The sequence below is a fragment of the Glycine soja genome, chromosome 15 (assembly GCF_004193775.1).
Source record: "Glycine soja cultivar W05 chromosome 15, ASM419377v2, whole genome shotgun sequence".
In the NCBI taxonomy this organism is placed as follows: Eukaryota; Viridiplantae; Streptophyta; class Magnoliopsida; order Fabales; family Fabaceae; genus Glycine; species Glycine soja.
The window spans coordinates 26,236,508-26,308,596 of record NC_041016.1 but is presented as its reverse complement, the minus strand read 5'-3'; the positions used below and the strand labels follow the sequence as shown (position 1 = coordinate 26,308,596).

General features: G+C 36.6%; 2 protein-coding genes and 1 non-coding gene across 3 annotated transcripts; 1 reads left to right on the top strand and 2 right to left on the bottom strand.

The window, feature by feature from the left end:
* The first annotated feature begins 13,718 nt into the window (after nt 1-13,718).
* Nucleotides 13,719-17,033, top strand: LOC114387657 (probable LRR receptor-like serine/threonine-protein kinase At3g47570). Its single transcript, XM_028347862.1, has 2 exons — nt 13,719-16,426; nt 16,533-17,033. The coding sequence occupies exons 1-2, from the start codon at nt 13,729-13,731 to the stop codon at nt 16,904-16,906; spliced, it is 3,072 nt and encodes a 1,023-aa protein (XP_028203663.1). The 5' UTR covers nt 13,719-13,728; the 3' UTR covers nt 16,907-17,033.
* Nucleotides 17,034-23,177: 6,144 nt separating this feature from the next.
* Nucleotides 23,178-24,360, bottom strand: LOC114386020. The gene is made up of 2 exons (XM_028346033.1): nt 24,324-24,360; nt 23,178-24,247 (listed from the first exon to the last, which is right to left on the bottom strand). Exons 1-2 carry the CDS (start codon nt 24,358-24,360, stop codon nt 23,178-23,180), a joined length of 1,107 nt encoding a protein of 368 aa, XP_028201834.1.
* Nucleotides 24,361-43,427: 19,067 nt separating this feature from the next.
* Nucleotides 43,428-43,534, bottom strand: LOC114388849. Its single transcript, XR_003661638.1, has one exon. It is a non-coding gene; the product is annotated as a small nucleolar RNA R71 (small nucleolar RNA).
* Nucleotides 43,535-72,089: the final 28,555 nt, after the last annotated feature.

Sequence of the window (72,089 nt, the reverse complement as noted above, 5' to 3'; positions counted from 1 at the left end):
CACCAGATTTGATTAAAATTTAAATAAGTTATTGGAATGGTGTAAATTCTTGTTGTTAATTTTTTTTCTTTTTAATAACGTGCATTTAATTATTTATAAAATATAATATATTTTCAAAGAATGTAAAACAATGATACATTGGTTGCTCAATATATGAGATAATGATACATTGGTATCTGAAAGATGAAAAATAATATCTAGTTTTTGAATGTGCAAAAACTACAACATATTAATTTGGGGGATAATTTATTAACAAATCAGTCATAAAATTTATAATTTAATGTCAAATTGATCCTAAAAAAATATAACTTATTGTCAGATTAGTCTTTCAAGCTAGGTCTGGACTACCATTTTAACACCTACCTTAGATTTTGATGATTAACAAAGAGTATAAATTGTCGATAAATTAATGAGTTTATGACAAGTACACATGATCAACTTTAGTAACGGACTTAACTGTTATCTACCTATATCGTTCACCCTCAAAAAGGGAAATATTCTGTTAACTATTAACCAACACCCAATGTGCTAAACCATGAGTGTCCATTCGTCATATTAACCAATGTTATACATTGGGTATAATCAACACTCGCGTCCAATTGGTATGAGTCTCACATATACTTATATTCATTCAAACTATTATTTGTTCTGAAAGTCAAGAGTGACTTAGTATTAAATAATACTTGGATTTTCTTATATTCAAGGGAGTCTAAGATAGTGTCAGAAGTAGTTAGAAGAATATTTGTATGGCCAAGAGTGATAGGACAAAATACTTATTTTGTAATCAAATTTTTGATTAGTAAAACCTTTTACTATTGTGCAAAAGAGAACCATAAGTAGTTCTATTTGAATGAACTAGTATAAATCAAGTGTTTTTACATCTCTCCTTAATGGTTTTATTAAACATTAGTGTTTATTTGAAAAATTGTTTTAAAATTCTATTTTACATAGTTACTGGATGATTAAACTTAGCTCATTTTCTTTCTGTGAATGACTCAACATATATTTAGACACATATACCTGTTTGAACATGTGATAAACGTTTTAAAAATCATTATCTTTCATTAACACATTATTCAACCTTCATTCTAGTGTGATTATTGTTATTTCACAAACTTACAACTTAATGACAAAATGATATCACAAATTTAATGACCGAATCAATCTATCACACCTTTTACACAATTAAAAATTAATTTTTTTTTTATCTTTTAGGGACAAAATTATTATAATCTCACACTTAAACCAAAATATTTATCCTTGTATTTGATTTCTTCAAACTAGACTACGCTTGCTTCGTGATATAAATAACTAGATATCATTATTACTACGTGTAGGTCAAATCTTTTATTTATAAACAATAAATATAATATTATTTTAATAAATCAAGATATTATATATAATACAGTAGCAATTAAAAATATACTAGCGGTGACGTTTTTCTTGGAATGCTTCACTTGGAAATTGCAATGACTTTTACTGGTAACAGTCAAGCGACACTTATTACACAAAATTATTTTTAAAGTAATCTATCGGTATCTATTTTGTATAGTAAAGGAGACTTAAGTCTTGACAATAATTGATAGAAAGACAATTTTTATAATAGCTCTTCATATTATGTAAAGTAATTTAAAGGACACATTGTATTTAAAAAAAATTAAATTCTTATTATATGTTTTTAAGAATTAAATATTAATTAATTTTAATAAATTTAATATTAAGTGATATTGTTAAACATTATATTACTGCTTATGATAATTTATTTTTTTAAAATTATTTAATGTTGCTTTAAATTATATTTTATGAATAATAATAATAATAATAATAATAATAATAATAATAATAATAATAATAATAATAATAATAATAATAATAATAAATTTGACGATTTCATAAATATATAATTAAATTCAAAAGAATTCATTATAATCAACACTCCAATTGGTATGAGTCTCATATATACTTATATTCATTCAAACTATTATTTGTGAAAGTCAATAGTTACTTAGTATTAAACAATACTTGAGTTTTTTTATATTCAAGGGAGTCTAAGATAATGTAAAAATTGATTAGAATAATACTTATATAGCCAAAAGTGATAGGACAAAATACTTATTTTGTAAGTTTTTGATTAGTGAATTAAACCTTTTACTATTGTGCAAAAGAGAACCCGAAGTAGTTTTGTTTGAATGAACTAGTAAAAATCAAGTGTTTCTACGTCTCTAAACATTAGTATTTATTTGAAAAACTGTTTTAAAATTCTCTTACATAGTTACTGGATGATTAAACTTTGCTCGTTTTCTTGCAGTGAATGACTCAACATATATTTAGACACACATAACTATTTGAACATGTGATAAACGCTTTAAAAGTTATTATCTTTAATTAACACACTATTCAACCTCCATTCTAGTGTGATTGTTGTTATTTCACAAACTTATAACTTAATGACAAAATAATATTACAAATTTAATGACCGAATTAATTTGTCACACTTCTTACACAATTAGAGATTAAATTTAATTTTTTTATTTTTAGGGACAAAATTATTATAATCTCACACTTAAACCAAAATATTTATCCTTGTATTTGACTTCTTCAAACTAGACTACGCTTGCTTCGTGATATAAATAACTAGATATCATTATTACTACGTGTAGGTCAAATCTTTTATTTATAAACAATAAATATAATATTATTTTAATAAATCAAGATATTATATATAATACAGTAGCAATTAAAAATATACTAGCGGTGACGTTTTTCTTGGAATGCTTCACTTGGAAATTGCAATGACTTTTACTGGTAACAGTCAAGCGACACTTATTACACAAAATTATTTTTAAAGTAATCTATCGGTATCTATTTTGTATAGTAAAGGAGACTTAAGTCTTGACAATAATTGATAGAAAGACAATTTTTATAATAGCTCTTCATATTATGTAAAGTAATTTAAAGGACACATTGTATTTAAAAAAAATTAAATTCTTATTATATGTTTTTAAGAATTAAATATTAATTAATTTTAATAAATTTAATATTAAGTGATATTGTTAAACATTATATTACTGCTTATGATAATTTATTTTTTTAAAATTATTTAATGTTGCTTTAAATTATATTTTATGAATAATAATAATAATAATAATAATAATAATAATAATAATAATAATAATAATAATAAATTTGACGATTTCATAAATATATAATTAAATTCAAAAGAATTCATAATAATTGTTTAATTAATAATTAATAATAGAAATTAAGAAATAAATTATTATTTATATATGTATATTTTATTTTATTTTTTCTTTAATTTAGTTATTAAAATATGCTTTAAGAACAATAGTATTATTAAATTAATGATTTCATAAATATTTAGTTAAATATAAATAATTCATACAATTTATATTGATTAATAATTGATTAATAGTGTTAGGACTCCGATTCAGATCCATTTACATTATTAGAATTCAAAGTGACATTGTTTTTAACACATTTGGCCTGCATTGGTTTTTAAACGGATTTTTCCGGAGAAATAAAATTTTTGTTAACATGTATATAGGTCTCTAGTTATGCAATAATTTTATAAATTTCTCATGAAGTAGGTCTCATACTCACGATAATTTTAGAATTTGAACCGAATGATTTTACTCTCTTTATGTAACATTGCTAGGAATAGATCATAATGTTTTGATTGTAAAAAGTACAAGAATATAATTGTAATGCTGGAATATTTACTGTATATGTGAGAGATCAATATTTAGTAAATATTCCTAGGTTCTAAATGCGAGGAATCGGCTTGGGATAATTATGTGTGCATCAGTAATGTTAGAAAATGATTTATACTTGTTAATCTTATTAAGATACTAAGGGTATGAACGATGAAGTCCAATCCTATGTTTTCTTGAATTAATTTAATTCATTTCCATAATTTTTGTATTTCCGACGCACTGAATTTCGTTATTTCCATATTTCTGTTAGTTCTGAATTTTCATTAATTCCATTATTTTCGTAAATATGTTATTTTTACTATTCTTTTACTTTCAGTTAGTTAAACCAAAATCAAATGACATTTGATTGAATTTTTACATAACTATTAAATTGATAACCTTTATGCGAATGAATTAAGTAACTCAAGTCCCTCTGAAGATGAACTATTTTATAAATGTAAAACCTACAATGACAATTGGTATGCTTGCCAAAAGTCTTAACACACCCTAATGCGCCACTAACTATGTCATCTCGGTGAGAGTGATAGTGTTGGGTGGCCCATTGTGTGGCAATTTATCGACTACATGGATTCTCAGGTTGCATTCATAGTGTTTTCAAAATGGTACCACATGCATACGAGTTTAACCTACATTGCATTTCATGTGTGAATTTGTGTATGAAATGTTTGATTTGGATGTGACATGCTTGTGTTGTGGAATACAATTTTTTTCACTCTCTGTTTGTTTGTCTTTTTTGTGTTTGGGCTGAATATCACCCTTACAAGTGAGTCTCAGTAGGGTTATGATGATGATGCTACATGAGAGGTTTAGGTCTCCTCTTTATAGTACTATTAATTTTAGGATTATGGATGCTTTGAAACAATGTAACATTGGGACACAAATTTTATTCATTTATCTAAGGATTAAATTAATGAGTAGTTTTTCACCATATTTTATTTAATATGGTTTGTATGAACTTTGGAGCGCCAACTTTTTTTAACATGGAGTTATGTTATTTATTGATTTGTTTTCTTTAAGTTTATAAATATTTGGCATGTAATACTCTTATAGAGAAATAAGTGTTTTTTTTTATAAAAAAAGTCGATACATCCTTTTAATTAAATTCCGCTATGAACAAATTTAGAAAATATTACAAGTGTATGTATCTTGGGGTAGAAGGGTGTTTCAACATGATTCAAGTTTTAAGCCTAGTCAGGAAGTATCACTTTGATGATGCTTGTGTGTGTTTCACAAAGGATGTCGACAACTACTCATTTATCCAACGCCTTCTATGTCTTCCCACTATTCAATATGAAGGGACTTATAATCTTTTTAAGATGAGTGAAAAACATATGGTATATCATGTGACTAAGCTCCATGATGCTTAGTAGGAGAAGAAGGCTCAAGAAAAAGAAGAATTGATTGCTGCTTCGATGAAGGACAAAGTTGCCCCCACCTAAGCTGAAGCTTTTGCTAAAGTTGTGGACGATACCATTGTGTGTGGGGTCATTAATGATCTTATTAACACTGGTGTCATGAATGAAACTCCAGAAGCATCCAATGTAGTCGTAGCTGATGAGGTTGTCCCTTTAAGACAAGAAACATGTGTCCAAGCAATCCACAACCTCAAATGAAGTTACATCAAGAAAGAAGGGTGAACCTGATGTTGTTGTTGTCTACTCCACAAGCTCATGACCTGCCCCCTTGAACTATGCATCCCCCACTACTATCACCAAAGATCAGGTGCAAGACATGATTGGTCAAGCCATGGAACCATTACTGAATGCCAAAGATAAGAAAACAAGCAGTTTATTTCCATGCAAAATGCGATAACTCACTACTACAATTTATTGATATAACATCACAACATTAATATCGATTTTTTAAAAAACCGATGTTAAGAAAAGGACGGTGGAATTTTCGTAAATAAGTTGAGTTAATCAACATCGGTTTAAAAAAAACTGATGTTAACTTTAGAATGTTAACATCGGTTATTGAAAAACCGATATTGTGTTATCCATAAGTTAAAACCCCAAAATCCTTCCCCCCCCGCACGATCAGTTACCAAAACCCTTTCTCCCTTTCTTGCTCATTGCTTAGGCTTGAAAGACCTGTCTCCCTCATCTCGTCGTCTCCTCCTCACCATGCCACTCAACTTGCCATTAAGGTTTGTGTGCGGCTCCACGAGTTCGGGTTCGTCACTGCCGTGATTTAGGTACGTGGGTGCTCAAACCTTTCTCCCTTTAGAATGTTAACATCGGGTTAGTGAGTTCGTTGTTTCATAGGTTTTAGCCATAGTCTTGGCTCCTGGTAGGTGGGTTGGTGAGTTTGTGGGTTCGCGAGTTCGTTGTTCCATTTGACATTTTTGATTATGTAAGTTTTGTATGATTTTGTCTTCAACTTCTGATAGCTGTAACAATTCAAACAATGTAACATTGTAACTCCCAGAGATAGCTGTTATTGATAGTGGCTTCTAGTGATTTACTAAACCTTAAGTAAGGAAAGGACGTAGCAACCCTCTTTGGAATTGTTGAACCACTTCTTCCTTGACTACTTGAAACTTCACACAATGCTGCTAATTTGGCACCAAGACTCTTCCTTTTTCTTCTCCTACCCTTCTCTTTACCAGTTTTGATCGTGAGATAACCCAACTGAGATGTTTTCATTGGGTCAGAGTTCTGAACTGCTGAGGATGACAATTTTCTTTCACTTTGAATATCCAATGCATGACTAGTCTGTTCATGATTTTCAAATTTGGATTAGAATGTTCTGAAAGCAAAAAAAAATGTGAATTTTGGATCAGACTAAGGAATATGGGTTTGGCTCGTTTAATTATTTTTGTGTAGGTTATCATGATGTAGAATGATTTTGTAAAACTAGTGTTGCTTGTCTATTTTTGGTTCATTTTCTATAGGTTTCTTAGATTTATAAGCACTGCAGAAGTTCTAGAGAGGTTTTTGACAATAGAAAAGGAGATTGTGCAGATTGAGGGATCTATTCAGTTTTGTGAGAGGAGAAATTTGGTGGCAGAAGCAGAAGGTATGGATGGGAAATCTTAATCACGTTAATAATTATTGGTGGAAATAAGTTTATTCACACAGTGCCTAAATAATTTAAGGAAACTAAGTAAATTTATTTCCAATAATATTTGTTGTTGTAGCATAGATGCATGTATACAACAATTAGGGGAAAGACAAATGGCAATAAAAGTAGCAATGAAGGAAAAGTGGTAAAGGAGTAGGTTAGACAGAAAATTTCCATGCAATTCATAGGACGATTTCTGCAAACTGTTTAAGTTGATGAGACTCCAACTCCTACAGTTGAGTCATCAATAGTAAGGTTGTCCTTGTTTCCATTAGCTACATCTTCTACAACTGCAGGCTTCTTCAACTGCAGACTTTGTAATTATAAACCAGATCGGGCTTAGGCCTACCATAGCCAAGTCTAGCCTGTCCTATTTCCACTAATTTGTCTATTAGTACTCAGTGGATCATTTTAGACTAAATATGTTGATTGTTAAAGAGTGAATGTACTACTTACTTCTGAATAAATGATTTTCCAAACATCCTTTCTGCATAAACTCATAAACTAGAAGCCTGTTTTTACCATTTGTGCAGTAACCAATAAGTTTGACCATATTTTCATGGTGAAGCTGGCCTAGATAATTGACTTCTGCCAGCAAACAAAAATGGAAGAAAATTAGTCAACACCTAGCAAGACCAAGCAGTTAGAAAATAGATTATGAGTTTGTGTTGGACTTGGACATACAAGCCATTCTCTGTGGCCTTGAAAGCTTTTTGGTTTAAGTTTCTTGATGGCCACTACAATTCTAGTCCCTGGTTTTGTTGGAGTGCATGTGTTCTCATCTGTGTATGTAAATTTTGCATTTAAGATGCTATTGATATCTCTATGATGATACTAGTTCATACGCCTGCTTGTGCATGATTGACCTTCCTTCATCTATTGATTAACAATTGATTGAAACTGTACTTGAGTACATTAGAAGGATTAGATATTATTGTTATGCTTACACCATTTTTGATTATGAATATCTGCAGGGTATCCCTTGATATAATGCTCGCCTACTTTCAATAAACTTAAGAGGTATTTAATTTTCAAGTATTTAAATCATTGAAGAAAAATATCAGTTTTGTTCCTTTTTGGATTTTGTATAGGATCTATTTGCTTCCATCTTTGTTGTTTGAGTTGATGTTGCCAAGGTAGGAAAATAAAGGAGAATCAAATCAGATCTGCATAATCTGATTTTGATATCAACTAACTACATAATTAGATCTATTTCCTATATTTTTAGACTTGAAATCTATAAATCAAAACCTAGTAGAAACCATTTCAAGTGATGAAGGAGGTCATTTTTTGCTTATTGATGCAGATTCCATTTAATGGTATATCATATATACTTTGGCCATTTAATAGAAACTCGGGGAGAAAGTGTAAATAGGACGTAGCTTTAATTGAGTAGAAATAACTGTGTGTATATCTCCTAGTGTACCTTCCATTTTAACAACATTCCAAGTTCCCTTGTCAAGATCTAGCATTACCCCACTGCCATTTCCCTCTTTAAACAATTCTAATAAAAAGGGATTACACCTGATCTTTATACTCTGAGCATCCTCATCAATTGTTTCTGCCATCTAGCTCACATGACTTTTGGTTTTTCTGTATTGAACAACATTCTCAAGAAGGGTTATTATTCAATTTTACTAAAAATTACAAAGTGAATAATAACCAAATACATTTTATAAAATCAGATAGTAGGTTGTGTAATCAAGTCTGTGAAGTTATTTTAAGTTTGCATACAGAGAATACTCCATGTAGGAGACTTCTATAGGGAGGCTATTGGTGTTTGTTTAGCCCACGACAATGATAATAGGAAGGTTGAACAAGCACTACTGAAAAATGATGCAGTTCTGAAGCTTGTGAAGTTCTTCCAGGGTTGTCCAGAGCAACATTTTGTACACATATTGGAGCCATTCTTGAAAATCATCATGTATAGGATTCTAATTCCTTCCTCTTAATTTGTCCAATTTTTTTAAGTATTTGGTTTTGTTTCCTTGAATGCTTTAACTATTTGATAAATTAGTCTTGCATCGATAGGACATAAACAAAGCGTTACTGCACCAAAGTCCCTTTTCCTCTTGTGAAGTGGAATAGTTGTAGGATGAACAAGTATTTCACCTATATTAGATGGATGGCAGAGAGAATTAGGGATTTTGCCAAAGTAGGCTCTAGGTTATATGCAAGGCCTGATAAATTAGAAGCTAGATTAATTCTATACTTTGTAGCATGTAATTATATATGGGAAAAATAAGATATAATAGGACATTGGGAATGCTGCTTAGCTTGTTATCTTTCCTTTGATTGTCCCACCCTTTGAGGCCATATAGTTAGATGGGAATTATAAGATAAAAGCATAATTGGTTCAAGGTCTATGCCCCAAACATTCTATCAGATGGGAATTAGGCCATGTATTCCACCATGTCATTTGATTTCTTGTAGACTTTTGTGTCCGTTGAAAGCTTCCAGTATGTATGTCCATATCGTTGTAGCATTGCATCATAAGAAGTTATTGTGAGCTTGTAGTTCCTAGTTGAGAAGTCTGAATTGGATGTTGCACTTGACAAAGATGCTCCAACGGGTAAACGCTGTCTAACAACAATTATGTCTGTTGGGTTTTGGAAAGTCTCTCAGAGAGAACCATTGGACTTATCAAGTAACACAAGGTTTCCTATCTCAGGTAGCACAAGCCTGTTCACTTGTGATTTCAGTGATGGTGTTGACCATTTGGTGTTGCCATCTTCATCAAGAATTGTGCTCCCTTTGAAAGATAGAAGCGTTTTACCAGAATCTGAGATGGGGGCATCACTGTTAGCAAACCAAATGATAGTGTTGGAAGCAGCATGAATGACACAGAGGTAGAAACTGGTTTGTTGGCCACTAGGGTTGAATATAACAACCTTGAATGTTTTGTTGTGAGAAAACATGAACGTTTTGTAATTGTAGTTTACTTAGTTTACATTTTTTACAATTCATGTATTCTTAACATTAAATATTCTTTTAATTCATAGTAATTAATAAATTTTTCATCAAATTTTTGGTAAAAATTGTTTCAAAATAGAATCAAAATTATATGTTGTGTGGTCTGCTTTTAAACTTTGCAGGTTAATTTTGGGGTTATTGAAAAAACATACAACATATTAAAAAAAATCCTAAAAACAACATCGATTTTTTAAAAAACCGATGTTAACTTACAATAACAACATCGGTTTTCCAAAAAACGATTTTGTTAATGACAGTTAACATCGATTTTTTTTTTAAAAAAACTGATGTTAACTTACACTAACAACATCGGTTTTCTAAAAAATTGATGTTAACATACACTAGCAACATCGGTTTTCTAAAAAACCGATGCTAACTGCCAACTTTAACATTGGTTTTTAGAAAACTGATGTTAACCTACACTAACAACATCGATTTTTTAGAAAATCGATGTTAACTGCCAATGTTGATATGAACATGCTTGCCAATGTTGATATGAACATGCTTCACTTTTTTTTTTATAATTCTTATTATATAACATCGGTTATTTAAATAACCGATGTTGTAATTTTACGTTAACATTGGTTTTCAAAAACCAATGTTAACGATAATACTTTCAACATCGGTTAATAACCGATGTTGAAAGTCCTAAATAATCGATGTTAAAAGTTTATTTTCTAGTAGTGACTACCCAATTTTCCAATAGAGGTGTTATTCTTCTTCAGAATCTTCAACAAGCTCAGATGAGTATGCCAGGAGTTATTGTTGCACTTGTACCCTCACCTACACATGTACATCCAACACTTGAGCCAACACCACCGTCCAATGAACCAACACCTCCACCTCCACCTACTCAACCTCTACTACCACTTCAACTTTAAGATTGATTATGATGTTCATCATTATTTCTCTCTTCAAACCCATTGTCTTTTTGTTTATGACAAAAGGGGGACAAGAAGGAATTTTGATTGTAAGCAAAACATCTTAATAAATAAAAAAATAATTTTTGGAGTATTTAGTATTGTTTTGCGCTGCCATACAAATACATGCTAGCATGTTTTAGCTTTTTATTTATACATATATATTATCATCATGGTATATTGAACTCAGAGGGAGTTTAAGTGCATTGCACATCTCATACAATCATGTTATTTTACACTGTTATAATCCTAATTATGTTTTTATGTTAGTCAAGATTTATATTGTTTATCATCATAAAAATGGGGAGATTGTTAGGTTTGGACGTCCATTTTCACACCTATCATATATTTGGATGATTAACAAAGAGTATAAATTGTTGATGAATTAATAAGTTTATTACAAGTGGATAGGATCAACTTTACTGAAGGACTTAATTGTTATCTACATATATAGCCCACACTCAAAGAGGGAAATATTCTGTTAACTATTAACCAAGGCCCAACACGCTAAAACCATGAGTATCCATTCGTCATATTAACCAATGTTATACACTAGGTATAATCAACACTTGTGCCCAGTTGGTATAAGTTTTGTATATACTGTCTTCATAACTAATGCAGTTCAAAAAGGCTGTGATGATCGAAAAGGGAAGTACACATGTTCTCACTCATAAAAATTTATTGTGTCTCTGTTTATTTTGAATTGCTAACATTTGAATTTAAGAAAATGACATAATAGAAGATAATAGAAGGTTTACACAAAATATTCTTTAGATGTCATTTTCGTTGAGGACAAGGAGCACATGCTACTGTTTGTACCTTTATTTCTCTCGTCTCAAATCAAAGCATGCCACGTAGCCTTTTCTCCTAGTGTGAGACAACAATCATTTCAAGGACTAGGCACTCTCATAACGGATTCTTCACTAAAGTCTATAAAAGGAAAACGAGAATATCTTTGAAGCAACACTCTGCAGAAATCGCTGGATGATTTATTTAAGTTTCACTATTTATCCTTTGCTAAGCAAAGTTACATTGTTCTTGAGCTTTATTGTTTATCCACTCACTGAGTATTATTGAATACTTGTATTAATTCAATCTAATGTTTGTGAAAATTAGGAGTGACTTAGTGTTAAACAATACTTGAGTTTTCTTAGATTTAGGAAAGAGTCTAAGATACTACCAGAAGTGGCTAGAAGGATACTCGTATAGCCAAGAGTGGTAGGACAAAATACTTATTTTGTAATCAAGTTTTTGATTAGTAGAATCCTTTACAGTTGTACAAATGAGATCTGGACATAACTCTATTTGAGTGAACCCTTTACAGGGTTCTCTTAGCGCTTTCTATCACTCTTCTAATATCAAATGCTTGTTTGAAAAATTGTTTTAGAACTCTATTTTATATGGTTACTGGACGATTAAACTTAGCTTTATCAAAACTTGTTTCCTCTCTATGAACAACGTTTAAACCTGTGATAAATGTTTTAAAAATATCTTTGATTAACATAATATTTAACATCCCTTCTTGAACGATTATTGTTATTTTACAAATTTAGAACTTAAAGATAAAATAATCTTATAAATTCAATTGTCAGACCAGTTTATCATATTTTTTGTACAATTATAGATTAAATTTAAATTTTTTATCTTTTAAGGACCAAATTATTATAGCCTTACACTTGAACCAAAATAAGTATTTACCATTATATTTGACATAATTAAAGATTACATTTAAATTTTTTATCTTTTAAGAACAAATTATTATATATATCCTCACACTTGAACCAAAATAATTAAGTATTTACCATTGTATTTGACTTCAAACTAGATTACGCATGCTTCGTGATATAAATAACTAGCTATCTTTATTACTATGCGTAGGTCAAATCTTTTATTTATAAAAAATAAATATAATATTATTTTAATAAAATCAAGATATTATATATAATACAGTAGAAATTAAAAATATACTAGCAATGACGTTTTTCTTGGAATGTTTCACTTGGAAATTGCAATGACTTTTCCTGGTAAAAATCAAGCGACACTTATTACACAATTGTATTTAAATTAATCTATCTGTATCTATTTTATATAGTAAAGGAGACTTAAATGTCTTCACAATAATTAATCGAAACTCAATTTTTATAATAGTTCTTCATAGGATGTAAAGGAATTTAATGGACACATTGTATTTAATATATAATTAAATTATTATTAGATGGTTTTAATAATTAAATATTAATAAATTTTAATAAATTTAATATTAAGTGACATCATTAAACATTATATTACTGCTTATGCCAACTTATTTTTTTAAATTATTTAATGTTGCTTTAAAATAGATTTTATAAATAATAACAACAATAATAGTAATAATAATAATAATAATAATAATATATGTAACGATTTCATAAATATATAATTAAGTTTAAAAGAATTCATAATAATTTTTTAATTAATAATTAAGAATAGAAATTAAGAAATAAATTATTATGTATATAGGTATATTTTATTTTTATTTTTTATTTAATTTAATTATTAAAATATACTTTATGAAAAATAATATTATTAAATGAATGATTTTATAAATATATAGTTAAATTTAAATAATCCATAAAATTTATTTTTATTAATAATGTTAGGTCGCAGGTTCAGATCCATTTACATAATTGGAATGCAAAGTGACATTGTTTTTAACACATTTGGCCTGCTTGGGTTTTTCTGCGGATTTTTCCGGTGAAATAAAATTTGTGTTAACATGTACATGAAGTTATACAATAATTTTATAAATTTCTCCTGAAGTAGGTCCCATATTCAACCCTTACGTGAATGATCTGCCATTCCCAATTGGTTATTGACTTGACCTTAATGTGTATTGATTACTTATTTATTTATTTTTTTGATAACAAATGAATTTCATTAATAGGGACCAAACTTGACACAAGGAACAACATTTCGATCACATCCAATTACCAAATTCTATATAAAGCTATCTAAGAGTAGAAATACAACCATCTAACAACCTCCAATTTCTCATCAAAATGAAGCATTTTTCTCTCGTTTCACTTGTATTTTGGTCTATATATGTTCACCTGTTTTCTCTATTAACATTGAACTTACTATGGTTCAACCCAAACATGATTGCCTTTGCATCAGGAAATGATACTGATTATTTGGCACTGCTTAAATTCCGGGAATCCATATCCAGTGACCCACTTGGAATCTTGCTTTCTTGGAATAGTTCTTCTCACTTTTGTAATTGGCATGGAATCACATGCAATCCCATGCATCAAAGAGTTACAAAGTTAGACTTGGGAGGATACAAGTTGAAGGGTTCCATATCTCCCCACATAGGCAATCTCTCCTACATGAGAATCTTCAACCTCAACAAAAACTACTTGTATGGGAACATCCCACAAGAATTGGGACGGTTGTCACAATTGCAGAACTTCTCTGTGGGAAATAACTCATTGGAAGGGAAAATTCCTACAAACTTGACAGGTTGCACTCATCTCAAACTCCTAAACTTATATGGGAACAATCTGATTGGCAAAATACCGATTACAATTGCCTCACTACCGAAGCTTCAACTTCTGAATGTCGGGAACAATAAGTTAACTGGAGGAATCCCACCATTCATAGGGAATCTTTCTGCTCTACTTTATCTCTCAGTGGAGAGTAATAACATAGAGGGAGATGTTCCACATGAAATGTGCCAGCTAAACAACTTGATAAGGATACGGATGCCTGCCAACAAACTAACTGGAACATTTCCTTCATGTCTTTGTAATGTCTCATCTCTCATCGAAATCTCAGCTACAGATAATCAATTTCATGGCTCTCTTCCACCTAACATGTTCCACACCCTCCCAAATCTCCAACGATTTTATGTTGCGCTCAACCAAATCTCAGGTTCAATCCCACCTTCCATCATAAATGTGTCTAAGCTTTCAGTACTTGAGATTAGTGGAAACCAATTCACAGGACAAGTTCCACCTCTAGGGAAGCTACGAGATCTTTTTCACCTAAGGTTGTCTTGGAACAAACTAGGTGACAATTCAGCTAATAATTTGGAGTTTTTAAAATCATTGACAAACTGTAGTAGGTTGGAAATGTTATCCATAGCTGACAATAATTTTGGAGGTCATTTGCCAAATTCTTTGGGCAATTTATCCACCCAACTCAATCAACTGAATCTTGGAGGTAATCAGATATCAGGAGAAATTCCAGAAACTATAGGAAATTTAATTGGCCTATCTTTCTTAACCATGCAAGATAACCGCATTGATGGGATTATCCCAACCACTTTTGGGAAGTTTCAAAAAATGCAAGTGTTAGATGTAAGTATAAACAAGTTGTTAGGAGAGATAGGAGCCTTCATAGGCAATCTCAGTCAATTGTTTCATTTGGAAATGGGTGAAAATATGTTAGAAGGAAATATTCCTCCAAGCATAGGAAACTGCCAAAAGTTACAATACTTAAACCTTTCACAAAACAACCTTACAGGAACCATACCACTAGAGGTTTTTAATCTTTCCTCTTTGACAAACTTGTTGGATTTGTCATACAACTCATTGAGCAGTAGTATACCAGAAGAAGTGGGAAACTTAAAGCATATCAATTTGATAGATGTGTCCGAGAATCATCTGTCTGGTTACATTCCTGGAACCCTCGGAGAATGCACAATGTTGGAGTCCCTTTATTTGAAAGGAAATACTTTACAAGGAATCATACCATCCTCTTTGGCATCACTTAAAGGTCTTCAACGTTTAGACCTGTCACGAAATCACTTGTCTGGATCAATTCCTGATGTTCTGCAAAACATTTCTTTCTTAGAATATTTCAATGTATCTTTTAACATGTTGGAAGGTGAGGTGCCAACTGAAGGTGTCTTTCGAAATGCAAGTGGATTTGTGATGACTGGAAATAGTAATCTTTGTGGAGGTATTTTCGAACTGCATCTGCCACCATGCCCTATCAAAGGTAAGAAACTTGCCCAACACCACAAGTTTTGGTTGATAGCAGTGATAGTTAGTGTGGCTGCTTTTCTTCTCATACTTTCGATTATTCTAACTATCTACTGGATGAGAAAAAGAAGTAACAAACTATCTTTGGATTCACAAACAATTGACCAGCTGGCTAAAGTTTCATACCAAAGCTTGCACAATGGAACTGATGGTTTCTCAACAACAAACTTGATAGGCTCTGGAAATTTTAGCTCTGTCTACAAAGGAACTCTTGAGTTAGAAGACAAAGTTGTTGCAATAAAGGTCCTAAACCTTCAAAAAAAAGGAGCACGCAAGAGTTTCATTGCTGAATGCAATGCCCTTAAAAGTATTAAACATCGAAATCTGGTTCAGATTTTAACGTGTTGCTCCAGCACAGATTACAAAGGCCAAGAATTTAAAGCTTTGATATTTGAGTACCTGAAAAATGGGAGCCTAGAACAGTGGCTGCATCCAAGGACATTAACTCCTGAAAAGCCAGGAACATTGAACCTTGACCAAAGATTAAATATCATGATTGATGTTGCTTCTGCAATACATTATCTTCATCATGAATGTAAGGAGTCGATTATTCATTGTGATTTAAAGCCGGGCAATGTACTTCTTGATGATGATATGACTGCTCACGTGAGTGATTTTGGCTTAACAAGACTTCTTTCAACTATTAATGGTGCCACTTCTAAGCAAACAAGTACAATTGGAATAAAGGGGACTGTTGGCTACATTCCTCCAGGTATGTTCTAAACTCCCAAAAAATTGTTTCTTTGATTTCTTCCCTTTTGATGAAAACTTGATATTTACTAACTACAAAGTATGGGCAATTTTTCTATATATTTTAGAGTATGGAGTGGGTTGTGAGGTATCTACGAATGGCGACATGTATAGCTTTGGGATTCTTATCTTGGAAATGCTTACGGGAAGAAGACCCACAAATGAAATCTTTGAAGATGGTCAAAATTTGCACAACTTTGTGGAAAATTCATTTCCTGATAATCTTTTACAGATTTTGGATCCATCACTTGCACTGAAACATGAAGAAGCAACAATAAACGAAGACCATAATCAGAAACTTACTCCAAGTGTTGAAAAATGCTTAGTTTCGCTCTTTAAGATTGGACTTGCTTGTTCAGTGAAATCACCAAAAGAAAGAATGAATATGATGGATGTCACTAGAGAGCTAAGCAAAATTAGAACCACCTTTCTTTCGGGTTAAGATAAATGGAAAATGACCTAATTCTCCGCATACAGTGCTTGTGCCAAATTTTAATTGCAGTTCCTTTTATTTATAATAATACTCTTTTGTTTTTTTTTTGTATTTATTTCAAAATTATTAATTTTCCTTTTCAAACTTGTTAATATAATAAAATTGAGAATTCTAGATGCTTCATTGCATATGCTGCCAGCTTCGGCTCTTCCAGATAAATTTGCTTATGTAGTTACAATTTCATTTTCTACCATTTTGCTATGCATTTCAAAATTCCAAAATTACAAAGGTAACCAACTTCTTCTCAAATTTCAGGCATTGACACTTCAATAATGAAAGTTGAGATCAAATGCCATAGCTATTTCAGAGACTGATGTGTATGGTTTAAGGTTCTAGTATTTATCCATGGGTTGTAGAATTGTTTAATAATTTTATCCCAATTATCTACTCATATGAATGCATCAATCTATCCTTCAAGTAACATGTATAATATACTTTATGGATGTATTACTCCATCAACGTAGTCGACTTATTGTACTTTCTTTCTTTCATGTGATTTTTCAAATTTTAATATAGAGTATCAAAATGCTTTCAAACTAAATCCATATCCGCATACCAAATTTTTATTTTATTTTATTTTATATTTTTGTAGATCCATGAACTTGTCTTAATATTCAGGGGTTTTATCATAGAATTAATTGTTTCCAATTTTGGTTCATGAGACGTGGAACTCATGAAGTTTGACATAATAAAAAGTGTACTGCAAGTCTGCAACAATATAAGTTAACACAGTGACTACATATGCTTCGCAGAGACTTTCAATCAATCTCTTAGTTTAAGGAATTTTACATTTGTGTCCAAGATCACGTTGTAGATTCATTGTTTAAATATTAAGATAACAAAGGAAAAAATATGTCAACGTCAACCATCTGTGCCAAGACTTTTCAATCTATCCAAAGGATAGTAATTGTAATCTGTGGAATCAGTACATGAATTCAATAACAACTTTTCTAGGAATGATACAAAGAACAAACATGTGATTTTGTCATTGTGAGACAACAAGTTAGCACTTAGCATGGCAAAAAGTGTAGAACTATGTGAACATGACAGATCAAATTTGACTTTCTTCTCATCCCTCACTTTTTAAATGTATCTGTTATTTTTTATTTTTTTTGCCTTATCTTTAATTGTAGTTTTTTTTAACAATCAAACTGATTAAAAGAACTAAACATAATTGGAATATTTCTATATGAATGCTATCCATCTTACTAAGGTTAGTTGGAAAACTACTCATCTCCTAATTCTTTGAGAGTTTGCTTTGTTAAAGCAAAATGATAAATGCTTGTCACTTGCATTGATTCTGCAGTAATTGCAGAATAAGATTCAAAGAGTGAGAAATATGAAAGTGCAAACCACTTCAAATTAGTCGATTATTTGGAGGCTAATCATGTGATTTTGGTGACTAATTCAAGTGTGTTGTGTTATATTTAACACATGATCAGCTCTACACGAGAAATCAGTTAGTTGTCCTCACTGTTTTCATGCTTATGGTTATTTGAAATCTAAAAACTAAGTTTAATCTAATTCTACATTGTAGAGTTTTGTTGATCGTCACTGATTGTAGATTGTAAATTAGACATTGTTATACGGTTAAGCTTTAATTTTCTAAAGGGCTAGAGTAGCATACTAATTGCAAAAAATTTCTTTAAGAGTGTTTTTGGATGAGATAATTTTAGAATTCTAAGAATTTTAAATGCTTCAATTTAAATTCCTTCATTTTTAAAATTTGTTTTTGGATAAAAAGTTAAATTTCTTCATTTTTAAAATTTTGTGTTTGGATAAAGAAATTGAGTTTTTTCATTTTCAAAATTTCTTATTTTGATAAAATAATCAAATGCATTATTTTTTAAAATTTTATATTTGAATAAAACAATTTTTTAATAAAATAATTATTTTTTTCATTAATAAATTCTATGTGCTATTTGTCGAGTGTGGTATTCTAATAAATGTGTACTATTTTAATCTATTTCAATTAAAAATATATTAATTTAACTATTTAAATCATTATTCCATTTACGGCCCACTACAAAACTCTATAAGTTTATAAGGCGGAACTATTTAGTAGATAAAATGACATATTAAATGTGATCTTAGAACCACTATAACATAAAAAATATACAAATCGAAATTCGCAACATAAAAAAACAATTTAGTATCATTTCACCTTGGAATGTTATTTAAAAGTTTATAGATAAAACTTGTTTTCTGTAAAAGTCATTGACCAATAATGCAATTACACCAAAAAAACTTGGACTGAAGCAAAATCTAGTTCCAAAATAAGTTCAACTTTCAAAATAATTCCAAATTTTCTAATTGTATTTGCTTTAGCACAGGAATTCCTTCATATCTTTTATGCAGAAAAAAACATAATGTTAAGTGTTACCAAACAAATCATATTTGTTAAAACGTAATATGCTATATAAAATGAGAGATATAAATGTAAAACATAATTATACAACATCTACATACTTGTCATGATATCAAATATACCTGTAATATTACATCAAGGCATAAAAGACGAGATGCAATCCTCCTTCTCATCCAATGGAAGAGCTTTTATAATCGCAAACTTAATGAGATTTTCTGTGTCAACCAATCGATTGCTCTATGTCGAAGTGCACAATTAAAATTAGGTATATTATCTAGCTCATTCACCACTTCATGTACCACTTCTTGAGCTTCTTTTATCTCCATCTTTTTTTTTTCTCCATCTTCTTCTTAGTCACTTCAACAAAATCTTTCAATGAGTCGGATACTTCTTTCATTGAGGAAATCATCCCTTTTTTCTCTCTACTCTTACTTGGGCGAATGTTTTTTCTTGTGGCAAAACTTGATCCCTCTATGATGTAGCTCCATGTGGAGCTTGTAGACCTTGTAGACCTTGGATCTTCTTCATCAATGGAGTCATTTGCTTCTTGAAGATCAATGGAATTGAAATGGAGAAGGAAGAAAGATGATTTGAGACATCAAACTTCAAGGAAAAGCTAAGTCAAGAACAAGTTCACCACCATAGGAAGCCATGGATAAGAGCTTGAAGGTAGAAGAAGATGAGTGGAGGGAGAAGGAGAGAAGGAGCACAAAATTCACTACTACAATTTTTACATATAACATAAGACCTTTAACATCGGTTATTCACATAACCGATGTTAACAAAAGCGCGGTGGCATTTTTGTAAATAAGTAGACTTAGTTAGCATCGGTTTTGGAAAAACCGATGTTAGTATGCCGTTGTTTACATCGGTTTTGTAAAAACCGATGTTATCGAGTCGATGTTAACATCGGTTTTATTATAACCGATGTTACGTAGTTGATGTTAACATCGGTTATTTTTAAAAAATCGATGTTGTTATCATTATATATTAAACTTTTGAAATTGCACAACCCGCGCGCTTGAACCCTATCGTTCTTCTTCTTTCTCCTTCTGCCTGAGATCGTCTTTGTGTCAAACTCGCCTGCGCTTCCGTGACTGCAACCACATTGTGGAGATCGTGTTTGTGGAGATTGTCTTTGCCACTTATCCATTGAGGTACGTCCTTTCGTTTTAACATTAGGCGTTCGTCGTTTTAACATTTGCTCACTTTCGCAGGTCGAAGAAAAGTAGGAAAGGAAAGAGTCCCGGAAAGGGTACTCCCAGGGCGTTATTGTTGTTTCTCCTTCTGCCTGAGTTCGTGTTTGTCGCAAACTGGGCTGCGCTTCCGTGACTGCAACCACATTGTCGAGTTCACATTTGTGGAGTTCGTGTTTGCGCTTCTATCGAAGGTATGTCTCTGTTGTATGTTAATGATGAAAATCCATTGTTCAATGGTCTGTCTCTGTTGTGATGTTTCGAAACCCTAGTTAGGCACAAAGGGTTAATCGTAACTGAATGTGTAGTGATTTAGGACCATATGTAATTGCTTTAAGCAGTTATTGCAGAATAAATTATGGAGTAACAGCAGGGGGGTTAGACAGTTTTTAGTGGGTTTTCAGGAAGGGAGAGACGAGGCTGTCAAATTTTTATAGAGGGTTTCAGGGACAAAGCTTTGATTTACACAGAAGGTTTCAGGGATAAAGCTTTGATTTACATATTGAATTTCATCCAAATTTTTGACAAGTCATTGTTACTTCCATCAATATTGATATTGTATCATGCTTAATTATATGCATTTGCTTATTCTGATCATTGTGTGTTGTGTGATTATTTCTTCCATGCAGGTACATGATTCCTATTTGTTGTGAGAGTGAAATGATGGGCAGCAGCACCAACTGAGGTGAGTTTATATTTCCTTTTTTTTGTCTTTATATTTGTTAGTTTGTTATATATTTTTTATTTTATATGTTTGAGTTTTAAATGTGTAAAAAATAGAAATAGAAAGGTTTGCTGATTGCTTAGGAATTCCTTGCTGTTTCATGGCATTCCTTTTGAACCTCAAAAGGTGCTAGATGATGCCTTAATTCTACCTTGGTCCTGGTTAAAATGTGGAGAGAAAGGTTTCAATACATCATTTAACCATTGGTCTACCAATCTTATGATGGCCTTTGGTTAAATTTCTGATTATATGTATTGGGGTCCTTGTGCTGGGTTATTGTTGGGTTTGTTTTGCTTTTTGGAAGGTGGCACTTTTGTGTCTTGTATCTTTTATTTTCAGTACCTCTGGTACTGTTCTGTTTAATATTAATATACATATTTTTGCCTTCCAAAAAAAAAAGGATAATCCAGTTGTCTGCAATGCAAGATATTAGCTACTTCCAGAGCCCAATTGACTCCACCACCTATAATCCCAAACTGACTTTTGCCAAAATTAATGTTTAGACCAGAAGCTAATTCAAATCCTCTTAGCAAAGCCTTTAGAAGTAGAACAGATTTTAACATATGAAAATTTTTAAAAGTAGAACACATTCTCGAACTTAAATGAAATCAAAAGGTTAAAAAGGAAAGACCAATAGAAAACATAATATAAATGGAAGCATGAGCTATATAAGCAAGCTGAAAAAAAAACTTGCACAAGGAAGCATTTCAAACTTTACAGTGACTAGGTAATTAGGTTAATGGGTGGACAGGCAGGTTGCAGTTTTACTAATTCTGTTGCTATCCATGTGGTGGTATTAAGATGGGCACTGTTATTGTCTATAATTGAAATATAGTATAATTGTTTTTTTTTCTTCTTAAAATTTGAACCGGCGCTATCATTCTTTGAATGCCATCATCTACCTTTAATGATTCACATCTAAATTGGTCCCTGTTTAATTAAATTAATTAGTTATTGCTTTAGTTTGACTGGATAGAAGTATGATATGTATTCTTAAAAAATTGTCCATGAGCTGTTTGATAGAATGACTGAAAAAGGCTTTAAATACACTCTCAGTATAATGTCTTTTGAGAGTCAATGTATCACCATGAAGTGAGAGTCATATTGTTGATAAAAGGCTTTAAATACACTGTGGCTAATTTCTGTATGGTTTTTTTTAGGGTTATCATTTACTACTGCTAATTGGCGTTGTTGTGGAAGCGCTTTGATTATATCTTTGAAGCCTCAAAGTCAGGTATTTATATCTTTGATTCGAAAACTAATTTGAAATTGTCGTTGTATGCATTACTGGTATATTTGTAACTTATGCTATGCCTGTCTACATGACCTTTCTTTCATTGGACTGATATGTTCATGCCTCTCTACATGACCTTTCTTTCATTGGACTGATATCTTTGAAGTATTTACTGTGATTTAAACTCTCAGAACTTGTTCATTGTTAGTGTTGAATGTTTTTGTAATTTTATCTGCTGCCCTTCTCTATATATATGTTGTGACTGCCACTGCCCTTCTCTCTCTCTTGTATTATCTTTTTTTTATCAACAAAATTATAATTTGTATTAATAACTGTGAGTACCAGAGGTACTAAATATACAAGGTAGAAACCAGCAGACTAGCAAAACCATAGGTCCTACGAATCAGGTGCCAATCTAAATAGAATACAATAACCCTGCACTACTACCCTAATCAAAAAATGATGTTGATAAATTACTAGACCAATAGTTGTAAGGCTGGGCAAAGCCTTTCTCCAGCTGTCTTCTCCGCAAATTCTCTTTTTTTTTTTGCTCAGCAAAATTAGATATTATATATATTGAAAAGTACCAGTGGTACTAAGATTACATTGGTAGATATAAATGTGCATTTGGTTGCTGTTTTATAACAGAACCACTTACAACAAGCTAATTGATACATAGATTTTGAATCCTCTACAGCCTATTTACTAAACACTTCCTTTAGGTCGGAGGACCACTGATTAAAATGTGTTCCAAAGTCTCTCTCCATATTTCTAATCCATGTCCAAAGTACTATAAGTGCATCATCAAGCAATTTACTTCCATCAAACGTGTCGTTTTGGAATATTATTCTATTTCTGTGCTTCCATGTTGTCCAAGTCATAGCAATCAACCAGGATCTCCATCTTGTGAGTTGCTTTCCCCCTGTAAAATCAGCCATGTGCTGCAGGTAATGGTCCCTAGGATTTTGAGGTAGTACTGTTGCTACTCCAACCCAAGATAAAGACTCCCACCATATGGGTAGGATCTTTTTACAACTAAAAAATAAATGGGCAGCCTCCTCCTCTACATCTCCACAAAATGGGCACTGTACCTCATTTATCACAACCTTCCGCCTTCTAAGATTCATCCTAGTTGGAAGTCTGTCCCTAATTAGCCTCCAAGCAAAAACCAGTGATTTACTTGGTATTTTGAGCTTCCAAATGTCCACAAAGTCCAAATTATGATTAGCTCCCATTTGTGCTTCCCATATCAAGTCATATCCGCTTTTTGTTAAGTAGTATCCACTTTGATCATGCTTCCAGCTCCACCTATCCTCCCTATTTGGCTGAATCTGCTGTTGTGATAGTTCTCCAAGGAAATTATCTGCCATTTGAATTTCACTATAAAAAAGAGCCCTCCTCCAAGATAGCTTCCACTCCCATCCGCCATTGGTGTTATTCCCTATATTCATAATGATTTGTTTCTGTTTATCAGATATTCGGTACAGCCTTGGATATTTGTCCATTAATGGTATAGCATTATGTGTCCAAGGGTCCTCCCAAAATCTGAACTTCTCCCCACCTCCCACCTTCCAATTTCTTTCCGTTTTGACTACCTGGTTCTGTTGTTGCTGCTGACTTGATAGCAGGTCCCTCCACCAAATAGAGTCTTCGCTTCCTCTAATGCCTTCCTCCAATGCCCTCCAACCTCCATACTTTGATATGAGTATTTTTGCCCAAGGTTCCTCTTGCTTGTGAAATAAGTCCCAGGACCATTTGGCCAGCAAAGCTGAGTTAAAGGTCTTAAGGTCTTTAATACCGAGACCCCCTTTATCTTTTGGTTGGCATACTTCCTTCCAGCTCACCCATGCAATTTTCCTCTACTCCATACCTCCTCCCCATAAGAATTGTCTCCTTCGCAAATTCCCTTTAGTTGGGATTGTATCTTTGATCAATCGCCAAGCAAATGTTGTTGGTTTTAAAGGGATTTTGAGCTGCCATAGGTCCTCTAATTTTTCAGACCATCTATGAGCTATATAACGAAGCAACACTGAGACTATGAACTCTGCAGATTATCAACCCCTTCCATTTGCTGCAAGAGTTCCAATATGCTTCCAGCTTTTATCTTAGCTCTATCAGTTCCATTTTCTAACAACTCCTGCAGTGCTGCTTCTGCACCATGTTCTTTCGCTAGTTTTAATTGCAGTGGATCTCCGATGCATAGTGACCACAAGACAACAGCAGCATTCTCTCGATTGCGTGGAGAGCCGGTTCGTATAACCTCAACAAGAATATGAATTGGCTTGGCCTGACCGATCGCTACCCTGCCTTCATGGTGGCTTGCAAGGATTGCCATAATAGCTACTGCTTCATCTACCATTCCACCCCCAACATCCTTCAAAAATTGTATCGGTGGGGCTACTATACCAGCTTTTACAGCTCTTGGTTTATTTCCCTGATAAATAGATAGGTTGAAGATAGCAGTAGCAGCATCCTTCTTACCTGTAGGACTACCTTCACAAAGTAACTTTATTAGAGCAGTAGCAACATCCTCTGAAAGACTGTTGTCACCACATTTCTTTGTTCTACAGTTCCCTTGCCTCTTTGGTCGCTCAATACCGTTGCTTTCACACCACAAAGCAATCAAAGTCTTCAAAACATAGTTAGGGGTAAGGGTTGTATGCACAAGTGTCTGCTGTGTCTTGGGGCATGTTCTTCAACACACACACACAGAAACACACACACACATACACACACAGAAACACACACACACACACACATACACAACCACACACACACACAACCACACACACACACACACACACACACAGCCACACACCCACACACACACACAGCCACACACACACACACACACACAAAAACACACACACACACACACACACAGCCACACCCATACACACACATAGAAACACAGAAACACAGACACACACACACACACAGCCACACACCCACACACCCATACACATACACAACCACACACACACACACACACACACACACACACATAGAAACACACACACACACACACACACACAGACACACACACACACACACACATACACACACACACACACACAGCCACACCCACACACACACACACAGAAACACACACACACACACACACACACACACACACACACACACACACACACACACACACACACACACACACAGAGACAGAAACACACGCACACACACATACAGACAGAAACACACACACACACACACAGCCACACACACAGCCATACACACACACACACACAGAAACACACACACACACGCACAGAAACACACACACACACACACACAGAAACACACACACACACACACACAGGCACACACACACACACACACACAGAAACACACACACAGAGACCCTCATTAGCCCTGTCAGTGCTTCAGCCACTAAGTCAAAGATTAATGGAGCCAAAAGGTCTCCTTGTCTCAACCCTCATGATACACACAGACCCTCATGATACACACACACACACACACATATACCCAACTACAATATTAAAGCATAAGCACCCTTCAAACCCAGCATTTGAAATTAGTTACATAAACAACTGCTGATGTCTATATTTGTCTGTAATTGAATTTGACCTTTTGTATGTTCTTGTATGTGATCAGTGTAATTTGCTATATAAACAACTGTTGTTCATGGTGAGTGAACCTTAGATTCCCGTTTGAGACTGAATGCAATGACTCTTGCGGACAATTTGCATTAGCCATTGTATTTAGTCTTGAATTGTCCGTTTGGACAGTTTGGGGAGACTGGTATTTTTATGTTAGATTCATTCGTGAAGGTTATTATTATTTTCATTAATTTGATTAAATTTCGGTTCAATGCATTTCAAGTAGTTCTCCGAGTGCATACTTGATTATCGGGAAATTCATTTGACCGATGTCATGTCGTGTACTTGGAGATCAATGCGAAATACTGCCGAAATTTAGTCAAATTTTTGTAAATAATGGTAACCCTGACGTTTAAAGCTAACATAAAAGACAGTTTTCCTAAATGGGATAGGGCCACACCTATAAATAAAAAAGTGAGATTTTCATGCATGGAATTGCTTAGATGGATTGAAGTTGGATGAATGAAAGTCACATGAGCCCAGAATATGAGGATGGCGTCGAACAGTTCTTGCAATTTGCTTCAGAAAGAGGTCAACCGAATGAAGAAGGAAAATATTATTGTCCTTGCATCAACTGTTTGAATGGAAGACAACAATTACTCGATGACATACGGGACCATCTATTGTGTGATGGGACTAAGAAGAATTACACAACATAGATATGGCATGGTGAAGTGACAGACATGTAGAGTGGGTCCCAATCTGAACCGTTTGATGTAGAAATGGGAGATCGGTTAGAGGACATGATTCGTGACCTTGGACAAGAGTCTTTCCAGCAAGCACACGCCCCTGTGTATGAAGGATTTCTTCCATGCTATATGTAGCAAAGTCATTGATCCAGTCATGTTTGATGAGTTGGAAAATGAGGCCGCAATTATACTGTGCCAGTTGGAGATGTATTTTCCCCCTGCTTTCTTTGACATCATGATTCACTTGATTGTGCATCTGGTCAGAGAAATCAAATGCTGTGGTCCTATTTATCCACAATGGATGTACCCGGTTGAGCGATACATGAAGATCTTAAAAGGGTATACAAAGAATCTATATCGTCCAGAAGCATCTATTGTTGAGAGGTACGTTGCAGAAGAAGTCATTGAATTTTGTTAAGAATACTTAGAGAAGGCTAAACCTGTTGGGCTTCCTGAGTCTCGGCATGATGACAGAGTGGGTGGTAAGGGTTCAAGAGGACTGCAGGTGATCACTCCAAGTGTAGAAGATTTCTTACAAGCTCACTTGTATGTCTTGAACAACAGTAATGAAGTTTTTCCATACATAGTTAAGCATGAAGCTTTAGTCAAACAGAATAATCCGAAAATGTCAAAGAATTGGGTGTTGAAAAAGCATAACAAGACTTTCTATGATTGGTTTAAAGATACAATCTTTGCAGATGAGAATGCTTCAGAAACATTAAGAAAGCTAGCAGATGGGCCTAAAAGAAATGTTATAACCTGGCAAGGATACGACATAAACAGGTATTCATTTTACACAAAAGCACAAGATGACAAAAGTACAATGCAGAATAGCGGGATCACCCTAAGGGATGAATCTCAACACTTTGCAAGTGTCAATGACGCCAATCCCTATGTAGCTTCCATCCCTTACTTTGGGTTCATTGATGAAATTTGGGAGCTTAATTATGTGAAATTTACAGTATGTGTTTTCAAATGTAAATGGGTTGACAGCAACACCGGTGTGCGCACCGATGATATAGGATTTACGCTGGTAGATCTAAAGAAACTTGGTTACCACAATGACCCTTTCATCATGGCAGAACAAGCTAGACAAGTATTTTACGTGCAAGACCCTTGTGATGAAAGGTGGTGCGTGGTTCTGCAGGGCAAAACAGTTGGTGTTAATGTAGAAGATGATGATTCATACATGGACACCTATGTTAGTCCTTTGACCGCTCAAATCACTCGTAACGTTGTCGGAGAAGAGGAAGTTGACGACGTTCATGCTAATCGAAATGATCATGATGAAGGAGAATTGATTAACATCGTCTAATGTAATTTTCTGCAGAGACAAAGGTCACCAAAGCAAGTAAGTGACAACTACATTTTTCTCTGATTGAGGCATCGATTTTTTGTTTCAATTTGCCTCCTTAGGACTTCATCCAGCTGATGTTTGTCGCCAGTTTCATCATTCACCACCCTTTTCTTCTCTGTCTTCTCACGTTTATTGTTGTTAAACCCATATTTATGCTTTCTTCCCTTCATGTCTTGTTTTATCAAAACTTTAGCTGAATCTCCCATCTTCAGCATAGTTGAATCTCCTGTCTTATTCTCCAATGACACACTTTGATGGCCTGTATCTCTTTTCTTCGTATGTTCTAGTGTTTCAGCTTCAGAATGCATAAAGCAATCAGAATTTTCCAGTGATCACCAAAGGCTTTTGCATCATCATTGACATTCTCCACCCTCTTTGGTTTATGCTTCTGTGTTTTCTTCCGTGCCTCCTCGTTATAAATCTCAACTTTATTCGAGGTTGCACTAGAACGATCAGCACCAATCTGTGCTTCTTCCTCGTCTACCAGGACAATATCTTTCCTTTCAACTTTTGTTTTGTAAATTACAGTGTAGTTTACAAAAGCAAAGGTGAAAGGAAAGATATTGAGCTGGTAGAGGAGGAACAGGCACGGATTGGTGCTGATCCTTCTAGTGAGACCTCCAATAAATCTGAGAATTATAAGGAGGAAGCACGGAAGAAAACACAGAAGCATAAACCAAAGAGGGTGGAGAGTGTCAATGCTGATGCAGAAGCCTTTGATGATGACTGGAAAATTCTGATTGCTCTATGCATTCTGAAGCTGAAGCACTAGAACATACGAAAAAAGAGATACAGGCCATCAAAGTGTGTTATTGGAGAATAAGACAGGAGATTCAACTATGCTGAAGATTGGAGATTCAGCTAAAGTTGTGATAAAACAAGACATGAAGGGAAGAAGGCATAAATATGGGTTTAACAACAACGAACGTGAGAAGGCACAGAAGAAAAGGGTGGTGGATGATGAAACTGGTGACAAACATCAGTTGGATGAAGTCCTATGAAGATCCTCCTCATTCTCAAAGAGGGGAACGAGCAACAATTTGAAGGTTGTACATTCAGGAACTAAAGAATTCAAAATAGCTAGTAATAAGAGGGATTTGTTTTTTGGGATTTTCTGAGCAACAAGAGTGCCTACGCAAGAAGCTTGCACTTGAGGAGGGAAGGATATTTGCAGCTAATGAACAACTATCTTAACTATTTGTCCTTAAGATTTTACTGTTTCTTTTTGCTAATATGTAAATATAAATGGTATAAGGGTATCGCGTAAAAACATGGTCTATATTTACTTCTAAGATTGTTAGGGGTAAAAATGACCATGTCCATAAGCCATAGCCTTATATTATTTATATTTACATATTAGAAAAAAACAGTAAAATCTGAAGGACAAATAGTTAAGAAAGTTGTTCATTAGCTGCAAATATCTTTCCCTCCTCAAGTGCAAGCTTCTTGCGTAGCCGCTGTTGGTGCTCAGAAAATCCCAAAAACAAATCCCTCTTATTACTAGATATTTTGAATTCTTTAGTTCCTGAATGTACAACCTTCAAATTGTTGCTCGTTCCCCTCTTTCTTTTCTGCAAAAAAGAAAATCAATATCAAAGAAAACATGGATGAAGTCCTAAGGATGCCATGTACATGTGTATTTCTGAAGATATAGTATTTATATTCCATCAAACATACATTGACTGTTGATTACATGTAATAGACTTTTTATAACATGGTTGCCCCAAATCACAATTAAAAAGCACAACTACCAATCTTTCAGAGTCCTTTGGTTAATTTGTCTTGTCTCCTTATGTGGTGGGGTTTTGTTTAATAATATTATAGTTTTGCCTTCCAAAAATAACTTATGACTGATCCTCGATCTTTTCATTAATCCTATTTTGTATGTTATTGTATAAAAGATCATGGGTTCTCCACCTGCCTCCACTCCTACTCATCCTCTTCCTCCTCCTACTTCGGACGCATCGACTTCGACGTCTGCCGTGAAGTGGACACGCAAAGCCTCACATCTACGATCGTTGTTGTCGCAACATGCCCTTTTGCGGGCGAGTGAAGGCGAGGCTCACGGGTGCGCTTTCCAAAGGAGGAAAGATGCACGGAGTCGCCACCAACGTTTATTTGTGGGAAACGTCGGAAAAACCGAAGGAAACCGGTCGAAATGAAAATTCTAAGTTCGGGAGTTGTATTTACGTTTGAGGAAGGTATTAGCACCTCTTACGTTTGTCTCAAAGGACAACAACCTATTTTTCAGAATTGTGGAAATTGTGTTATCTTAACTTTTAGTTCTTTTTATTTTTTGAGGTCGACAAAAGCGGGGCTCTTGCTCCTGCGTACCTTCCATCGAAGAGGAAATCAGACCTACGTAGTTCTTTCTTAAGGGTTAATCACATGATTTCTTTTTACTTGAAAGGTGATCATTTAAAGGTGTTGGACCTTAAAAATGATCCATTAACTTGGTAAGAAAGACTGAGATAATATACTTTCAAATCCCTTTTTTTAGTGATTTTTTGTGGACGAGCTTGACTTGGCGAATTGATTTTAGCCTTAGTTTCACTTTAGTTATTAGTCAATTCAATTAAGAATGAGAAATCCCAAAGAGAAAACGTCCGATTGATTTTTTTTAGTTTATTTTACTAAAAGATATTTTTTTATTATTATATTATTATTTTATCTCTTTTTGGTTTAACCGTGGTTACAACGTGAACGATCGGTTAGATTTTGTTTTAACGGTGCTTAAACGAGATTACAACACAAATGATCGGTTGAAATTCATTTTATCATTTATTAGGCGAGAAAACGGCTTAAATAAACGGTTAAAGCACGTTAAAAACGGAAGAAAAGAAAACTGAAAGTAAACGAAATTAAAGTGAAAGTACACAAGACAAGAAATGAATTGAAAGTCTCGGATTCGAAAACTTACCCGTTGAAGAACAAAGAACGGATGAAGAACGGTGAAGAACGACGAAGAACGATGAAGAATTTCCACAGAATCGCTTACGGAAGCGTTACGGAAGTACTTCGACTCGATTTTTCTTCACGAAAACGTGTTTTTTTGCCCAAAATAGCCGAAATGCATAGCCAAGGGTCTTGAACATTTTGAAACAGCTCCCCCCTCCCCTATTTATAGGAAAAAAGGGTCGTGCTTGCCGCCCATAGACTTAATGAAGAAGATTTCTAAGCGCACCCGAATTACTAAGTTCACCCCCCTTTTCATATTTTACGGAAAAGTTACGGAAGCCTTACGGAAGTGTTTCGAATTCGATTTTCATCTTTTTTTCCTTCCCTTTCACCAATGCTAAGTGGAATATGCTTACCCGAGGTTTTCGGAAAATTTACGGAAGCATTACGGAAGCCATGGAAGCCTCGGAAACCATTTTTCAAAAACGTGGAGGAGCTTGCCGCCCAATTGCATCCTCCTTAAGCAACCCAACTTCCAAAATGTTCCGGAAGGGCCTAGATTTGAATTTCTATTTACACCTATCTTGATAAGTTCACCCCTCTTTACCTTTTTTGGTGATTCTTTTTCCGTAATGTTACGAAACTTTACGAATTTCGTAACGATACTTATTTTCTTTCCGTAAGGTTACGGATCCTTACGGATCGTGTATTTACTCTTTTTTAGCTTTCGAAGAAGTTACGGAAACTCACGGATTGCGTAACAACACCTCCTTTTGGTTTCCGCCACATTATGGAATTTCACGGATCGCATAAGCCTGCTTCCTTTTGATTTCCGGCATGTCTCGGGACTTCACATATTGTGAAACAAAGGATGCCAAGTATCTCAAAGCGGCCGATCAAAGGTTGCATATTATCAAGTAATAATCCCCGGACGAAATTAGGGCATGACAGTTGCCCCTCTTTACTTACCTTTTATCGGAGATAAGAGGAAAGTAAAGATAAGACACTAATTTCGTTCGACTTGCCCTTTCCGTGACTAGTTTATGATGACTCTCGTCTCTACTCCTTCTTTTTATGCACAACACAAAACAAAATACAAACAACAACAAAAACAACAATATCATATACATATACACATATACACATGTTTGGCGAAGGAACCGATCCGGAAAATAACAAAAATATAGTTCCCAGTCACCGGAGGCTCCGCGCTTGATAACGGAGGACACATGAACAGCGCTAGGCAATGAATTCATGAGTCTCCGAAAAAGATGGAGAATGGAGAATTGGCAAACAACGCTAGGCAATCAATTCGCGGGGCTCCAGACTCGATGGTGGAGGACATATGAACAACGCTAGGCAATAAATTCATGGGGCTCTGAAAAAGTGGAGAATGGAGAATTGGCGAACAGCGCTACGCAATAACTTCACGGGGCTCCAGACTCGAAGGTGGAGGACACATGAACATCGCTAGGCAATACATTCATGGGGCTCCGAAAAAAGTGGAGAATGGAGAATTGGCGAACAGCGCTACGCAATAACTTCGCGGGGCTCCATTCTCGAAGGTGGAGGACACATGAACATCGCTAGGCAATAAATTCACGGGGCTCCGAAAATGGTGGAGAATGGAGAATTGGCGAACAGCGCTACGCAATAACTTCGCGGGGCTCTAGACTCGAAGGTGGAGGACACATGAACAGCACTAGGCATTAAATTCATGGGGCTCCGAAAAAGGTGGAGAATGGAGAATTGGCAAACAGCGCTACGTAATAACTTCGCGGGACTCCAAACTCGAAGGTGGAGGACGCATGAACAGCGCTAGGCAATAAATTCATGGGGCTCCGAAAAAAGTGGAGAATGGAGAATTGGCGAACAGCGCTACGCGATAACTTCGCGGGGCTCCAGACTCGAAGGTGGAGGACACATGAACAACGCTAGGCAATAAATTCATGGGGCTCCGAAAAAAGTGGTAGGACCGAATGGTCCACCGGTTTTTTTTTTCACCAAAAAGGCAAACATGCTTTTTGCAAAGAAAAATAAATCATTCGCGAGAGCACCATATCTTAGAGAAACAATATACTTGTGCCAAGGGTAATCTTCCTTGTAACCGAAAATGAAGGACAGGATGTCAACATTTAGCTTTTAAATGAACATGCAGGGGAAACATCGGGCTAAGCTGAAAATAAATCACTCATAGTGTATAAAACTCACACAGGCAAGTGTTTCACCCTATTCCCAAACCATAACTGCACCATGACTTTTTTGCACATGATTTCCTATCGAATCAGAGATCACACGTACGATCAAGGATCAATAGGATTTTCTCGAGGGTACTGTTTTTGGAGAGGACGCTGGGTGTTTCGGTCTTTTCCTCTTTGTTCATGTGGGGTGGGATATCACCAGTCGAGAACGACCTTGAATGGCAATCTGTAGGGAAGAGACACCAAAAATGGGTTTTCCTTTGCCGGCAGTCACTTACCTTGCGGAAAATTTATCTGGTCTGAAGATCTTCCGTTCTCTTTCTTTCATTGATCGAGAAGTGCTTCTTTTCCCTTTTTACTTCCTTTCGATCTTTGATTGGGAATCCTTCCTTTTCTTTCTTTTGTTCTTTTCTTTATTTTCATCTTTTTCTTTTTCTTTTTGTTCATTTCTTTCTTTTCACTTCTCCTTCCCCATCCCTTTCTTTGGGAAATCGGGTTTTAGCATTCTATTCGCTCTCCCTTGAGGAGATTCCGCTGTCCTTTGCTTCAGGGGAAGGAATGAGGATTCTTTTTTACAGGCCAAGGTTCAAAAAGGTCTAAGGTTGTATTTCAATGGGGTCTTTTATCGTGGGAACCTAATCTTGATATCTGGGGCGAAACAAATTTGGGTGTAAATGTAACGACCCGCCTCATCGCTACGGTATCCACACTCTAATATTCGATAATTTCAATTTTTATAAAAAGAACTCCCTTAATTTTTTATTATGAAAATAGAAGTGATTTTGTCACAATATAAATTCATCCAACAACACGCCATTACTTAAGTGAATATGCATAATTACATAGAAACAATAATTCAGTACATGTCATACACATAACGAAAATTAAATATGTTCATATATATATATATATATATATATATATATATATATATATATATATATATATATAAAAAATTAAAATTTCAGTTTTACATCTTTAACTCAACAAAATAAAACTTAAAAACTAACTACGGAGGAGTTGATTACAAAACACAACTCTCTCCCAAAATAACGCCAACGTCATCACGTCGGCTCGGCGGCTCCTCACCAGAATCTTACTCCCTACACCCTGCCACTGTCATTCTGCTCCCACGAACAAGGTTCGTGATCATCACAGGTATCAACCACACGATACAAAATTGCAAGGGTGAGTTTATTATAAAAGAACCAATACCAATTCCAAATAACCACAATTAGCAAGGAACGTAGGCAAACATGATAAGCATACACAACAATCATTATTCAACACTCATATCTAACAAATATTCATCATTCACATCCAACAATTACTCATCATCCATCCATGGACCCAATCAAGACTGCACAGAATGGTGCATGCACCTGACTCAACACTCAGATGCAATGTGGTACGTACCAACAACAACCAAACCTCAGGAAATAGCCTAAGCGTGTCCACACGACACTCTCACTTAGGGAACTGTGCTGAGTTTGTCGAGACCACCCGATTGTGCACGTAACAGCCCCCCTCCCATAGGTGATCAGCCTGGGAGCCCAAAGGTGTTCCTTACCAGGTGACAGCCCCCAGTACAAAGTACACTTGGCCACAGTTACTCTATTTCCTGTGTCGTATGAGCTATGATCACGACCAAAAGTAAATGCCAAAGATCATGGACCAATTAAAGCACCTAAGCATCCCCTCAGGAATGCTTAGATTCTCTAACCACGCTAGTTACCCACGTCTGGGCCATCCGACAAGGTCAGTGCACTCTACCCCCCATGACATACACTTCATACGACGTATGATCATGGCCAAAAGCTAGTGCCAAAGACCCTGGAAGGTCAGTGCACAGTGCCCCCCACGATCATACACAACATCCAACGTATGAACGTGGCCAAAAGCTAGTGCCAAAGACCCTGAAAGGTCAGTGCACAGTGCCCCCCACGAACATACACAACATGCACATGCCAATGCATTTCCAACATCAATGAACAAATCATATTTCCATGTCATTCACAACATAAATATCATCTCATCTCAATGACGTTATCAACAACAACAACAACCTCATTTCATATTCACATATTCATCAATAATAACAATTCATGTTGACATGGTCTTTATTAACAATGTCATCTCAAATCAATATCATCATAATCATCATTATCATCACATATCAATTAAAATCCTCAATAGCAACATCAACAACAATTCAAACAAACACAACAATATCATTTCCACACGCACATCCTTCAAACAGCCAAAACAATATCATTCATCACAATATATATATCGCATCCCATTAGTTAAAACGTAATTTTCTTTGAAGAAAAATCAGCATGCACAGGGACAGGCAGATATCCTCATAGCTAGGTTCCCTGACCCTAACTATGGTGTTAAAATGGTAAATTTTATAATAAACTCCCCTTACCTATAGTGAGCCACCCCACGGATTCCTCGTCGCGTCACTTGAAGATTCCTTTTTGTCCTTGCTTGTCGATTCCACACAAGCCTCTACCATGCCAAAACGAAGGAGACTCAGTATGGATTTAAGAAAACAAAGCTAGTAACAGTGCTCTGGGTCAAACACCCACATCACTACATGAAAGAGCTGAGAGTATTTTGGGTTTTACAAAGGAACGTAATTTGGAAATTCCGACCACGCCAATGTGACCGGAGTTCAGTGTAGGTTACGAAAATAACATGCATTTCATGAAAGGATAATGTTTACAAAGTCTCTTTCTCTAAGGTTTTTCAAAGGAAGCATAAGACATGCAATGGAGGTTGCAAAGTTAGACAAGATGCAAAGACAAGATGAAACTAACAAGAAACAAGCATAGAACCATGGTTACCTCGAAAGAAAACAAAAGATCAGATTAGGGTTTTCGTTCTCTATCGAAACCGCAAGCCAAGTTGGAAATTCTGCTTCGGTTGAAGGGTTCCTCTCGGTGTGGGTTTTCAATGGAGAACAATGATGGTTTGTGGTCGCTAATGGTGGATGTGGGTGATGGAGAAAGTACTTGGAACTTTAGAAATGGATTTGGAAGAAAGAAAGAAGAAGAAATGACATTTTTCCTAAGCTACAAGAAAGCAAAGGCTGAAATGCTTAAATAAGAGATGCTCTCGGGAACGGAAGCTTCTAGCACACTCCAGATATTTTCTCAAAGATCCCAACGGTTAAATCATGGTAAAGTGTCTTGTAAAGTTGAAAACAAAATTTTGAGAAGATCCAACGGTTAACGAAGGATGGGCAGCTTTTCTACCGAGGAAGCTACATGTAGTTTTCTCTAGAAGCTTCATTAAGAGGCTTCCTCCAAAAGCTTCATTAAGAGGCTTCTAGAATACTCCAGACATCTTCTCAAAGATCCCAACGGTCAGATCATGGAAAGTTGTTTTGTGAAGTTTCAGAAAAAATTTCGAGAAGATCCAACGGTTAATGAAGGCTGGGAAGCGTTTCTACCGAGGCAGCTTCATGTAGTTTTCTCTAGAAGCTTCATTAAGAGGCTTCCTCTAGAAGCTTCCTCGTGGCTTCTTTGAGAAGCTTTCTCAAGAGGCTTCTTTGAGAAGCTACATCCTTATCTATCCACCCCTCTATTAACTAAATTAACTTCCTTAAAAATAATTACGGATGAAAAATAACGTAAAAAATAATCAAACATCAAACATAATTACTAATAATATATAGATATATATATCAGGGTGTTACAGTCAAGGTGTTGATTTCGGGCCGAACTTCCATATTATTCCATAAGGCACGCGTGACAATGATGATTTGAAAACAACGTGCAAAATTAGTCATGGCTACAGCCAGGTGGGCACTCAAGCATCCCGTTTATGGCATTGTGATACTACAGTTGGGAATTTACACAAACAGACCCAATGTTTCCAAATTATGTTCTCCCATCAGTTCAATGAATTCATCCATTCTTATCTCGGTTTATTCCGCAAAATAAACTCTTAGCATCAGTCCCTTGTTTCCAGAAGATACGTTTGCTTTTTACGAATGATTTATACTTCTTAACTATAATATGTCGACCTTCGCGGTCTTTCTTTCTTTTTCCTTTTTGTTTCATTTTTATATATTCACAAAATTATGCACCTATGGTCCTCTATGCAGAAATTTTCTTCGTATATCTACACTCTTATACATGACAAACTCTTTCTGTATATGCATTGGAACTCTCTCTCTTTACGTCACACGGTCAAACCCTATTTACATTCACAGATCTTTTTCGTTTTTCTCCAACGCACACCTATGGTTCATACAAAAGTTTCTTTATATACACTCGTTATTCACACACACAAGAATTTCTCTACACGTATTTTTTATAAAAAACCCTTCTATGCATATTTTCCTTTTTCTTTATATACGCAGACATTTTATTCACAACACTTCTCTTTTTTTTTTTTTATCATGATCTTGGTTTATTTTATGTTTAGGACGACGTTCCTAAATGAGAAATTCTACGCGATTCCGGAATTTCAACACACTATTGACAACAACGAAACAAGTACTAACGTAACGACTCAAATGATATGTATGCACAAAACAAATGACAATCGCAACAAAAAAAAACAAACGTTAGTCCCTCAAGTCATAGAAATAAAATAACATGTAAATGATAAAGGATGAAACATAAAAAGAACATGAATCTGGGGATCCCACAGTCATGTGGCTCCGCATGCCACCGGACTCTTGGGTCACGGTAACAAAAAGTGGGGTGGTCGACAAAAGCAGGGCTTTTGCTCCTACGTATCCTCAATTTGTGATGAGGAACTCAGACCCTCAGACCTACGTAGTTCTTGATAATTGTGAGAATAAAAATAGTCTCGGTGTTTTCTTTACCAAAATGCGAACATGCTTTAGTAAAGAGACAAAACTTCCAACTGATCAGAGCAACATATGCTTTTTGGATGAAAAACAATGTGTCTATCGGGGAAGGAGAGTTTGCTGATGAAATTTTCTCATAACTGTAAATGAGATTTTGGATGTTAGCATTTTGTTTCTAAACGACCATTTAGAGGAAACATTGGGTCTAACAAAGATAGGAGAAAATCACTCAAAGTGTATCAATCTCACACAGGTAAGTGTTTTATCCTAATTCTGAACCATAGATATGTCATGACTTGATTTTGCAAATCATTTCCTATCAAATCAAAGATTACATGCGTGATCATGGATCAATAGGACTTATTTTGGGAATGGTTTTTAGGTGGGGAATTTGGCTTTGAGTGTTCTTGGCCTTTCCCTTTTCTGTTTTTGTTTAGTGTGAGGTGAACAAGTCACTGACGCACGGGATTTTGGTTGGCAATCAAAGGGAGAGGGCCACTTTGGGTCGTGGTTTCCTTTCTTTTTTGTTTACTTGGTGACAATTCTGTATTATTCAGATATTGTTTGGTCCAAAGACCTTTCTGGATGTTTCTTCTATTTTCTTCCGATCCTTGATCGGGAATTTTCTTTCCTTTTTTTGCTTTCTCCCGCTCTTTGATTGAGAATTTTTCTTTTTTTTTTCTTTTTTTTTTGTTTTCCGAGGGCAAGGATTGACATTCTCACCCTGGGTCAAGGTTTATGATAAGTTGGGATTTTGGCTCAAGGCTTGTAGAACGGCTGGTCATGATATATGTCAGGGTTTGGCCAACGGTTCGGGGATAAAGAGGATGTCCTACATTATTTCCATGATACACATGCAACAATGATGATTAGGAAATTTTATGCAAAACTGGTCATGCATGCACCCATGTGGACACTCAAGCATCAAGTTTTTATGGTCATGTGACACTAGGGCTCAGGATTCATTTTCCCTATTTTAAGTCAACCCAGTATTTCCAAAATATGTTCTTCTATCAATTTATGCATTCACCCGAGTCTATCTTGGGTGTTCAAAAAAACTTTTCACAGCATTTACCCTTCAAATGTGTACACACATTTTTTTTCAAAAACTGGTTAAGATTAGTAAAATCTTTCAAAGAAAAGTTGGAAATTATCTCTTTTCACAAGCATGTTGTTTTTTAGCTAGACAACTTTTTATTATTATTATTTATTTATTTTATTATTTTTCTTTCTATTTTTTTCTTCTTATTCTTTTCTTGCTCGCTCTTTTTTTTTTCATGAGGTATTTTGCTACCTAAACATACGTATATTTTTGTGAGGTATTTTGCTACATACATGCGTGTCCAAGGTATCTTGTTAACTAAACATACATATATATATATGTTTTGTGAGATATTTTTGCTATATACATGCGTATCCAAGGTATCTTGGTACCTAAACATACATATATATATATTTTGTGAAGTATTTTTTGCTACATACATGCATATCCAAGGTATCTTTCTACCTAAATATACATATATATATATATATACATATATATATATATATACATATATATATATATATATATATATATATTCTTTCTTTTTTGTGAGGTATGACTACCTTCCGAGCTTGTGCTTGTCTTATTCAAATACCTAGGATCATGAACAACTAGGTGTGTCCTGCTATGACTTGAGAAACAAAAGTGATCAAATAACAAGCAGAGATTTAAAAGGTACTAGGTTGCCTCCTAGTAGCGCTTCTTTAACGTCTTGAGCTGGACGCTTGATGGCTTGTCGGTCATTGACCTAGTACTTTGCTTACCTTTGGCTTTGGACTTGGTCGCCTATTGGTCGGCCATGGGTCGTAAGCAACGCTCTAACCTTTTTGTGGATGAGCTGAGGTGAACTCTAGAGGTGATGGCGGTGCGTCTGTTGCTGCTGCCGGCCATCCCCAGGCTGCTGTGGTGTTTCGCCCTGTGCCTGCCTGGGGACGCAGTACTTCTTGATGAAAGCTCGATTAGTAGGGGGCCTGATGACCTTGCTGGGGGCGACAAGCACTCCATAGAACTGACAGAGGCCCGTAATTAGAGCTTGAAAACTCCAAGACCCTGCTGGACTTCTTCGGGTCCACTGGGTGTCTTGTAGGCGCGATCCCTGCAAACAATAGATGAAATCAGAAATCAGTTGAGCGATGTGCATACTTACCTATGCCATGATGACGTGACCTTGCCGGGGGAACGGGCACCCTATAGGACTATAGAGGCCCGTAACCAGAGCTGGAAACCCCAGGGCCCTGTTGGACTTCTTCGGGTCTACTGGGCGTCTTGTGGGCGTGATCTCTGCAAACAATAGATGACATCAGAAATCAATTGAGCCATGTGCATACTTACCTATGTCATGACGGCACAGACCAACCGATACATCTGCAGGCGGAGATTGGCATTGTGGTCGCTGGGCAGAATGTTGCTAAATAGCAACGTCATCCATATCCACATAAGATTGGTCATGTTGGTGCGCATGATCTGCACTCGTCTTTTTGCAGCGGCACGGGTGAAATCTTGCCCCAGTATGCATAGTAGATGCATGATAGTCTCCCTCTCTAGATGTGCTCGCACAGTTGGTTGCCCTCCAATATCAAGGGGTGGCCCAGGAACTGATAAAAGGAAACTACTGGCCCTTTAACCGGGAGCGCAAGTCTCGGTTAAGCATCTAAGGGCAAAGGACCTTATATTCTCTTAAGGTGTGTGATGTGCCATCATTTTCTTCTATTTTCTAAACCCTTTTTGCACCATTTTAATTATTGATTGGTCTTAATTGTCAATTAATTAGGCAGTTTTATTATTTGGGCTCATTTAGCTAATTTGATGTTTTTAATCTAATTTCAGGAATTAATGAAACATTGGGCTTAATCCGGATTTTGGTTGTGGACTTGAAGAGGGCAAATAAAGCAGCGCTTATCTTAGTTAATTTCTAATTAGGAAATTTCGCAATTTTATTTTATGTTGTTCAATGTTTATTTCGTTTTGGGCCAGAGTATTGTAATAGGGCCCAGTGACTTTGAGTGACTCTTTTTAAATAGCTGCCTTGGGATTCGTGCAGGGCATTCTATTCTGTTATGCTATTCATTATTCAGGGCTTTGTTTTAGGGTTTTTCATTTTTCTGTTTTGCTGCTTCTGAGTTCGTAATGCAATTTTACGTTTTCTGCTTCTAATTACAATTTCGTTCTTGCTTCTTCTTTTACTCTCATTTACGTTTCTGTTCCATTTTACATTTTTGTTCATTTACGTTTCCGTTTCATGTTTCAATTGCGTTTTCTGTTTGAATCCATGGAAGGCTAGATTTTCTGGTGTTGTTTCCTTTTGAGGACGAAGCCCAACTCTCTTTGAGGTTTTGCTTGTAATGTGGTTTCCTGGCAGTTTTCCCTTCACCAGTTATCCCAATTTCGTGAATATTAATCAGTGCACGCTTCGTGTTCGATTAATTGCCTCTGAGCCTAACTTGCGTTCATGCTTAATGGACGAAGGGCTAACTGGTGTATGTGGTGCCTAATCACGTATTGAAAACCCTAAGTTGATTTTCGCTTAGTAAATTGAAATAGGGTTGGATTAAGTGGTTGACTGTTAGGGACGAATTCTCCATAACCCAAGATAAGAGAGTGGCTTCTGAATCAGAGGAAACAACCCGTTTTTAATATTAGTAGTTTCGTATTCCATTTTATTTGTTCTGCTCTTTAATTACCAAACAACCAAACCCCCCCCCCATCGTTACTGTTACTGCAAGCATATTATGAACATTTGGCTTGTCACTGCTCGTTGGGAAACGATCTAGGATCACTTCCTAGTTACTGCATTTTCATGTTTATTTGATTCGGGTACGACCTCGATCAAATTTGGCGCCGTTGCCATGGAGCAGTGTCCAAAGGTTCATAATAGCTAGCTAGTGTTGTGTGTTTAATCCTTTCGTGTTTTAATTGTTAGTATTGTGTTAGTATGCGTGTTAGTGTTGATTAGTGTCCTGGTATTTTGTTTAATGTGTGTTCTGTTTTAGTTTTACCATTAAGCGTTTCCCCTGTTTCAGTCTTGGGTGTTTTGCTGTGAAGATTGTGCTTGAAAACAGAGTAGTAGTAGAAATCAGCTTGCGGAAAAACAGAGTAGTAGTAGAAATCAGCTAGAGACGGATTTTAGCGACCACCCATGCTGAATTATTTGGGATTTTTTGTTTTAGTAGCAAGGGTTGTTATTTTTGGCTGAATTTTTTTGTGGTAACTTCTTTTAATCCATATTTTGTGGGAAAAATAGCTAGAGCCTTTAGTTTGGTCAGATTTGAAAGTTCCAAAAAACTAGCAAATTTTGTGTTTGTCAAAACTTCAAACGGCCATAACTTTTGCTCCGGTTATCAGAATCGCAATTATTATATATGCATTTGGGGTAGAAAAAAATTTCCTACGCCGTGGCAGCCCGCCATAGGCTGGCTGAGGTCTCCATCGTCCAAAAAAAAGCGATTCTGTCAAAAGTTTTTTATTTTTCAAGTTTTATTCACTTATTTTTCTTAACCTACCAATTTTAGCTTTCATAGTTAGACTTTGAATTTTCGTCTGAAATTTTTTGTGCTATCTTCTCATCATTTTATAAGGTTGCTCACAAAATTTCAAGTCATTTGGATATCATTTGAGGGTAGCTGTAGTTCAAACCTACACCTTTATTTACATGACAAGGCAACTAGTTGTGTGCATGCTGAATGTAGTGTATGACTAGAGGCAATCCATCTGACTTACAACCCTTTGATCCTGAGATAGATAGGACATTTCATAGATTAGTTAGGCATCATTTTATACCTTTTGATCATTCTGAGCATTCCATAACTGGTGAATTTGTGCATTCTGTTATTGGTGATTTTGAACATCCTGATCTTGAGCATTATAATTTTGAGCATTCTGATTCTGAGCATTCTGATTTTGCACATTCTGAGAACATGGCACAACCTCCACCTCGTGAGAGGACTCTAAGGGAAATGGCTGCACCTGATTTCACCTATGAAAGCTTGTGCATCCAATACCCTGATGAGGATGTCCCATATGTTCTTAAAACTGGACTAATTCATTTGCTTCCAAAGTTTCATGGCCTTGCAGGTGAAGACCCGCACAAACATTTGAAGGAATTTCATATTGTCTGCTCCACCATGAAACCCCCAGATGTCCAAGAGGATCACATATTTCTGAAGGCTTTTCCTCATTCATTAGAGGGAGTGGCAAAGGACTGGCTGTATTACCTTGCTCCAAGGTCCATCACGAGCTGGGATGACCTTAAGAGAGTATTCTTAGAAAAACTTTTCCCTGCTTCCAGGACCACAGCCATCAGGAAGGATATCTCAGGTATTAGACAACTCAGTGGAGAGAGCCTGTATGAGTACTGGGAGAGATTTAAGAAACTATGTGCCAGTTGCCCCCACCATCAGATTTCAGAACAGCTTCTTCTCCAATACTTTTATGAAGGACTCAGTAATATGGAGAGAAGTATGATAGATGCTGCCAGTGGTGGAGCCCTTGGAGACATGACTCCTGCTGAAGCCAGAAATTTAATTGAGAAGATGGCCTCCAACTCCCAGCAGTTTAGTGCCAGAAATGATGCCATAGTCATTAGAGGAGTGCATGAGGTAGCTACAAACCCATCTGCATCATCTGAAACTAAGAAGCTTGAAGGCAAACTGGATGCGTTGGTCAACTTGGTAACCCAGTTGGCCTTGAATCAGAAATCTGTACCTGTCGCAAGGGTTTGTGGTTTGTGCTCCTCTGCTGACCACTATACAGACCTTTGCCCTTCCATGCAGCAACCTGGAGCAATTGAGCAGCCTGAAGCTTATGCAGCAAATATATACAATAGACCTCCTCAACCTCAGCAGCAAAATCAACCACAGCAGAGCAATTATGACCTTTCCAGCAACAGATACAACCCTGGATGGAGGAATCACCCTAACCTCAGATGGTCCAGCCCTCAGCAACAACAACAGCAGCCTGCTCCTTCCTTCCAAAATGCTGCTGGCCCAAGCAGACCATACATTCCTCCACCAATCCAACAACAGCAACAACCCCAGAAACAGCCAACAGTTGAGGCCCCTCCACAACCTTCCCTCGAAGAACTTGTGAGGCAAATGACTATGCAGAACATGCAGTTTCAGCAAGAGACCAGAGCCTCCATTCAGAGCTTAACCAATCAGATGGGACAATTAGCTACCCAATTGAATCAACAACAGTCCCAGAATTCTGACAAGCTGCCTTCTCAAGCTGTCCAAAATCCCAAAAATGTCAGTGTCATTTCATTGAGGTCGGGAAAGCAGTGTCAAGGACCTCAACCCATAGCACCTTCCTCATCTGCAAATGAACCTGCCAAACTTCACTCTATTCTAGAAAAAGGTGATGACAAAATTTACCTAACAATTTCTGTGCAGGTGAATCTTCTTCCACAGGTAATTCTGATTTGCAGAAGCAGCACATTCCCCCTCTTCCATTCCCTCCAAGAGCAGTTTCCAACAAAAAATGGAAGAGGCAGAGAAAGAGATCTTGGAAACGTTTAGAAAAGTAGAGGTAAACATACCTCTGTTGGATGCAATAAAGCAAATTCCAAGATATGCCAAATTCTTGAAGGAGCTGTGCACTAATAAGCGGAAGCTTAAAGGAAGTGAACGAATTAGCATGGGCAGAAATGTCTCCGCATTGATTGGTAAATCTGTTCCTCAAATTCCTAAAAAATGCAAAGATCCAGGTACATTCAGCATACCTTGTATCATAGGGAATAGTAAGTTTGACAATGCCATGCTAGATTTAGGAGCTTCTGTTAGTGTTATGCCTCTGTCTATTTTTAATTCTCTATCTCTAGGCCCCTTGCAGTCAACTGATGTGGTAATTCATTTAGCTAATAGAAGTGTTGCCTACCCTGTTGGTTTCATAGAAGATGTCTTAGTTAGAGTTGGTGAACTGATTTTCCCTGTTGATTTTTATATTTTGAATATGGAAGATGGATTTTCTCAAGGATCAGTTCCCATCATTCTAGGCAGACCCTTTATGAAAACTGCTAGAACTAAGATAGATGTTTATGCAGGCACACTGTCTATGGAATTTGGTGACATAACTGTTCATTTTAATATTCTGGATGCTATGAAATACCCATCTGAAGATCTTTCTGTATTTCGTGTTGAAATAATTGACCATGTTGTTGATGAATACATGACTGATCTTTATTCTAATCTGCATGCCTCTCACTCTTCATGCATTGAGTCTGAAATTGTACTTGATCATATGTCTGAATTTGATGCTGAGAGTGAATCTGAGAGTGATATTGATTGCATGCATGGTGGTGGTGTTTTACCTCCTGAGATTGATTTTATAGAGTCAGATAGGACTAACCATGTTTTAGGAAGTACACATACCTCTGACTTTCTTTATGAGGTAAAGGCTGAGAAACCATCTCCTTCTACCACTGTCCAGCCGACCACACCAGAATTGAAGCCTCTGCCATCAAATTTAAAATACGCTTACTTGGATGATAGCAAGAGTTTTCCAGTGATTATATCTGCCTCCCTTGCTGATGAACAAGAGGAGAAGTTGTTGTCAGTTCTCAAGAAGCATAAGAAGGCTATAGGCTGGACCCTGGCGGACATTCCTGGTATTAGCCCATCCACATGTATGCATCGAATAAATTTAGAGGATGGAGCTAAACCAGTAAGACAACCACAGAGAAGACTCAACCCGGTGATTCTTGATGTAGTAAAGAAGGAGATAACCAAGCTTTTGCAAGCTGGAATCATTTATCCTATCTCCGATAGCCAATGGGTGAGTCCCGTCCAGGTAGTCCCAAAGAAGACTGGCCTCACAGTGATCAGAAATGAGAAGGAGGAGCTGATTCCTACTCGAGTGCAGAACAGTTGGAGAGCCTGCATTGACTATAGGAGGCTGAACCAGGTTACCAAAAAGGACCATTTTCCCCTGCCATTCATTGACCAGATGCTTGAACGCCTGGCAGGTAAATCCCACTACTATTTCCTTGATGGTTTTTCTGGTTATATGCAAATTACTATTGCTCCTGAGGATCAGGAAAAGACCACATTCACCTGCCCCTTCGGCACTTTTGCTTATAGGAGGATGCCTTTCGGCCTGTGCAATGCCCCTGGTACCTTCCAGCGGTGCATGATTAGTATTTTCAGTGATTTTTTAGAAAATTGCATAGAGGTGTTTATGGATGATTTCACTGTATATGGATCCTCTTTTGATGGTTGTTTGAATAGTTTGGAAAAAGTTTGGAATAGATGCATTGAAACTAACCTTGTTCTAAATTTTGAAAAATGTCATTTTATGGTTGAGCAAGGTATAGTTTTAGGCCACATTATTTCCAATAAGGGTATTGAAGTAGATCCTGCAAAAATTTCTGTTATTTCACAATTGCCTTACCCCTCTTGTGTGCGAGAGGTGTGATCTTTTCTTGGTCATGCAGGATTCTACAGGCGCTTTATAAGGGATTTTAGCAAAGTAGCCCTTCCACTGTCCAACTTGTTGCAAAAGGAGGTGGAGTTTGACTTTAATGACAGATGCAAAGAGGCTTTTGATTGCCTCAAAAGAGCGTTGACTACCACCCCCATCATCCAGGCACCTGATTGGACAGCCCCTTTTGAGCTTATGTGTGATGCATCAAATTATGCATTGGGGGCTGTCCTTGCTCAGAAAATTGATAAATTGCCCAGGGTGATATATTATGCTTCTAGGACTTTAGATGCTGCCCAAGCAAATTATACTACTACTGAGAAAGAGCTTCTAGCCATAGTTTTTGCTCTTGAAAAATTTCAATCTTATTTGCTTGGTACTCGCATTATTGTTTATACTGACCATGCAGCTCTAAAGTACTTGTTGAAGAAGGCTGATTCTAAGCCTAGGTTGATCCGATGGATGCTCTGGCTCCAAGAGTTTGACTTGGAGATCCGTGATAGGAGCGGAGCACAAAATCTAGTTGCTGATCATTTGAGTCGGATCGAACGTGTCTCTGATGCAGATTCACCTATTCGGGATGATTTCCCGGATGATCATTTGTATATATTGTATAGTATTTCTGACTCTCTTTCTACTCCTTGGTTTGCTAACATTGTCAATTATTTAGTTGCCTCTGTTTTTCCTCCCTTAGCATCTAAGGCCCAAAAAGATAAGATTAAAAGTGATGCTAAGCATTTTATTTGGGATGACCCCTACTTGTGGAAATTGTGCAGTGATCAGGTCATTCGACGGTGCATTCCAGATCATGAGATTGACTCAGTCCTGCAGTTCTGTCATTCTTCCGCACTGGGAGGTCATCTAGGTGTTCAAAGGACAGCTCGCAAAGTGCTTGATTGTGGTTTTTATTGGCCCACCATCTTTAAAGATGCGTGGAAGATCTACAGCACTTGTGAGCAGTGTCAGAGAGCAGGAAATACACTTACATGGCGACAACAAATGCCTCAGCAACCTATGCTATTCTGTGAGGTGTTTGATGTCTGGGGTATAGATTTCATGGGCCCTTTTCCTGTCTCTTTTGGTTATGTTTACATTCTCCTTGCAGTTGATTATGTTTCAAAATGGGTGGAAGCCAAGCCCACTAGAACTAATGATGCTAAAGTTGTCGCAGACTTTGTCAGGTCTAATCTGTTTTGCAGGTTTGGAGTACCTAAAGCAATTGTTAGTGATCAAGGAACCCATTTTTGCAACAGGACAATGCATGCCCTGCTTAAAAAGTACGGGGTGGTACACAGGGTATCCACACCATACCACCCCCAGACTAATGGACAGGCAGAAATTTCTAACAGGGAAATCAAGAGAATTCTAGAGAAGATTGTGCAGCCAAGCAGGAAAGATTGGAGTACCAGGCTTGATGATGCTCTCTGGGCACATCGGACTGCCTACAAAGCACCCATAGGAATGTCTCCTTATCGGGTTGTCTTTGGAAAGGCATGTCATCTTCCAGTGGAAATTGAGCACAAAGCATACTGGGCAGTGAAGACTTGCAACTTCTCTATGGATCAAGCTGGCGAGGAAAGGAAGTTGCAACTGAGTGAGTTAGATGAAATCCGCCTAGAAGCCTACGAGAATGCCAAGTTCTACAAAGAAAAGACCAAGAAGTTCCATGATAGCATGATAGTTAAAAAAGACTTCGTGGTTGGGCAAAAAGTGTTATTGTATAATTCTAGGCTTGGACTCATGAGTGGTAAGTTGAGGTCTAAGTGGATTGGTCCTTTTGTTGTTACTAATGTTTTTCCTTATGGTACAGTTGAGATCAAAAGCGACTCCACAAACAAGAGCTTCAAGGTCAATGGACATCGACTTAAGCCATTCCTCACGAACCCTTCTTTAGTGGACGTAGTGGTGGAAGAGACTTCCTTACTCCACCCTACTCTTCCTCCACCATGACTTAGGGAGTTTTTCTTTTCCTATCTCCTTCTTTGCTTTTATTACACTTGTACGATTCTCTTTGATGATTTAATTGTTTTTAATCTTTTAATTGTGCTACATTGAGGACAATGTGTTGTTTAAGTATGGGGGGGGGGGGAGTGTTCTTTGGTTTTGCTAGTTTTGATGGTTTTGTTAATTTGTTAGTTGTGTTAATTTGTTAATGTTGTTAGTTTCGTCGGATTTTCAGTTTAATATTTTGGGTCAATTTCATGTGCACGTACGACTTTGCATGTTTTTCTTTGAATTATAGGATATGTTCAAGAAATGGGTAATTGTTTTGAAAATAAAAGTTCTTGACATTTTGTGACTTGAAATCCTTGATTCTTCTCTACATGTCATGATAGTTTTGAAAGCTCAATTTGAAAGTGATGATTTTACCTTTGTGAGAATTTGAGCCATCCATCATTATAATCATTTGGTGTGTTTTGCCCCATTGATTGCTTGCACAATAGCCTTGGCTTGATTCTTGTTGATGCGTCCTAATTCACATGCATATTTGGAAATGATTAAGGCAATTTGTTCTTATAAGCTTCTAGCCAAATGGACTTACCTTGAATTAATTCCTTTGATAGCCCTTTTGAGCCTTGTTTCCCTTTCCTTGTTTTGAAGCTCACTACAAGCCTTAAGTGAAAAACCATGATATTACCATATCCTTAAGGAATTTGGAGCTTTGGAATTGTTTTGGGAATAAGTGTGGGGGGTTTTTGTTTCATTGGACAACTAGTTTTGTTGGCTATGCTTCATGATGTATTTTGGGCCATACTTGATGTACTTTGTATATTGGTTAAATGTTGGACATGCTGAATGAAATGTTGTTTCTCAAAGGCTAAAGAGTACAAAAAAAAAAAAATATCGAAAAATAAAAGAGAAAAAGAAAAGCAATAAAGTTGAGTGAATAAGATCTTAAATGGCACAAGAATGATGAAACTCTTGGTTCTACTCTTCATGTTTAATTTTTATCTTTACTTCTTTTTATTTTTTTCTTAATATGCACTTATTCCCCTTTGCTCCTCTATTCCTTTGGGATTTAGCCACTTATTCCATATTTCTCCATACCTTGTCCTTGGCCCCATTACAACCTTAAAAGACCTTTTGATCCTCATGTGTTTATGGGTTGATTGTCAATTTTAGAATCTTGCCAAGTTTATGTGGTGTTTGCTTTCATGGGTGCTTTGAGGGTAAATAGTAGCCTAGACACTTGAGAGATAGAGTTTATATCTTGTGAGGCTTTATCACTTTTCATTCTTGAGCTGATTAACTATTTTGCCATGATTGGGTTGCTTGGATGATTTTCATGAATGTCTTGACTTTTTGGATCTCCTTATGTTAGATGTTACCCATTCCTTTCATTCCTTGATGTTCATTGAGAAATATGTGAATGTTTTGTTTGTCTCCCTCTGATATCCTTGGATTTTGTTCTTTGTTTCATTTTGCCCAGGAGTGCAAAAGGCTAAGTATGGGGGGTTTTGATGTGCCATCATTTTCTTCTATTTTCTAAACCCTTTTTGCACCATTTTAATTATTGATTGGTCTTAATTGTCAATTAATTAGGCAGTTTTATTATTTGGGCTCATTTAGCTAATTTGATGTTTTTAATCTAATTTCAGGAATTAATGAAACATTGGGCTTAATCCGGATTTTGGTTGTGGACTTGAAGAGGGCAAATAAAGCAGCGCTTATCTTAGTTAATTTCTAATTAGGAAATTTCGCAATTTTATTTTATGTTGTTCAGTGTTTATTTCGTTTTGGGCCAGAGTATTGTAATAGGGCCCAGTGACTTTGGAGTGACTCTTTTTAAATAGCTGCCTTGGGATTCGTGCAGGGCTTAGGCCACATTATTTCCAATAAGGGTATTGAAGTAGAATCCTGCAAAATTTTCTGTTATTCTCACAATTGCTTACCCCTCTTGTGTGCGAGAGGTGTGATCTTTTCTTGGTCATGCAGGATTCTACAGGCGCTTTATAGGATTTTAGCAAAGTAGCCCTTCCACTGTCCAACTTGTTGCAAAAGGAGGTGGAGTTTGACTTTAATGACAGATGCAAAGAGGCTTTTGATTGCTCAAAAGAGCGTTGACTACCACCCCCATCACCAGGCACCTGATTGGACAGCCCCTTTTGAGCTTATGTGTGATGCATTCAAATTATGCATTGGGGGCTGTCCTTGCTCAGAAAATTGATAAATTGCCCAGGGTGATATATTATGCTTCTAGGACTTTAGATGCTGCCCAAGCAAATTATACTACTACTGAGAAAGAGCTTCTAGCCATAGTTTTTGCTCTTGAAAAATTTCAATCTTATTTGCTTGTACTCGCATTATTGTTTATACTGACCATGCAGCTCTAAAGTACTTGTTGAAGAAGGCTGATTCTAAGCCTAGGTTGATCCGATGGATGCTCTGGCTCCAAGAGTTTGACTTGGAGATCCGTGATAGGAGCGGAGCACAAAATCTAGTTGCTGATCATTTGAGTCGGATCGAACGTGTCTCTGATGCAGATTCACCTATTCGGGATGATTTCCCGGATGATCATTTGTATATATTGTATAGTATTTCTGACTCTTCTTCTACTCCTTGGTTTTGCTAACATTGTCAATTATTTAGTTGCCTCTGTTTTTCTCCCTTAGCATCTAAGGCCCCAAAAAGATAAGATTAAAAGTGATGCTAAGCATTTTATTTGGGATGACCCCTACTTGTGGAAATTGTGCAGTGATCAGGTCATTCGACGGTGCATTCCAGATCATGAGATTGACTCAGTCCTGCAGTTCTGTCATTCTTCCGCACATGGGAGGTCATCTAGGTGTTCAAAGGACAGCTCGCAAAGTGCTTGATTGTGGTTTTTTATTGCCCACCATCTTTAAAGATGCGTGGAAAGATCTACAGCACTTGTGAGCAGTGTCAGAGAGCAGGAAATACACTTACATGGCGACAACAAATGCCTCAGCAACCTATGCTATTCTGTGAGGTGTTTGATGTCTGGGGTATAGATTTCATGGGCCCTTTCCTGTCTCTTTTGGTTATGTTTACATTCTCCTTGCAGTTGATTATGTTCAAAATGGGTGGAAGCAGCCCACTAGAACTAGATGCTAAGTTGTCGCAGACTTTTGTCAGGTCTAATCTGTTTTGCAGGTTTGGAGTACCTAAAGCAATTGTTAGTGATCAAGGAACCCATTTTTGCAACAGGACAATGCATGCCCTGCTTAAAAAAGTACGGGTGGTACACAGGGTATCCACACATACCCACCCAAGCAAATATATACAATAGACCTCCTCAACCTCGCAGCAAATCAACCACAGCAGAGCATTATACTTATCCAGCAACAGATACAACCCTGGATGGAGGAATCACCCTACCTCAGATGGTCCAGCCCTCAGCAACAACAACAGCAGCCTGCTCCTTCCTTCCAAATGCTGCTGGCCCAAGCAGACCATACATTCCTCCACCAATCAACAACAGCAACAACCCCAGAAACAGCCAACAGTGAGGCCCCTCCACAACCTTCCCTCGAAGAACTTGTGAGGCAAATGACTATGCAGAACATGCAGTTTCAGCAAGAGACCAGAGCCTCCATTCAGAGCTTAACCAATCAGATGGACATTAGCTACCCAATTGAATCAACAACAGTCCCAGAATTCTGACAAGCTGCCTTCTCAAGCTGTCCAAAATCCCAAAATGTCAGTGTCATTTCATTGAGGTCGGGAAAGCAGTGTCAAGGACCTCAACCCATAGCACCTTCCTCATCTGCAAATGAACCTGCCAAACTTCACTCTATTCTAGAAAAAGGTGATGACAAAATTTACCTACAATTTCTGTGCAGGTGAATCTTCTTCCACAGGTAATTCTGATTTGCAGAAGCAGCACATTCCCCCTCTTCCATTCCCTCCAAGAGCAGTTTCCAACAAAAAATGGAAGAGGCAGAGAAAGAGATCTTGGAAACGTTTAGAAAAGTAGAGGTAAACATACCTCTGTTGGATGCAATAAAGCAAATTCCAAGATATGCCAAATTCTTGAAGGAGCTGTGCACTAATAAGCGGAAGCTTAAAGGAAGTGAACGAATTAGCATGGCAGAAATGTCTCCGCATTGATTGGTAAATCTGTCCTCAAATTCCTAAAAAATGCAAAGATCCAGGTACATTCAGCATACCTTGTATCATAGGGAATAGTAAGTTTGACAATGCCATGCTAGATTTAGGAGCTTCTGTTAGTGTTATGCCTCTGTCTATTTTTAATTCTCTATCTCTAGGCCCCTTGCAGTCAACTGATGTGGTAATTCATTTAGCTAATAGAAGTGTTGCCTACCCTGTTGGTTTCATAGAAGATGTCTTAGTTAGAGTTGGTGAACTGATTTCCCTGTTGATTTTTATATTTGAATATGGAAGATGGATTTTCTCAAGGATCAGTTCCCATCATTCTAGGCAGACCCTTTATGAAAACTGCTAGAACTAAGATAGATGTTTTATGCAGGCACACTGTCTATGGAATTTGGTGACATAACTGTTCATTTAATATTCTGGATGCTATGAAATACCCATCTGAAGATCTTTCTGTATTTCGTGCTGAAATAATTGACCATGTTGTTGATGAATACATGACTGATCTTTATTCTAATCTGCATGCCTCTCACTCTTCATGCATTGAGTCTGAAATTGTACTTGATCATATGTCTGAATTTGATGCTGAGAGTGAATCTGAGAGTGATATTGATTGCATGCATGGTGGTGGTGTTTTACCTCCTGAGATTGATTTTATAGAGTCAGATAGGACTAACCATGTTTTAGGAAGTACACATACCTCTGACTTTCTTTATGAGGTAAAGGCTGAGAAACCATCTCCTTCTACCACTGTCCAGCCGACCACACCAGAATTGAAGCCTCTGCCATCAAATTTAAAATACGCTTACTTGGATGATAGCAAGAGTTTTCCCAGTGATTATATCTGCCTCCCTTGCTGATGAACAAGAGGAGAAGTTGTTGTCAGTTCTCAAGAAGCATAAGAAGGCTATAGGCTGGACCCTGGCGGACATTCCTGGTATTAGCCCATCCACATGTATGCATCGAATAAATTTAGAGGATGGAGCTAAACCAGTAAGACAACCACAGAGAAGACTCAACCCGGTGATTCTTGATGTAGTAAAGAAGGAGATAACCAAGCTTTTGCAAGCTGGAATCATTTATCCTATCTCCGATAGCCAATGGGTGAGTCCCGTCCAGGTAGTCCCAAAGAAGACTGGCCTCACAGTGATCAGAAATGAGAAGGAGGAGCTGATTCCTACTCGAGTGCAGAACAGTTGGAGAGCCTGCATTGACTATAGGAGGCTGAACCAGGTTACCAAAAAGGACCATTTTCCCCTGCCATTCATTGACCAGATGCTTGAACGCCTGGCAGGTAAATCCCACTACTATTTCCTTGATGGTTTTTCTGGTTATATGCAAATTACTATTGCTCCTGAGGATCAGGAAAAGACCACATTCACCTGCCCCTTCGGCACTTTTGCTTATAGGAGGATGCCTTTCGGCCTGTGCAATGCCCCTGGTACCTTCCAGCGGTGCATGATTAGTATTTTCAGTGATTTTTTAGAAAATTGCATAGAGGTGTTTATGGATGATTTCACTGTATATGGATCCTCTTTTGATGGTTGTTTGAATAGTTTGGAAAAAGTTTGGAATAGATGCATTGAAACTAACCTTGTTCTAAATTTTGAAAAATGTCATTTTATGGTTGAGCAAGGTATAGTTTTAGGCCACATTATTTCCAATAAGGGTATTGAAGTAGATCCTGCAAAAATTTCTGTTATTTCACAATTGCCTTACCCCTCTTGTGTGCGAGAGGTGTGATCTTTTCTTGGTCATGCAGGATTCTACAGGCGCTTTATAAGGGATTTTAGCAAAGTAGCCCTTCCACTGTCCAACTTGTTGCAAAAGGAGGTGGAGTTTGACTTTAATGACAGATGCAAAGAGGCTTTTGATTGCCTCAAAAGAGCGTTGACTACCACCCCCATCATCCAGGCACCTGATTGGACAGCCCCTTTTGAGCTTATGTGTGATGCATCAAATTATGCATTGGGGGCTGTCCTTGCTCAGAAAATTGATAAATTGCCCAGGGTGATATATTATGCTTCTAGGACTTTAGATGCTGCCCAAGCAAATTATACTACTACTGAGAAAGAGCTTCTAGCCATAGTTTTTGCTCTTGAAAAATTTCAATCTTATTTGCTTGGTACTCGCATTATTGTTTATACTGACCATGCAGCTCTAAAGTACTTGTTGAAGAAGGCTGATTCTAAGCCTAGGTTGATCCGATGGATGCTCTGGCTCCAAGAGTTTGACTTGGAGATCCGTGATAGGAGCGGAGCACAAAATCTAGTTGCTGATCATTTGAGTCGGATCGAACGTGTCTCTGATGCAGATTCACCTATTCGGGATGATTTCCCGGATGATCATTTGTATATATTGTATAGTATTTCTGACTCTCTTTCTACTCCTTGGTTTGCTAACATTGTCAATTATTTAGTTGCCTCTGTTTTTCCTCCCTTAGCATCTAAGGCCCAAAAAGATAAGATTAAAAGTGATGCTAAGCATTTTATTTGGGATGACCCCTACTTGTGGAAATTGTGCAGTGATCAGGTCATTCGACGGTGCATTCCAGATCATGAGATTGACTCAGTCCTGCAGTTCTGTCATTCTTCCGCACTGGGAGGTCATCTAGGTGTTCAAAGGACAGCTCGCAAAGTGCTTGATTGTGGTTTTTATTGGCCCACCATCTTTAAAGATGCGTGGAAGATCTACAGCACTTGTGAGCAGTGTCAGAGAGCAGGAAATACACTTACATGGCGACAACAAATGCCTCAGCAACCTATGCTATTCTGTGAGGTGTTTGATGTCTGGGGTATAGATTTCATGGGCCCTTTTCCTGTCTCTTTTGGTTATGTTTACATTCTCCTTGCAGTTGATTATGTTTCAAAATGGGTGGAAGCCAAGCCCACTAGAACTAATGATGCTAAAGTTGTCGCAGACTTTGTCAGGTCTAATCTGTTTTGCAGGTTTGGAGTACCTAAAGCAATTGTTAGTGATCAAGGAACCCATTTTTGCAACAGGACAATGCATGCCCTGCTTAAAAAGTACGGGGTGGTACACAGGGTATCCACACCATACCACCCCCAGACTAATGGACAGGCAGAAATTTCTAACAGGGAAATCAAGAGAATTCTAGAGAAGATTGTGCAGCCAAGCAGGAAAGATTGGAGTACCAGGCTTGATGATGCTCTCTGGGCACATCGGACTGCCTACAAAGCACCCATAGGAATGTCTCCTTATCGGGTTGTCTTTGGAAAGGCATGTCATCTTCCAGTGGAAATTGAGCACAAAGCATACTGGGCAGTGAAGACTTGCAACTTCTCTATGGATCAAGCTGGCGAGGAAAGGAAGTTGCAACTGAGTGAGTTAGATGAAATCCGCCTAGAAGCCTACGAGAATGCCAAGTTCTACAAAGAAAAGACCAAGAAGTTCCATGATAGCATGATAGTTAAAAAAGACTTCGTGGTTGGGCAAAAAGTGTTATTGTATAATTCTAGGCTTGGACTCATGAGTGGTAAGTTGAGGTCTAAGTGGATTGGTCCTTTTGTTGTTACTAATGTTTTTCCTTATGGTACAGTTGAGATCAAAAGCGACTCCACAAACAAGAGCTTCAAGGTCAATGGACATCGACTTAAGCCATTCCTCACGAACCCTTCTTTAGTGGACGTAGTGGTGGAAGAGACTTCCTTACTCCACCCTACTCTTCCTCCACCATGACTTAGGGAGTTTTTCTTTTCCTATCTCCTTCTTTGCTTTTATTACACTTGTACGATTCTCTTTGATGATTTAATTGTTTTTAATCTTTTAATTGTGCTACATTGAGGACAATGTGTTGTTTAAGTATGGGGGGGGGGGGGAGTGTTCTTTGGTTTTGCTAGTTTTGATGGTTTTGTTAATTTGTTAGTTGTGTTAATTTGTTAATGTTGTTAGTTTCGTCGGATTTTCAGTTTAATATTTTGGGTCAATTTCATGTGCACGTACGACTTTGCATGTTTTTCTTTGAATTATAGGATATGTTCAAGAAATGGGTAATTGTTTTGAAAATAAAAGTTCTTGACATTTTGTGACTTGAAATCCTTGATTCTTCTCTACATGTCATGATAGTTTTGAAAGCTCAATTTGAAAGTGATGATTTTACCTTTGTGAGAATTTGAGCCATCCATCATTATAATCATTTGGTGTGTTTTGCCCCATTGATTGCTTGCACAATAGCCTTGGCTTGATTCTTGTTGATGCGTCCTAATTCACATGCATATTTGGAAATGATTAAGGCAATTTTGTTCTTATAAGCTTCTAGCCAAATGGACTTACCTTGAATTAATTCCTTTGATAGCCCTTTTGAGCCTTGTTTCCCTTTCCTTGTTTTGAAGCTCACTACAAGCCTTAAGTGAAAAACCATGATATTACCATATCCTTAAGGAATTTTGGAGCTTTGGAATTGTTTTGGGAATAAGTGTGGGGGGTTTTTGTTTCATTGGACAACTAGTTTTGTTGGCTATGCTTCATGATGTATTTTGGGCCATACTTGATGTACTTTGTATATTGGTTAAATGTTGGACATGCTGAATGAAATGTTGTTTCTCAAAGGCTAAAGAGTACAAAAAAAAAAAAATATCGAAAAATAAAAGAGAAAAAGAAAAGCAATAAAGTTGAGTGAATAAGATCTTAAATGGCACAAGAATGATGAAACTCTTGGTTCTACTCTTCATGTTTAATTTTTATCTTTACTTCTTTTTATTTTTTTCTTAATATGCACTTATTCCCCTTTGCTCCTCTATTCCTTTGGGATTTAGCCACTTATTCCATATTTCTCCATACCTTGTCCTTGGCCCCATTACAACCTTAAAAGACCTTTTGATCCTCATGTGTTTATGGGTTGATTGTCAATTTTAGAATCTTGCCAAGTTTATGTGGTGTTTGCTTTCATGGGTGCTTTGAGGGTAAATAGTAGCCTAGACACTTGAGAGATAGAGTTTATATCTTGTGAGGCTTTATCACTTTTCATTCTTGAGCTGATTAACTATTTTGCCATGATTGGGTTGCTTGGATGATTTTCATGAATGTCTTGACTTTTTGGATCTCCTTATGTTAGATGTTACCCATTCCTTTCATTCCTTGATGTTCATTGAGAAATATGTGAATGTTTTTGTTTGTCTCCCTCTGATATCCTTGGATTTTGTTCTTTGTTTCATTTTGCCCAGGAGTGCAAAAGGCTAAGTATGGGGGGTTTTGATGTGCCATCATTTTCTTCTATTTTCTAAACCCTTTTTGCACCATTTTAATTATTGATTGGTCTTAATTGTCAATTAATTAGGCAGTTTTATTATTTGGGCTCATTTAGCTAATTTGATGTTTTTAATCTAATTTCAGGAATTAATGAAACATTGGGCTTAATCCGGATTTTGGTTGTGGACTTGAAGAGGGCAAATAAAGCAGCGCTTATCTTAGTTAATTTCTAATTAGGAAATTTCGCAATTTTATTTTATGTTGTTCAGTGTTTATTTCGTTTTGGGCCAGAGTATTGTAATAGGGCCCAGTGACTTTGAGTGACTCTTTTTAAATAGCTGCCTTGGGATTCGTGCAGGGCATTCTATTCTGTTATGCTATTCATTATTCAGAGCTTTGTTTTAGGGTTTTTCGTTTTTCTGTTTTGCTGCTTCTGAGTTCGTAATGCAATTTTACGTTTTCTGCTTCTAATTACAATTTCGTTCTTGCTTCTTCTTTTACTCTCATTTACGTTTCTATTCCATTTTACATTTCTGTTCATTTACGTTTCCGTTTCATGTTTCAATTGCGTTTTCTGTTTGAATCCATGGAAGGCTAGATTTTCTGGTGTTGTTTCCTTTTGAGGACGAAGCCCAACTCTCTTTGAGGTTTCGCTTGTAATGTGGTTTCCTGGCAGTTTTCCCTTCACCAGTTATCCCAATTTCGTGAATATTAATCAGTGCACGCTTCGTGTTCGATTAATTGCCTCTGAGCCTAACTTGCGTTCATGCTTAATGGACGAAGGGCTAACTGGTGTATGTGGTGCCTAATCACATATTGAAAACCCTAAGTTGATTTTCGCTTAGTAAATTGAAATAGGGTTGGATTAAGTGGTTGACTGTTAGGGACGAATTCTCCATAACCCAAGATAAGAGAGTGGCTTCTGAATCAGAGGAAACAACCCGTTTTTAATATTAGTAGTTTCGTATTCCATTTTATTTGTTCTGCTCTTTAATTACCAAACAACCAAACCCCCCCCCCCATCGTTACTGTTACTGCAAGCATATTATGAACATTTGGCTTGTCACTGCTCGTTGGGAAACGACCTAGGATCACTTCCTAGTTACTGCATTTTCATGTTTATTTGATTCGGGTACGGCCTCGATCAGTGTGGATATGGAGCACACTGAAAATGAGGACGCGTAGCCCTCTAAAGGCGAGGGCGTGCAGCCCTCTGCAGGCGAGGATGTGCAGTCCTCTGATGGCAAGGACATATAGTCCTCTAAAGGTGATAGGTACTAGTACCCAAGGGTCCACCTTTATGAGAAAGCAAGAGATCGACTCATCGAGAGGGCAGGTCATCCAAAAAGATTGGACACGAGATGTAGGAAATCTATGCAGTTAACATGATTTTTAGGGATGCAGACGCATGCAACCTTTGTCGTGAAATTTGGTAATGCTGACCTCATATGAAACAATGCAATGGAAAGTTATACAATGTTCAGACATTCCTTCCCTATTTTGTGATTTTGATTTTGATTTAATTTTTTTGGAAAACACAGATTGACTGTCCTTTTGAAAAAGGTGATAATTCATGCAACCTTATCCTATCTTTTGCAAATCTCTCCGGGAACTCCCTCAGAGTGTATATTCTGTTTGATTTAGTCACTTGACCATTTTGGAGTGTCGGCAATGGAGCCATTTGACGTTTAATCAATCTATTGAAATTCCAGGGTTTGCCTCCCCCTTTTTTTCTTGTTTAAAAACATCGACAAGTGAGAACTTTTGATCTGCCCCTGTGTTCACTTGAGGCTCATGCATGATGCCCCTCATTGCCCTAGTGTAAGGCTTTGAGGTACCAATTGTTATCTTTCGTCATGACCTTGTAGCTGGGAACCTATTGGGTGAGAGCTTCTAATCTGCCCCTAGGTTCGCTTGAGGTTTTTACATGATGCCTTTCATTGCCCCAGTGTAGGGCTTAGAGGTACCAATTGTTGTCTTGTTTTCACAACCTCGTAGTGAGGAAGAAGCAGCTGATTCTTGCAAAAAGAATTTTCCAAGGACAAGAAATAGTTGAAGGATTTTTCAGTTGATGGATTAAGTCAAATGACTCCTATGTAGAAGCAAGATGTTTTGATGTCTTGATGATGCTAAAGGATCAAGTGCTTCTAAGTTTTATTCAAGACAATAATCCAAGAAAATCAAGATATATGATCAAGTTGATCTCTAGAATCTTTAGGAAGAAGTTTCCAAATTGAAAACAAACAAAAGGTTTGACCAAAGAATTCTATCATTTCAAATGGAGATTTGCTCTCTGGTAATCGATTACCAGCAGTTGAAAATGTTTTAATTCAAATTTTTAAAACCTGTAATCGATTACACAAGTCGTGTAATTGATTACTAGAGGGGATTTTCAGAATATAATTCCCAAGAGTCACATCTATTCAAATGGTTTATGAATGGCCATCAAAGGTCTATTTATATATGACTTGGAAACACGAATTTAAAGAGAGTTTTCATTGCCAAAAAGTTTTATCCTCTCAAAAGATTAAGAGTTTTTCTGAACTGAAATGTTTTATCCTCTCAAAAAGATTCCTTGGTCAACCACTTGCATATTCAATAAGAAATTTGATTGATCTTCATTGTACAATCTATCTCTTTTAAGAGACATCTCTTCTTCTCTTCTTATTTCTGAAAAGGGATTAAGAGACCGTGGGTCTCTTGTTGTAGAGGATTCTTGAACACAAGGGAAGAGTTGTCCCTATATGGTTCAGACTTTGTAAAAGGAGTTTTACAAAGAGAGTGGAAAATCTCAAGCGGGCTATTTGAGGACTGGACGTAGACACGGGAAGTGGCCGAACCAATATAAATTAGGTTTGCATTCCCCTCTTCTCTTAAACTTCTTTTATTTATTGCTATTTATCTTTTTCTTTAAAGAAGTTTATTTTGAATTGTCTTTTGAGTAATTCATGTTAAGGGTGCATTGTTAATCCGAAGAGAGTGAAAGTTTAATTTGGAAATAGTATTCGTATCTTAATTCAACCCCCCTTTCTCAAGATAACTGAGGCCATTTGTCCAACATCCTATTCTTGATAACTCACTTCTCTCTAAAAAGACAAACTTTCCAGAATGATAAAATGAGCTCACATGAACGTCTTGAAAACACAGTCAATCAAATGCCCCCTTTTTTTAACCTTTTTTTTATTCTGAAACTTATTTGTTTTGAACTTTATTTGTTGTTTTACGGCAGCCTCACCTACACGCAAGACGAATAATCTCTGATTGAACGGTCTTGGAAGTCCAAACTCAGGAGCACAGGTCGCTTGAGCAAACAGACCAATAGCTTGCACCCACTTCCGGTGAAAGTTGAAAATCCTGATGAGTCATTAGAGACATCTAACAACAGCTTTCAAAATTGTCCCATGTGTGGCATCTCTTGTCAATGTCAGGATTTACACGCGATTCTCCTCAAATTTCAGCCAGCCCATATCAATTAGACCTTGCACCTTATGCTTCAGAGCCCTACAATGCTCAATGGAACGCCCTGGGGCTTCTCCGTGACAAGCACACGTTGCGTTCGAGTCATATTCTTGGAGAAATGGAGGTTGATGAACCTCGGCTAGGGTTATGGCTACCATTGAATTATCAAGTAGATATGGAAGCAAGTCAGCATAGGACACTGGAATTAGGGTGAATTCTACAGGCTTTCTCGCTGCAAAATTCATTTCTTGGTTAGTGTTTTGGTTTATGCTAAAGGTGGCGTTTGTCATTGGAAGTGCGGTAGGTAGGCTTTGTGGTTGATTTTAGGGATGGCCTTTGTGGATGACTGGGTGGTGGGTAATAAGAAGGGTTGTTATTGGCTGAGTAATGACATTGTTGGGTTGGTGGGAAACTTGGTCTTATAGGAATGGCAGTCACAACATGGGCTTCTCCCTCATTCTCACCCTCTTCATTTGCCCCAGTTTTCTCATTCGTCCAAGTGGGATGATTAAATTTGCCTCTTTTCAGACCTGCTTTGATCCTTCCCCTGGCGAAGTCCAAATCCGCAAAGCTTGAAGGTGTGTAACCCACCATTTTCCCTAGTAGAACACTGGTAACGTGTCTACTATCATTGTGATAATCTCTTTCTCTGTTTATTGGGGGCGCTACTTGAGCTGCCAAGTCTCTCCATCTTTGGGTGTATTCTTTTGAAAGATTCGTGCCCCCTTTTTGCACATGTTCTGTAGTTGCATCCTATCCGAAGACATTATACTGACACTGCCTAATGAAGGCAACCACTAGGTCCTTCCAAGAATGGACTCGGGAAGGTTCCAAGTTAGTGTACCAGGTAACAGCTACCCCAGTAAGACTTTCTTGGAAGGAATGTATCAGCAATTCCTCATCCTTTGCGTATGCCTCCATCTTCCGATAATACATCTTTAGATGGTTCTTGGGGAAAGTAGTCCCCTTGTACTTGTCAAAGTCCAGCACCTTGAACTTGGGAGGGGTGATGATATTGGGTACTAGGAACAACTCTTCTAGGTTTAGCAAAGGCATAATCTTCACCTCCTTCAATGGCCCCGAGCCTTTCCTCTAAATGATCAAACTTTTCCATTTTTGCCATAGCATGAGGGTTTTTACTTGTTGGGGAATGCAAGAGGTGTAGCTGGGGGGTGATACTGAAGGCCCTCCAAAGGGTTTTGTAGGGGTATACAACCAACTGCTTGCCCTTCAGTGGCATATCCGAGGCAAGGCTCGAAGTCGGCTAGATTGTGGTGGGGAATTTCATGTGTCTCCCTCACGATTTAAGAGACACGTGCATGATCAGTTTGAGGTTGTTGGCTCTTAATGGGTATATGAGTGGAGTTATTGACATTCTTATTGGGAGTGTACGCCACATTGGGTGGCGTATAGTTGAGAGGCAAGCCATATGGCGGGAAGGCATGCTCGTTTTGAATTTGCACATCATGGGGGCTGCCCGTACTTCCCAAATCTTTGCCTACCATAATTGAGGTTGGATGATTCATTTGGTTGAGGCCAGATGGGGGCATCGGGTTCCTCTCAGCAACAATGCTGGTAGCGGCAATTGTAACCGCATTGGCTTCCATTATCTTCTTCATGCTCATCATGGCCTCCATCATTTTGGCCATTTTCTCTTTCATGGCTTCCATGTTGGCCTTCATCTGTTCTTGCACCTCCTCTACTTCACCCATTACTCTAGTTCTAGCACGGGTTCGGTAAGGGCACCGTAAAGCTTTTTTTTTTCTTTTTTTTTATAACAATGATTAAGTTCTTTTTTTATTATTATTATTTTTTTCAAGGAAAGAATGTAATGAGCAATGCAACCAATGAAAAACATTGATGTATGCAAATTTTTACACAGGACATGGGGTTGAATCAATTTAGATTTTCAACTTGGTTCATGACATCTTTGTCAAGGTGAAACTGGAAGTAACAAGGATATCAACAATCCTAAACATGTTTGACAGTAGCCGAAGCAATGATGTAACACAATCCATCTTTTGCCCCAACTTTTGCAAGATGGTTACTTCCATACTTCAACTTGACTCGATGAATCTTTTCGTAAAAGCACGAGCTTGGTTCAACCCCATAACCCATGGAATGACAATTTTGATCGCCAATACTTCACCAACATTTCATAGGGATGAAAGACTCGGGAATACGCATGCTATGCATGGAAAATGTAATTATGAGATTGAGATGCCCTAAGAAACATCCTTTCTTAGTTAACCATGCATTAGGCACCTTCTCCGCGCATTTTGTTTTTAAGTGAAATGGGTTTATGATCCCAACACGGTTGGCTCATGGTACCGAATATATGCAACTAAGAATGCAGCGTGAATTTTCACACTTTCTTTTTTGTTTTTGTCTTGCAGGGGAAACGCAAGGGTCACGCATGAGAAAACATGAAAACAATTAGTATGCAATTTGTAGATCAAAAAAGTTTGTTGAACACATATGCATGATGATGCAATGACTCATGCAAAATACGATGCAGGAATATGATAACGGACAAATGCAGGAACAATATGTTCATTATGACGCTGAAGAGATGTTTATGCAATGCATGATATGAATGCATTTACGGACACGAGAGCCCGAAAAATCATCTCTCTTACTTGCGCATTTGGGGGCGCAGTGCCCCATGTGTGCAGTTAAGAAGACGATATGGATCTTCTGACTTCCCACGACAAAAGATTAGACCCACATACAATGCATGTGTGACGGCATGATGCAGATGCGCAAAAGCGCAACAGGGGGATGCACAGAGTATGGCATTATCCATAAATAATTGCAAGCAAAGGCGTATATGAAATTTAGGATTACATGCATGGCAGTGTTTAAAATGGCACGCAACGTGTTTGCTTCGTGCCCCTATTTTTGGGACCTATAGGATAATATGTATGGGTCTCTAATAACTACTCCCAACGATTCATAACTCACACACCTGTTTTCTAGAGGTATCATCACTCAAGATAATAATATTGTGGCGGTATGGAATACCAGCGACAACATATTATAAAGAGAGAAAGCTCTAGACGAGGTTTCACTATTATCAAGCAAGTCGGAGACCTAGCATGATCATAGATTCACCTCCACTCCTTAAATTCCCATGAACCCGGGTATAGGGCCCCTTTTTCACTCAAACTCATGGGTGCTTAGTGTAAAAATGTGAAAAAAGACAGCAGTTATTTACACTTTACGCAGTTCAATAAATGCACACACAAGGTTTCACAATTCCACAATTCCTTAGAATAGGCCTAACTCACAAAAAGGTCCCCAGTGGAGTCGCCAACTGTCACAACATGCCCTTTTGCGGGCGAGCGAAGGCGAGGCTCACGGGTGCGCTTTCCAAAGGAGGAAAGATGCGCGGAGTCGCCACCAACGTTTATTTGTGGGAAACGTCGGAAAAACCGAAGGAAACCGGTCGAAATGAAAATTCTAAGTTCGGGAGTTGTATTTACGTTTGAGGAAGGTATTAGCACCTCTTACGTTTGTCTCAAAGGACAACAACCTATTTTTCAGAATTGTGGAAATTGTGTTATCTTAACTTTTAGTTCTTTTTATTTTTTGAGGTCGACAAAAGCGGGGCTCTTGCTCCTACGTACCCTCCATCGAAGAGGAAATCAGACCTACGTAGTTCTTTCTTAAGGGTGAATCACACGATTTCTTTTTACTTGAAAGGTGATCATTTAAAGGTGTTGGACCTTAAAAATGATCCATTAACTTGGTAAGAAAGACTGAGATAATAAACTTTCAAATCCCTTTTTTTAGTGATTTTTGTGGACGAGCTTGACTTGGCGAATTGATTTTAGCCTTAGTTTCACTTTAGTTATTAGTCAATTCAATTAAGAATGAGAAATCCCAAAGAGAAAACGTCCGATTGATTTTTTTTGGTTTATTTTACTAAAAGATATTTTTTGATTATTATATTATTATTTTACCTCTTTTTGGTTTGTTAGACAAGTGGCCTCAGATATCTTAAGAAGGGGGGGGGTTGAATTAAGATATTCCAAACTATTTCCCCTAATTAAAAATCTATTTCACTTTTTAACCAAGTTATGAATTCCCTTAATGACAGTCTTCTTAAATATTAATTCAAATGAAACAATTTGAATATGAATATAAAGCAATAATAAATAAAGGAGATTAAGGGAAGAGAAAATGCAAACTCAGTTTTATACTGGTTCGGCCACACCCTTGTGCCTACGTCCAGTCCCCAAGCAACCCGCTTGAGAGTTCCACTATCTTGTAAATTCCTTTTACAAGTTCTAAACACACAAGGACAATCCTTCCTTTGTGTTTAGAATTCCTTTACAACAAGAGACTCACAGTCTCTTAATCCCTTAGAGAATGAGAAGAAGAAGAAGAACAAATCTCTCTAGAAAGAGATGGATTTTACAGATTGAGCACTCAAATAATTCCTTAATGAATTGCAATTGAATTGGCCAAGGAATTCTTAAGAGGATAAAATGAATTTGCTTTTAGAGAGGATAAACACTTGTTGTTCTGAAAATCTCTGAGCAATTTCGTGTTTAAGTCACATATATATAGACCATTGGTGGTCATGAATAAAGCCTTTGAAAAGTTGTGACTCTTGAAATTATTTTTCTGAAAATCCTGTCTGGTAATCGATTACAGTAATTGTGTAATCGATTACAGCTTTTAAAATTTGAATTAAAACGTTTACTAACTGCTGGTAATCGATTACCAAAATTGTGTAATCGATTACACAGTCTAAAATTTCGAATTCAAATTTTTGTAGCTGTTATAAAACGTATTTGGCCACTGGTAATCGATTACATCCTCTGGTAATCGATTACCAGAGAGTAAAACCTTTGAGAAACACTTTTTTAATTTAAATCACTTGGCCAACCTTTGCTAATTCAATTAGGAATTCCCTTCCTAATATTCTAGTGATCATCTTGATGTTGTGACTTGTAATCTTGAAGTATTGTCTTGAATTTAATCTTGAAAAGCTCATTTGCATCAATTGCAACACATCATCATGTTCATCATCAAAACATCAAAGGCAATTGCATCTACAATCTCCCCCTTTTTGATGATGACAATACAATACCTGAAATCAAGATTCAAGCAAGCAACAAACAATTGTATATAGATAAAGCGTTTACTCCCCCTATATTTAGGAATTCATGATCACTTGATTTCTAAGTTTGTTAAGCTTTTTCTTCTACAACCTTTTCTCCCCCTTTGGCAACATCAAAAAGCCAAAGAACTCGGAAATCAACACAGATATAACAATGGAGTAGAAAAATATATAAATATCAGAGTATAAAACACAAGAAGCCAAACTCACAAAGAAGAAATAATCAAACCAGAATCCAAATAACTGAAAATGTCAACAACCACAAAACATCCAAGACTGAAATTTAAAAAACCACAAGATAAATAAGCAAAGTACTTAGCATAATAATGTAAAATCTAAGAAACTAAAAGCCAAAATACACGGCTTATAAAAGATAAATAATCAGAAACTAAAATCTAAGAAGACGGAGGTGGTGGTGGAAGATCGAAACTCTGACGAATGTATCCGACATCTTCTTCAAGCTGTGTAAGGCGAATGTCCATACCGGCAAAGCGTGAATCTAATGAGTCGAAGCGGTCACCAACATAAGAACGAAGACCCCGTAATTCGGAGAGGACTTCATTCATGAGTGCAGAATCTTCACGTTGAGGAGGAGGTGAAGGAGTACGTTCATCTTGAGGAGGGAGTGCATCCTTCTTCAGCCATTGTCCATTCCGATCTTTACGATACCCAAAGGAGGTCACTGCACCAGCACCAATTGCAAAGGAACGCTTGACTTGAACAAAGGGTTCATCATCAAGCGGAATTTGAAAAAGACGCAAAAACAGAGTAATCAAATGTGGATAAGGAAGAGGTGCATTGGCCCGTAATGCCTTATGCATTCGGTACCGAACCAAATGGGCCCAGTCGATCTGACGACCGGTAAGAAAAGCCCACATAAGAATCAAATCCTCCTCAGAGGCTTGTGCTAAATTTGAAGACCGAGGAAGCAAAATTCTAACAATGATATAATGCATGATGCGATTATCAAAAGTTAATGACCCGGCCAGCAATCTACCGGTCATTTCAGCTTGATCATTGCAGACCATGCGACGAGCATCATGACTCGAATAATCGAATTTCCAGTCATCAACAATGGTGCCCTCAAAAGGTGCACCTTGACTGGGTAAATGAGTCAAAGAAAAAAAATGACTGATCAATGACCATAGAAGTACCATGCACCTCAGACATAATAATACCATCCTGAATTTTTAAATTGAAGTAGAAGACCTTTACAAGTTCAGGATAATATGGCAATTTTAATGACATGAAATCAACAAGACCAGAAATTTGAAACACTTGATAGCAATCAAACGTTTCATCATTAAAGAACTCTACGTCTAGGTACTTAGGGTCTAAGATTATTCTAGAAGAAAACTGAGAAAGGTACTGTAGACGTTGATCATCGGATGAAAACAGTGTTGATGATCTTGGAGATGACAAAGAAGGAGGAATAGGTGCTGTGGGTGCTCCGGATGGGCCGTGACGGCGATGGGCAGCAGCGGTAGCGGTGGAGGATGATCCCTTTCTCTTCTTTGATGGCTCTGCCATTTGATGAAGTTTTTCTGGATTTTGATCGGTGGAAGTGAAAGAGGAGTAAGAAAGAGGAAGATTGGGCTTTACGGGACGTGATTTGGTGAAGAATTGAGTGAGAATCAAAGGTTTGAAGTTCTAGGTATGGAGGAAAACGTGGAGGATGCTTTGGCTGCGCAGCAGCTCTGATTTCGTGAGTATTTATAGAAGATGACGCATTGTAATCGATTACAGATATTGGTAATCGATTACAGGCCCAATAAGCCTTCTGGTAATCGATTACAGGCTGCCTGTTCATGTGTAATCGATTACACTGGATGGTAATCGATTACTAGAGCCTATCCTAGGCTAGTTTCTTAAGAGAATATCTATATTTGTGCTCAAATACATCCTATATGACTAATTTTCACTACTAATACACTAAATTCAATCATTCAATTATTATATACACAAGAAATCATAAATTCTATCATAAAAACAAGAATTTAAACAAGATCAAACAAAATCATCTACAATCAAAAGGTAAGAGTAAATCAACCAATCAATCAACCATTCAATCAACCAATCAATCCCTATTTTTCTAAATCTCTTACATCTAAGAGACCTAATTCTCTTCTAATAGAGAAGAACACTTCCTTGGGGAGAGGTTTAGTGAAAATATCAGCAAGTTGATTCTTAGTATCAACAAATTCTAATACACAATCTCCCTTTAGGACATGATCTCTAAGAAAGTGATGTCTAATCTCTATATGTTTAGTTCTAGAGTGTTGAACTGGGTTTTTGGATAGATTTATAGCACTAGTATTATCACACTTAATAGGTATGCGATCAAGAATGATGCCATAGTCAGATAATTGTTGCTTCATCCATAAAATCTGTGCACAACAGCTACCGACAGAGATATACTCCGCTTCAGCAGTAGATAAAGCAACACTGTTTTGTTTCTTACTATGCCATGAGACAAGAGCCGATCCAATAAATTGACAAGTTCCACTTGTACTTTTTCTATCAGTTTTAGATCCGGAAAAATCAGAATCAGAATATCCTATTAAGTTACATGTTGAATTCTTAGGATACCATAATCCTAAATTGATTATTCCTAATAGATATCTCATGATTCTCTTTACTGCACTTAAATGTGATTGTTTGGGGTTGGATTGAAACCTAGCACACATGCATACACTAAACATAATATCAGGTCTACTAGCAGATAAATAAAGAAGAGATCCGATCATACCTCGATATTGTTTTATGTCTATAGACTGACCAGATTCATCTTTATCTAAGTAACAATTAGTGCTCATCGGTGTAGACATGTGTTTTGCATTATCCATCCCAAATCTTTTGATCAATTCCTTGCAGTATTTGGATTGATTGATGAATATACCTTCTTGAGTTTGCTTGATTTGTAATCCCAGAAAGTACTTTAGTTCTCCCATCATTGACATTTCAAATTCACTTTGCATATCAAGGGAAAACTCCTTGCACAATGAATCATTAGTGGATCCAAAAATTATATCATCAACATATATTTGAACCAACAAAATATCATTATGCTTTCTCTTTATGAACAATGTGGTATCCACTTTACCTCTGGAGAAATCTTTTTCTAGAAGAAAATTGCTTAATCGTTCATACCATGCCCTAGGGGCTTGTTTCAAACCATAAAGAGCCTTTTGTAATTTATAAACATGGTTTGGTTTATCAGGAATTTCAAAACCAGGGGGTTGTTCAACATATACCTCTTCTTGAATTAAACCATTTAGAAAGGCACTCTTAACATCCATTTGATAAAGTTTAAAGTCCATTATGGATGCATATGCCAAAAGCATTCTAATGGCTTTTAATCTTGCAACAGGAGCATATGTTTCTTCATAGTCTATTCCCTCTTCTTGATTATACCCTTTTGCTACTAACCTTGCTTTATTTCTAATAATTATACCATGTTCATCTAATTTATTTCTAAAAACCCATTTTGTTCCTATGACAGGATAATTTTCAGGTTTTTCTACTAATTTCCACACATTGTTTCTTTTAAATTGGTTTAGTTCTTCTTGCATGGCAATGATCCAATTATCATCTATTATGGCTTCTTTTATATTTTTAGGTTCAATCATGGATACAAAAGCCATATTATTGCATAAATCTTTAAGAGAGTGTCTAGTTGTTACCCCTTTTGAGATATCACCAATAATGTTGTCGAGGGGATGATCTCTTGAAGTTTTCCATTCTCTTGGGAGTGCATCATTGGATTTGGCTTCTTCTGGAGGATCTTCATTGTTTCCTTTGTCATTTCCTTTGGAATCTTGTTCATGAATGTTCATGTGTTCTAAAGAATCTGCAATGTCATCTAGCATATTCTTTCTTGACAATATAGCATTAGATTCATCAAAGGTAATATGAATGGATTCCTCTATATTCATAGTTCTCTTATTATATATCCTATATGCTTTGCTTTGTAATGAATATCCAAGAAAAATGCCTTCATCAGATTTTGCATCGAATTTTCCTAGATTATCTTTACCATTATTAAGTACAAAGCACTTGCAACCAAAAACATGTAGATGAGAGATATTAGGTTTTCTACCATTAAATAACTCATAAGGGGTTTTCTTTAAAATAGGTCTTATCAAGGCCCTATTCATGATGTAACATGCAGTATTGACAGCTTCAGCCCAAAAATACTTTGGAAGAGAAGTATCATTTAATAAAGTTCTTGCAATTTCTTCCAATGACCTATTTTTCCTCTCAACAACTCCATTTTGTTGAGGGGTTCTTGGTGCAGAAAAATTATGTTCAATACCATGTTCATCACAAAATAATTCAAAATCTTTATTTTCAAATTCACCCCCATGATCACTTCTAATGGATGCAATCTTGAGATTTTTCTTGTTTTGTATGACTTTAGCAAGTTTCCTAAATGCTTGGAATGAATCACTTTTATGTGTAATAAATAGTGTCCAAGTATATCTAGAGAAATCATCAACTATAACTAGAGCATAGTAATTTCCTCCAAAACTCATGGTTCTAGATGGACCAAATAGATCCATATGCAATAACTGTAATGGCCGAGTGGTTGAAACAACATTTTTAGGTTTGAATGAGACTCTTGTTTGTTTGCCCTTTTGACATGCATCGCATAGTTTATCTTTTTCAAATTTCAATTTAGGCAAACCCACTACTAAATCTTTTGAAATTAACTTATTTAAGTGATCCATGTTTATGTGAGCAATTCTTTTATGCCATAACCATGGATCATCATCTTTACTAAGAAAGCAATGATTGTTTTCTTGTTTTATGCTTAAGTCTATCATGTAAACATTATTGACTCTATGTCCTACATGCTTTATATTAATGTCATGCTTATGTTCTATAAGACATTTCTGAGAATCAAATGATACTAGATAGCCTTTGTCACATAGTTGACTAACGCTAAGCAGGCTGTGCTTAAGGCCTTCAACAAGTAGAACATTTTCAATGGAGTTTGAAGAATTTGTACCTATTTTAGCCACTCCAAGAATTCTACCTTGTAAAAACAAGTGATAGAATTAGAATTACATTTTTGTGTGGAAGTGGAAAAGTTTTTATGAACCTTTTGTTGTTTTTCAGATTTATACCCTAGTCCATTTTTATTAGACACATATCTTTGTTTACTTAATATAACATCTAAATTATTTCTACTATATGAAAATTTTGCAAGTGAATTTTTCAACTCTTTAATTTCTTTTACATATTTATCACAACAACTACAAGAATCTGTTATTTTCTTGTCATTAATAGTGGAGATATTAACTTTTTCATTTGTTCTAGAGATTGAGACTTCATTTCTAAGAAGATCTAATTCTTTGTTTAATTTCGAAACTTCATTTTCTAAATTTGAAATTGTTTTCTTTGATGATGAAACTAATTTTGCAAGTTTAATTGATTCTTTATGCAAATCAGCAAATGCATCTTGCAATTCATCAAAAGAAATAGATAAGTTGTTTGAAGATGTTACCTCTTCATCACTTTCGTAACTTTTGGCCATAAGGCAGAGATTTATCTCTTCATTTTCAGAATCTTCAGATGATTCCAAATCATTTTCATCCCATGTGATGTATGCTTTCTTCAGTTTCTTTTCACTATGATTTTTCTTTTCAGATTTTTCCATCTT

Bases quoted from the DNA above. Each gene is read 5' to 3' on its own strand.
- LOC114387657 (XM_028347862.1), top strand. From the start codon at position 13,729: ATGAAGCATTTTTCTCTCGTTTCACTTGTATTTTGGTCTATATATGTT. The intron at 16,427-16,532 runs GTATGTTCTAAA...TATATATTTTAG, and splicing joins TGTTGGCTACATTCCTCCAG to AGTATGGAGTGGGTTGTGAG.
- LOC114386020 (XM_028346033.1), bottom strand. From the start codon at position 24,360: ATGGGGAGGAGGTATGGAGTAGAGGAAAATTGCATGG. The intron at 24,248-24,323 runs GTGAGCTGGAAG...CCTTTAACTCAG, and splicing joins AGTAGAGGAAAATTGCATGG to CTTTGCTGGCCAAATGGTCC.